Below are 72089 nucleotides of genomic sequence, written 5' to 3' on the forward strand. Positions count from 1 at the left end.
AATTGGAGTGGACTCAGGCACCTTTTGATTGGCATGAATAAGGGATCCACTCTCTGTGTTGGTGGGGAGAACTCGTACTTAGAACTATATTTTGGGACTGTCAGATACTCCTTGCGCCATTTTGAATGTATGCCAAAATCCACCATGCGAGGGTTGGTATCATCTATTTAGATTGCCGTATAGCCTCCCCTTGTATGCATTGGGCTTTGTTAGCACCATCTGTGGAAACAACTGTCGAAACAATAGCTAATAATGAATGTGATAATTTGTATCTCCACCAGTAGATCAACCAATGCAGATTGGCCAGCTTGGTGTGATGAGCCACATTCTCCCACAATGTCCCCTCTCCTCCCATTGGTAAAAGCTTTTCTAATTCTAGCATTGGGGCTCGGAGAGAGGGTATGGAACATAAGGTTACCTTTGTGACTCCATGTTGGAGTATCCATGCAGCAAGTTCCTTTTGGTAGGCCCAAATGGTGTTGCATCAGCACCTTGAACATGATTTTCCATTTCAAGAGTGGTTTGTCTGCGCGGATGAAGCCCTCGTACTATATAGCTGACAAAGACTCAAGAATATTTGCATCAATAAAAGCTTGGATATCATCCTAAGGGAGATGGTCATGTACTCAGTCACCCATTGTCCTTGGTGGAGATAGATTTGGTGCGGAATCTCCTCAGATGCAAGAGTGTTAGTGGAAAATCAATGGGGATAGAAGAGAAGCGAGAGAAGATACAATCGGCCTCAGTTTTGTTAGTAGGAGATACATTAGGAAAGGGATTTAATAACTTACAAGAAATGGAAGAGAACACTAGATAAAACGATGAAAGTCAATATTAGATAAAGTGGGAAAAATCCCATTCCCATGAAAAAAGTGGGGGTGTGGTAAACTCATCCAAAAGTTTGTCAAAACATATTCATGTGACATATCATTGGAAAGAGCTTGAAAAGTAGAATCTAGATCTACTTTGTCCGACAAATTTGGAGTTTGCATGTTCAAGTTATGGCCAAAACAAATTTTTTAAATACATTCCCATTTTGAGGGATTTTTCCCATTTTATCTAATATTGACTTATGAGGAGATTCTTGGTGTTTCTTCCTGACCCTCTCCAGAGCTTGGGGGTGGTAGGCTGGGGTTGTTAGTTTTCATAAATTCGTGGAGGTCAATTATATCATTGGTGCTTATATTAGGATATTCTATATGCTCTTTATCAAAATTATAAATCGCTTTAGTGAGCATAGCCTCCAAATATTTACGGATATTTTGATAAAGTTTTATAATACCAAAAGGATGATATAATGTGGATTCTCAGAGGTTTAGATACTGATGGGTATTATAAAATATATACTTCAGTTCAGCCATGGCTATGACCCATTGGTAACTTTGTGCAACCACATCGTAGTTGGACGGTGTCATTAGGATATCATTTGGTAGAAACAAGTCGCGTTTATCGACACTGTCATCTAGGATGTCTGACTATTGCAGCACCCGACACCAACCACAAAGGTTTAGTACTATGGGATGTAAGGGAAAAAGAAAATACCAGCTAAGTCAGTTAGAACTATATCCCCCCCCGTACGATTCCTATTATTATGGTTGGGTCTGCATCCCTTTCTGTATTTTGATGAATTAGGATTAGGTCTTGTAAACAATCCTAAAATGGGATTGATCATGGTGATAGACATAGATTAAGCAACATAATTAAGGTGGATTAAACCACACTAAGAACTCCATAAGAGAGAGAGAGAGAGAGAGAGAATGCACACTCAACACTCAATTCTATTTGCTCTCTCAAGTGAACCATACAATGATATAGGCTTTCTAGACTTATCCCACTTTACAAGTCATCATCCATGTGGCACTCCCTTTTCCACTCTTTTGGTCAACATTGGTCAACACTCACACACCATTCAATATTACATGTGGCATTCCTATCTTGCCACAATATCTTGCACCTCTAGGGTGCTTTCCCATATACACACAACACCGTGATTACATCTCTCAACACCCCCTCTTAATCGAGGTGTTCCACAACTCACCCATCACCCATATCAATGTAGCATTGCACAGCCCTAATTGCTACCTCTCAACACTCCCCCTCAATGATACATTGGAGTGTCCATCAAACAAACGTGTGCGCGTATCTACCATCTTAGACACCAAGTCCTTTCTGAGCCGACTCGCTCACAACAGCGAAACCACCAAGTCCATTTTGAACATAGAAGTTCAGGTGGGAACCAACCCATGCGCATCCACCTCACAGGTGCATCACTCATGCACACATCACGCGACAACCATTTCGAGCTTCTAGGTGAGCTCGGGCAGCAGGGCAACCCTCATACCATGGGTGATTACATAAAAACTCCTTGTTTTGAGCATGCACGCTCGGGCACAGTTACCCATCTCATAATCATGGGTGAAAAAAATACAATCATTTTGGCCAAAGCCAAGCACGACACCCATTACGTGCATGTTCTTGAAGATGCAAAAGAATATCTCTCTCAGTGGTGCACGTTGCACTTCTCCACTAAATTACTTCCTTCTTTTTGCTGCATTTGGATGCCCGATGGATTACTTCTCTACTTTATAAGTTTTAAAAGCTTAAAGATTTATATGTTTTATAAAGGTCAACTTGTAAATTTTTTTTACCAAGCTTATTATTATTTTTAATTCCAGCCCACCAAAACATTTTAGCCTATGCACTTATCTTCCTTGGTAGTAAATTTAAAAAATTTGTAGAGCTATTTTTGGGTCCCAAAATCCATATTTTTACACAAAAACTGCTATTTTTGAGCTCAAAGAGCCCTAAAATTACCATAGCAACTCGTAAAAATAAATAAAAAAGGTTATTAAGCCTTAGTGACAAATTGGTACCACAGCTTCCTTAGCAACAAGTTCAGGCGACTGCCTACTGCGCAATATCTTTTCAAAGCGTTTCTTACTATTGCACCTCTGCACCTAGCTTGATCTTGTGCCTGCAAAGCGCTGAAGGCATTTGCTTGTCTGCTCTTCTCAGGGTGACTGCCTGCTTTTATAGCCTTAATTAATCAATGGCTGACCTTCCTCAGCGTTTTGGGCACTATCACTCCGCCCAGAAACAGTAGCTAGCTGCCTCGTACTTGCTTTTTCTCTATGTTTCGGTGATGGCTGCGCTTTCTCACTCTGTCTCTCTCTACTAGGTGCTGCTGGTTCTTCAAAGGCGGATTGCCTGTCTTCTGTCTTCATTGTCTATATCTGACAAGTCGAGGATAGGCACATCGTTCTGATGCGCTGCGTGTGGATGTTGGTGGTTGTCCATTGTTATCCCATCACCTACTACTGAGGGTCTCTCAGATTTTGGTATGACATACTGAGAAGGGACGATTTTAAGGCCGCTGTCTAGCAGCTGCACTCTCTGCACTGGATCAGTCCAATTTATATCATTGAATTCCTAGATGATCTACTATGCAAACTGATTTCTACAGTAGACTTGTGTGCAGCCACCTTATACACGTGTGGCGTATGCTGCATTACTTTGCAACATTTTCTATAGCCACCTTTAAGTTAATTCTCTCTATTGATATCGTCTACATAATGAGAACATGGTGCATAAACTGTCCACCTACACTACTTGAGCATTCTCCCTTGCCTTCAAATAGGCATACATGTCTTCGTTGCTTAATGTTTGAGCTTGCTTCTTCTATCGCTTTCCATTAGTAGGCATTGTGTTTGGTTGCATCTTCCTAAGCCCCACATGGAGCTCTTGCATGTTGTAATCATGCCATATTATTTGTGCCTCTTAGGAACCATCTTCATGGTCTTCTTCACGAGCTCTCACTTGAGCTCCATTATGTGCATGCTTCTGTTGCATACACCATCTTCAAGGCTAATTCTTCTTCATGGATTTCTTGCAGGAAACCCGAGTTGCATAATCTTGTGAAAGCCAAATTGCTTTTACCTCTATTTCCCTTCTTCCATGAGCAATTCCATGAGCCATGACCTTACGACATGCTCCAAATTGAGCTTGAACCAGCCCCACTTGCCATTAACCCAAACAAGCATGCACCTTCAATATGCTCCTTGCCCAAAATGCAAGAGCCATGGGATTCACAAATCCCCCACATAGCAACCCTTCTCAAATATGAACATTCTTCCATGCTCAAATACCAAATTAGAGGCAAAATCACCAAAAATACCTTCTCAAATCTCCTTGGTAGCTTTCTTGTTGACACCAAAGACTCCATAGCCTTCATACTTGCTGAAAACACCATTTTCAGCTTCTATGATGATAAGCAGGCTCTCCATGTTGCAAAACTCCCATTTGCAACTCTCTTGGGCAGCTTCTATGCAACCTCCTTGTTGCAATTCTCCTCTCAAACTTGAGAATGGAAGCTCCAAATCTCTCTCAAATCCTCACAAATGCAAATCCAAATGATAATATGAGTGTGCATAATTTGTTTCTCATAATAACGGAAAATAATGCTTAATCAAAGAACTCATAACCAAGAAAAACTATACATAAATATTCACCATAACCAAGAGCCCATCCAAGCTATGATACCATGTAAACAATCCTAAAATGGGATTGATCATGGTGATAGACATAGAATAAGCAACATAATTAAGGTGGATTAAACCACACTAAGAACTCCATAAGAGAGAGAGAGAGAGAATGTACACTCAACACTCAATTCTATTTGCTCTCTCAAGTGAACCATACAATGATATAGGCTTTCTAGCCTTTTCCCACTTTACATGTCATCATCCATGTCGCACTCCCTTTTCCACTCTTTTTGGTCAACACTCACACACCATTCAATATTATATGTGGCATTCCTATATTGCCACAATATCTTACACCTCTAGGGTGCTTTCCCATATACACACAATATCTTGCACCTCTAGGGTGCTTTCCCATATACACACAACACCGCGATTACATCTCTCAACAGGTCTCCTAGACTGAGGTCTTCAGTTAAGTTAATTTTTTATTGAACAAGAGAGAGGGTTAGTGTAGATAAAAACAATGTTAGAGTCTAAGGAGGGGTCGGAGGAGTTAGTGGCAATGAACCTATGTCCAAGGCGCATTTGATAAGTTGGCGTAATTCATCTGGTTGATCGGTTCTTTAATATCTTTGTTGAAGGGTGAGCTAGCATTGTAGATCCTATATTCTAAAGTCTTTGGTGGTGAGTAGTGTGGAGATGGCTGCATCCTGCACATCTTGAGCAGCGGCCCGCTGTACATATCTTCTTCCAGCTTCATCCATTGCAATCCTGGAAGCTATGTCTTGAACATTAGTCTCTTCAATTAGCCTCTACCAATCCTCTCCCAAGATTTGGCTGCTAGTCAACTACTGGTGTACATGCTCAAGCACGACTTGATGGCTTGCTAGCATATGATCTATCTCCAACGACTTTGCTGTGCACCTCATTGAGGGCCTTTAGTTTCTCAGCATGGGCATTGCTAAATTGTTCTCTTTCTATTTAAAGGCTTACCACTCTCTGTTCTTCTTTAGCAATGGCTTTAGTGAGTGTGTTGATATGCTCTATATTTTCATCTTCCTGTGCTTGGAACGTGGCAGGTGCTTCCTCTAGCTGTTGCATATATTGCTCTTCTTTCTCCTTGGTATATGCCACTTCCTTTTTCAATTGTACCTTGGCTAGTTCTAATATTGTCTTGAGTTTGTCATTCTTTTTGGTGGTACGGCGGACTATGGTTTTGCTGATTAGTTTGTTCTTTCCCTCTAAGGTTTGGACCCTTGCCTCCTGTTCCTCAATTGCTTTTAAACTCTTTAGTATCACTTCCCTATGTGTGGTATCTGCTGTGCGATGGCTATTTTCTCCTTAAGTGCTTTCTCCTGGTCACTGGACTCTTGAACTTGTTTCCATAGTGCGACATTACTATCATGGAGCATGTGAATAGTAAGCAAGTGATGTCTCCATACCGTTTGCTCTTGCGTCTAAATATCTGTATGTGTGGAGGTTCGGAGCCTTATATTTTGTGCACCAACAACGTGTCGAGGACTTCAATGGTCTCTTCGAGGAAGCGATTAGCATCAAGATTATGCAAGAAGGATCCTTCTTCTATTGTGACCTCAGCTTCCATTCACCTTCCCTTACTGGGACTTGGGCTCTCGTCAGTTCTCTTCCTCTTCTCAGCTTCTTGAGCTTCTTGAGTTTTGGTTGTGCTAAGGTGGCCTCTTCATTCCTTTTGCCCTCATCTGTTTTGTGAGGCAATTGTTGTGCTGTTGGAGCCTGTGTTGCACCAATCTATGCACAGGTGGCATTACAGAGTCGCGGAGTGGTGAAAGGTTTGTGAATACCATATGAGCAGAACACCATATTAGTGAATTTGGGAATTTCCCAATTCCCATTTTTGGATACTTAAAAAAGGGGACATGGATAACATGTTTGTAAGTTTCTCAAAACCCTATCATATGACCTATCGTTGGAAAGCGCTTAAAAAATGGAATCTAAAGAGCTATAAAGCGCTCATTTTGGATTAGTGGTGTTCAAGTTATGGTTAACCCAAACTTTTGACCACGTGTCCCAAACTTGTGGGAAATTCCCATATTCCCCAATATGGTGTTGCAGGGTTGGAAGAAGGTGGTGTGTGCTTTCTTGCTTATTACGAACGGAACTTGTTGTCAAGCTGATATTCTATCTTTCTTTTGCTTCCTATTGTTTGAGTACTTGTTGAAAGGACATGATGTCTTGGGCTACCTCTTCTTCCATACACTACGTTTCTAATTCGAATTGTAGGAGGCTGCCCCACATCTTTTTGCCTTTATTTGACTTTTTATCCTTCATCTCTTGAATTAGCTTCTTCGTCTCCTTTAGGACTGCTTATCCTACTGTAGCTCTTCTGAAATGAGGGTAGAGGGCTCCATGGATCCTTCAACCTAAGCTACCCCTACCTCTTGATTGCCATGGGGAATGGGAAGATTCACTCCATGGCTAAGTACTTTGGTTAGGAGATATGGATTACACACCTTGGATTAGTGTGAATTGAGGTAATTCTCCATTTTGCGGTGGATATGTCAAGCCTAGGTCTTTTAATTTTCCTCATGGACTTTTGCTATACGGTTGAGAGGGACCCTGTTATATTTGTCCACTGGCTTTACTTGCATGAGCATTGACATTGCTCAGCAATATTTCTCATCTACTTCATCCCTTATATTCTCGTATTTGACTCCATTCAAGTTAAAGGAAACCCTCTTTAGCATGTCCTCCATGGGAATCTGATCGATTGTATGGAGATGGGTCGGTATGGGGGGAGGTAATTGAAAAGATTTCCATATCATTTTCTCTGTGTAATGAGGACCTGCTCAGTGGAGCCATCTTCCTTTATAAATGTACCCCTCTTGGTTTTTCTATCATAAGTCTTCAAAAATTTTGCACATAGTGTTGGGTGGATGGTGTGGGGGAGGGCCTCTACCATTCTGCCATTTTGCCATTTTGCACATAGTGTTGGGTGGATGGTGTGGGGGAGGGCCTCTGCCATTCTGCCATTTTGCCTACTCCTACCTTCTCCATCTTATTCTTGACATTTGCCTACCTTCTCTTTGTCAGTGGCTATAGCTGCCCAATTTCCACACAAGCCTGACATGCCTACCTTCTCTTTGTCAGTGGCTATAGCTACCCAATTTCCACACAAGCCTGACATGGCTACTTAGTGAAGCTCTTATTTTGAGCTACTCGACTCTTAATATTTTCTTTGTGCTACTTCTTGCACCTTATGCCTTCATCATCTCACCATTTGTTCAAGCTACTATTTGTTGTGCCAATGCTACTTAACTCCAACCACCTTTCTCATGACTCCAACCACCTTTCTCATAGCTTATTCTCTCCACAAGCTTCGTTGTTGTCTCTCTAATGCTTTGTTATCTGCATAGTACTTTGCTATGTGCAGCCTCTTCTAGACATCGTAGAAAGATTCGCACAGGAGTGTCATCTTGGCCTTCAACTCATCGGACTTCTACCACATTGCTCATCTTCATGAGCATACCATGAGCCATGCCTCAGCTGACATGCTCCAATATGGACTAAAACCATCCCATAACCACTTTCCATTGACACAGATAAGCATGCACCTTCAATACGCTCTTTGCCCAAAATGCAAGAGCCATGGTATTCACAAATCCCACAAATAGCAACCCTTCTCAAACACGAGCATTCTTCTATGCTCAACACCAAACTAGAGGAAAAATCACCAAAAATACCTTCACGAATCTCCTTGGCAGCTCCTCCTTGTTGACACCGATGACTTCATAGCCTTCATACTTGATGAAATATCCATTTTCAGCTTCCATGATGATGAGCAGGCTCTCCATGTTGCAAAAATCCCATTTGCAACTCTCTTGGGCAGCTTTTATGCAACCTCCTTGTTGTAAATCTCCTCTCAAACTTCAGAATGGTAGCTACAAATCTCTCTCAAATCCTCACAAATGCAAATCCAAATGATAATATGAGTATGCTTAAATTTTTCATAATAAACTAAAAATAATGCGTAATCAAATAACCACAACCAAAATATATATATATAAATATTCACCATGACAAAGAGCCCACCACCCAAGCTCTGATACCATGTTAAACAATCCTAAAATGGGATTGATCACGGTCATTAGACACAAGATACATTAAGCATAACTAAGGTGGGTTATACCACACAAGAAACTCTATGACTAGAGAGAGATAGATTGCACACTCAACACTTGATCTCTTGCTATTGCATTCACAATGAACCATACAATGATATAGGCTTTCTAGCCTTATCCCACTTTACATGTCATCATCCATGTGGCAAATCCTTTTCCACTCTTTTGGTCAACACTCACACACCATACAATATTACATGTGGTATTCTTACCTTACCACAATATCTTGCATTTCTAGGGTGCTTTCCCACATATACACAACACTTTAATTACATCTCTCAACAACAAATAGTGGCGAAACTTGTTAATTGAGTAGATCATGCCAAGTGCTTTCCTACTATGAGTGGTGGAATAATTTGGTGTGGCATCTGATAATCTCTAGCTGCCATAGTAGATGGGCCAAAATCTTTTTTTTTCCTCCTTCATTAGGAAAGCTCCTATTTCCACATATGAGGCATCCACCCACGAAGACGTGGAATGGAAAATCCCAATCAGGTGCTTGGACTACAGGTAATTTGGACAGCATCAGCTTGAGGCGCCAAAATGCAATGTCGCATTCCTCAATTCATTCAAGGTTGGCTTGCCTCAACTGCTGGTTCAATGGCATTTTTATCTATGCCATTTGGTGGTTTTAGGGGAATTTCTACATGCACTAGATGGCTGAGCATTCCGCTATGCCATCTAACTTGCTCCAAGAACCTTCTCAGTTCTTTTAAACTTTTTAGGATCGAAGCTTTTCGAATCACCCCCACCCTTCGCGAGGTCTATTGTAAGGCCTTCCTGAGATACTATGTGGCCAAGGAGCATACCGCTTTTTGGAAGGAAAAGACACATTTAGTTAGATTCAAGCTCAATCTACTAGAAACTCGCCATTTGGCCAAGCACAGCTCCAAGTGCGTCAAATGTTGGGATGATTTCCCAAAGACACTAAAATCATCGATGAACACCCACATAAAGCTGGTCAAAAATTCAAAAACATCTCTTGAACCATCCGTTGTTGCAATGTGGCAATGTGGCAGGAGCATTCTTGAGCCCAAAGGTCATGACATTAGATGTAAATGCTCCCCATTCGGTGATGAAGGCTATCTTCTCCCGATATTTCAGTGCCATTTTGATTGTAGCCACTGAATCCATCCAAGAATGAGTACATCTCCTGGGTGGCTACTGGATCTAGCAAGGAGTCTGTGAAAATGACAAAGGATGGGTTCAAAGATTGTAGCAGCATTGAACTTCTTGTAATCCACATAGACCTTGATATTTTGATTCTTCTTGGGAAAAACCACGATTAGGAACAACCATGTCACCCGATCGATCGGATATATGAATCCGACATGTAACAATTTATTATGCAGTTCCTCCTTGACCCTTTTGGCATAGTTGGGATTCATCCGCCTGTATCTTTATTGCCAGATGGGAACTGCATCTTCCCTTAGATTGATATGATGTTGGTAGAATTGGGGGTCAATCCCTCTCATTTCGGTGCAGCTCCATGCAAAAACATCCTTGAAGGACGTGAGCAACACCGAAACTTCTTTCTGGAATGAAGCATCCAGCCTGGCATCGACTCTGAACATCTTGGAGATCATTTATAGGGCCTTCTAAGAAATTCACGAATTCCTATTTTCTCTCTCTAGAAAAAATGTACAAATATAAAACAACTGAATTTTAAGATGTGATTATTCTACTCTTGCATTTATGAATAGCTGCAATCTTTTCATAAATTCGAATCCTAATATAACCTTATTCTAATATAATTTTTGTTAGCTTGTCAGCTTGTCATAAAGTAGTTTATTTTGTATCTTATACACCAAGATAGGGCTCTTTCTTGTCAGCTTTTCAGCTTGTCATAAAGTAGTTATTTTTGTATATAATACACCAAGATAGGGCTCTTTAATGAAGCATTTCATGCGATTAGAATTGAAATTCTAATAAACCCCTTGATAGTATAAGCAAGATACTATCATCCTTACTACACGTAGTCCATGGAGAGCAACATTGTAAGCAACCATTCTACTAACGTGCTTAACGAAGTAGATAGTAACAAAAAATATCATCTCTACATTGATCTTGATAGTCAGTATGAGTCCATTCAAAAGCGCAGAAAACAATCTCTGCAATGCTCTCATCAAGTGATAAGGCAAACATGAGAGGGTTTGGTTTGCAGCACATAGATCTTTGGTGTGATGGATCAATCTATCCTATCAACCCTACAACGGCTTCCCATCCTCCATTCTCCAATCCCACAAATCTATTACATTTTATAGGAGATGGAGTCAATGGATTGCTAGGATACTGTCAATCCATTGCTGACTATGCAAATAGTGAAAGGCAATACTCTCAATACCAAGCAGCTCAACTTCTTCGTTCAATAGAAGAATGCAAGGCACTAAAATTGAGAATGGAGAAAAATGATATTGAACTTGCAAGACTACAGAAGCAATTGAGGCAAAAGGAAACAAGCGTTGGACTACGACAAAGGAAGAGAAAGCTCAAGAACTTTGAGAACCTGAAGCCTGGATCGGGTGGGCTAAAGAAAAGAATCCAAGGAATAAGGTAAGAGATGTATTTAAAGCTCTATTTATTTTGTGTTCTTGATGTTAGAACTTATTTTCTCCACAACAAAAATATAGGATGCTATGGATAGTAATGGAGTTAGTCAAAAAGGTTACAATACTATTCAAAAGTCACTATCTTCAGTTCTTGATGCCAAGGGAATCAAAGGGAAACTACTTCCAACTCCTAGAGATGTCTAGAGATTTTAGGACAAGCTGAATGTAGAGGTACTGCAACACATCAGTAAACCTTACCACATTGAAGAGGAGTTTAATGGAGAAAGTGGCAACATTCAATACAATCAATTCAACAATATATTCCTATATATGGAGCTTTTGCAAAAGAGAATGGTAGAGTTCTATGACATCACTTACGAGGAGACAGGGGCTTCAATTTGTCATCAAGCTTGATGAATGTGAGATTATCAAAATGAAAAAGGTAGAAAGAGTGACAATAACACTAATGAATAGAGAACTCAATAAATGCATGAAGGATGATAATCCGTAATATTTCAGCGTGCAATCTGAAAACAAATATATGGTGGCTAGGATCACTTGATGTAAATCATATTGCATTTATCTATAGACTTGTTTTTCTCTTGTTTAGGAAGAAATTTGACATTATCTATTTATCCGTAGTATAGGTCACGAAAGAAGATCATGAAACATTGTTTTGGGTGTTTCATCATACACCCATTCCTAAATTGATTAGTGATGAGCAGATCAAGGGAAACAGAATCATTAGCGTTGACAACAAGGGAGACTTCCAAGTTCAGCGGGGCGTGACCTCAAGACACTCAAGTACTTATTCAATTGCAGCAAGGGAGCTAATGTAAGGTCACCGTGTCTTTATTGCATGGACTCCACAAAAGAGCTAGATTCTAAGTGGTGGAGAAGACCACAAAACCGAAATTGGATTGATGAGAACTTTCGCCCTGTATTTGAGATTCCTCTCATCAATGTACATATTTGTACCCTTCATGCATTGTGCCATATTATTGAGAAATTGGTGTTTCTCTACATTGGATTTTCTTGGAAGATAAAGAAGGTGCCAGAGAGAAAAGAAGCCCTTTGCTCATTGGAAAAGGTGTTGTCTGAGATTGGGACTACATGGAGGGAATGCTTGTATTTTGAAAGACACTAAGAAGTCAACCAATGAGAAGGATGTACCATGAAACCATCAATAGGAGGTGTTAAAGCAAGAAGATTTCCATCAAAACACCTCCATAGCCAGAAACACAAAATCACCAAGACAGGAAAAGTATATAAATCAAACTACATTAGAAGAATCAAGTACAAACAATGGAAAAATCTCCATAATGCAGTGAAAGATCAAGAGAGTGAATCAAGGCATGCAATGGAAGAGGTTTGGCGATTAATTGATGTTCTTTTCAGAATGTGTGACAAAGTTAACTAGACACAACAAGATCAAAAGAGCTTTTAAGACAACTTGCAAACTTTCAAAAGAGTCATGAAGATAGCTTGGAAAGATTCCAACATAACACACTACATGGTAAGGTTCATGATTATGTTCTTTTAGTTGACATGCACAACTGATTGATGCACATTTGATTCTCTCTTTGTTGATATGCAACATATTCTCTACAACCATATGCCATTTTTAATCCAAAAATATGGAAACCCTAGTACTTGGAACACTGAAGGGATGGAAAAGTCACACTATATGGCACAAAATGCATATTTTAGGCATACACAACGAGGTGGAGGAAGGAGAAAAGAAAATAGCATGCATGAAGTATTCCAATGGTTCTACTGCAAAATACTCCAACAACAACTACATAGGGAAGAAACCTTAAAGTCGTCAAAGATGCTTTAGACACTTAGAGATATAGAAAAGAGAAAACAAAAAAGATCTGAAGCTTTTAAAAACTCAAGTGCTATCCATGCACAAAACAAATGGAGAGAAAAAAAGATTTATGTAAATCACCCACTGGATTAATAAAATGTAATGATACAATAAAATTTTTAATACAATCTCAAGATTATCTATCCCTGAGTAATTTATTGCTAATATGGTGTACTGGTTGCTTGAATCTAAGTAGAAAATGTTTTCCATACTCATCTAACTCCTCAGGATTCTCTATACCTAAGGATAAAGCATTAGCAGTGTATGTAAGAAAGTAAGCCCTCCTAGAAGCTCTTAAGCCAGGGTAGTATCCAAAAATATCTACTGCACTTACTTTCTCTACAAGAATTATCTTATCGTATGTTTTGGGTATTATTGTACTGTGCCAAGAAAGCCACCCTATTGGCTCGTAGAATTATGGTAGATCAAAATCTTTGCAGTTGATAATCTCTTCAGGTAGTAAGACACCCTGTTGGCTCATAGAATTATGGTAGATCAAAATCTTTGCAGTTGATAATCTCTTCAGGTAGTAAGATAATGCAACATCTCTACCACGGTAGCTTCGATTATGCCTCTGTAAAAATTGATCTGGCTCCTCCATAAAGGTCTATAAGAAATTTGAATACCATAGAAATATGAGAGAGAGAGAGAGAGAGAGAGAGATTCCAGTACCTTAGTGCTTTCATCTGCTACAAACGCATTGTTGATCCGGAGATCTATTGAGCTCTCTTTTGCTGGCATCTTCTTGTCAAGCCAGCCTCATGTAGAGTCCTCCAGCTTATCAAAACCGTGATCCTCCTAAAACTTTTTGAAAGACTGATCGTTTGGGAGACTAAACTACCTTGCCTTATTGAAACACTTCCTTAGACAGTCTTTGCCATCAAAATTCAACTCGAGGGCCTCTTCGTCTCACTAGAGTCCTCTGAAAAAAATCCATCCTCTCCATCATAAAAACTGGCTATGGCAGATAGAGCGTAGTCTTCACGTATCCTAAATGTATTCTGTATGTCACTTAAAAGGAGATACACCTTCCCACCAATTTCGAACTCCGAGAGTACAAGCAAGATTAGCTAATTGTCTTTAACATTGAACTCCTGTAGATCATCTAGCATCTTCAAACCTTGAACTCCTGTAGATCATCTGGCATCTTCAAACCTTGACTCCTGAGAAGAACCAGGTCTAGGGTCGCTTCTTCTGCCTCCCGTTCAAGTTGGACCTCATTAACAACTTTTATGTCTTCATCATTAGGCCGGCTGGTCTCATCTGCAGGCACATCCTCATCAACAGTCTCCTCGTAGAACACCTCTTCCCCTAATGAAGGGAGAATAGTGTATAGACAGTGAAGGAAGCATAGGAGTCTGATCGATTCCTCCAGCAACCTCCTACAGTGCCTAGGGTGTACAGAGCATGTCGCTTTGCGATCAAAAGGAAATTGCAAATACCTTTTTTGGCGAAGATTCAGGTACTTGGAACTTGGAGCGCAATCCATTAAATGTACATAAGCTCTCCCACAAATAGGGACTCTCCCATTCTTAAGAGAAGCTTCAAAATCAGACCTCTCTTTAAATAGAAAATCTGCATGTTGCTCCAAAATTAATGAAATGTCAAGTGGCCTATTGAAAATATCACTCAATATATGATACTGCTCACTAGCCCCAAAAGCGTAGATGAAATCAAACAATTTTTCATCAAATGATAGTGAACTGATCTCTCAAAATCCCTATTACAACCTCTTGTTCCTTACGAGTTCCTATAGAGAAATCAACATCCCTTTTTACTAACTTCCTTGCTACAACAGGAATCAAGGACAAGTTTGGCATATCCTTATTAGCTTCTACCATAGAATCTAAGCTGTCGGCACTACTGTCATAATCCCTGCTAGCCTTAATTTGTTCCTCGGAATCGGGATCCTTTAATTTAAAGGCACAAATCTCTAAAACAACACTAGAAGATCTGCTTAATTCTGCAACTCAAGACCTACATAACTCCTGACATGCCCGACATTGCTGCATTTGGTTGAGCAAATTCAGGTACTACACTCTACACTATAAGAGGAGCGTCGCTTGAAGAAACAACTGAACTTGATGGAAAATTGATCAACCTCTTCTTCAAAATCTTTGATTCCCTTGGCTGCTTATCCAGTACATCTTTCCATCCTCTAAAGCTATACTCTGCATCCATTTCAAAAGACTTTTTTTTAAATCCCCTCTACCCTGCATTATAAGAAACAGATATATGATTAATTTATAAAAATAAATTACAAAATAGCTATGTGTCAATCTATATGTGTGTGTGCGTGTGTGTGTGTGTGTGTGTGTGTGTGTGTGTGTGTGTGTGTGAGAGAGAGAGAGAGAGAGAGAGAGAGAGAGAGAGAGAAAATACAAGTAGCCATTTGATGCGAAGAAACAAAAATAAGAGCTTTGAAATCAGAATATCACGTCTTTTGACTATCAAAAGCAAACTTAAATATAGTTTACATGCACATGCAAAATCTCATAGAGGCATATCTATGCATATATACAAATTTACAATTACATAGATATACCAATATACAGAAATGCACACAGAAAAATATATCTACACATATAAAAACATAAAGGCATGCACACACACACACACACACACACACACACACACATATATATATGTATATGTATATGTATATATATATATATATATGTATATATATATGCAGTATATACTTAAGGATATCTATATAGGTATGTGTGTGCGTGTGTGTGTTTGTGTGTGTATTTGTGTATGTAGCCATTTGACGTGAAAATGAAAAAGTAAGGGATTTCAAAGTAAGATATCGCGTCTTTTGGCTATCGAAACCGAATCTGTTTTGGGAAGCAAAATGACGAGGTATTTTCTCTTGAAATATCGAGGATTAGCCTATTTGTGTCATATGGCTGCTGCATGCAGGGATTCCTTGAGATCTGAAAGCATCTAAAGATTTTAAAATAATTTCTTTAAAGAAGGTACGTGAAAAAGTGTAATACACCTACCTGAGGCACTCTGGATTATATATTTTGATTGATGTCTGTTTTCATTTTGTCGCGCTTTTCCTCCATTCTAACAGCTGAAATAACTATACTCAAAGCGCAGTTTAAGTCGTTTCTCTCGAAAGCAAGTGACAGCTAGATTCTCGCAAATGGGGTGTAGAAACTCTAACTGTGTCAAAATCATGACATTTTTTTGAGAAACCTTAGAGAAATTTGGGGCAAAAAACTATCCAATTTCGTGAGTTTGTGTGAGAATAGTTTATTGGGCCGTGCTATTTAAGTCCGAACATGATATTTAAACGTGACCGTATGACATTCAATTGCAGCATGACATGTGTAGTGCTTCGATATTTGTGTCAAATGGTCAATCTGCATGCAATAAATAAAACAATGACATGTGGCAAAAAGTACTCTCTACACGTGTCGCATTTAAAGCGTGCTTTCCCATTATTTAATGTCATTTTATTTCTTATAATCTGTGAACGCGTGTTTGGTTGTTTTTCTCAAAAGCCAACTTAAGCTGATTTTGTGTACTTTACATGCCTCACAACCAACGCTCTAGCTCAGCCTCCAATGCTCTAGCTTATGAACCCTGCTCCATCTGCCTCACGACAATGCTCCATCAACCTCACGACCAATGCTTCAGCTCAACGAAATCTCTTACTACCAGGTATCTATTCCAGATCACATTACCATCACAAAAACAGCATTAAATATACTTTTAAAAACCAAAATGCATCGGAAGCGCATTTGTTTCCTTATTTCTTAAGGGTAACACCTGTCGAGTAAAGAAGTCATTATTTATGCTTGTTTCTTTAAAAATTTGACAATATAGTTATCCCTGTACATAAAAATATATGTATGTTTACTACATACATATATGTATAGCGACAACTGTATCGTCATACTAATAAAGAAATATACTTAAATATATTTTAACATACAACACAATATACCAAAATCTTTATGATAGTTGAAAGGCGCAATATCTCGTTTCTAGCCTTCTTAGTTTTTCTTATTTGCGTTAAATGGCTACTAGATGCATATATTCTAGCTACTCTAAGCAAATAGTTGAAATTAAAAGATCCTAAATTAGTAGCTTCTCAAAGTGAATATCGCATTTTTTGGTTATATGCACCATATTTCTATATGATTCTACCTGCGAATATAGGTGTGTATGTGTATACAGAGACACCCACCCAAACACACACGAGAATTCGGTCATGATAGCCGAAAGACGTGATATCTCGTTTGCAAACCTCTTAGATTTTCATATTCGCGTCAAATGGCTATGAAGGTGTAAGCATAGGTATATATACGCACACACACACATATATGTGTGTGTGTGTGTGCATATATATACGTATCTATTTATATATATATACCAAAATCTTTATGATAGTTGAAAGGCGCGATATCCCATTTCCAATCCTTATTTTTTCTTATTTGTGTTAAATGGCTACTAGATGTGAATAGTCAAAAACAAAATATCCTAAATTAGTAGCTACTCAAAGTGAATATCACGTCTTTCGGTTATATGCACCATATTTCTATATGATTCTACCTACTACGAATATAGTTGTGTATGTGTATATAGAGACACACACTCACACACACATGAGCGTAGCCATTTGACGCAAATATTAAAATCTAAGAGGTTTGCAAACGGGATATCGTGTCTTTAGGCTATCATGACCAATTGCTCATTTGCTTGTACCTACATTTATATATAAATGTAGAGCATATATGTGGATGCGTATGTGTGTGTGTGTGTGTGTGTTTGTGTGTGTTTGTTTGTGTATAGAGAGAGAGAGAGAGAGAGAGAGAGATGCTTATGGATATGTTTTGAAATGTGTAATTTTTTGTATGGCGAGGACTAAGAGAACTGCCCATAGGCAGGGCAAGGGTCCCAATGTTAGTACAAAAGCTGCTGCTAAACAGAGGAGAAAGGAAAAGCCTATGCATATTTTGAAATAGGTGAGGTGTAGTAGATTTTCTCAAAGGGTAAGTATTTTAAGGAAGATTAGGAAAGCTCAAAAATGTATTGTGCTTTGTATTCCTAAGGCTCCTTTGTAGAGGTTAGTGAGATCAATTTGTGATCAATGGTCTCTTCAGATGAGGTGGAAGAGAACATGCTTGCTTTGTCTTCAAGAGGCAGCCAAAGATTTATTCTAGAATATTTCAATGATATGTGTATAATTGCTGCACAGGCACACACAGAATCACCATCATGGTTAAAGATTCGGAGACTCTGAAGAGAGTTAGATGGAGATTCGAGAAGCTTCTGTTTCCTGCCAAAATAATTGATCATAAAATGAGAGATATTCTTATGATACCCCCTGTTAGGAAGCAGAGTGATGACATAAAGTCACAGAGGTTACACATGAAGTTAATACAAGAGCTAGGGCTGAACAGGAGGCCAGGTTACAGTAGGAAAAGCACTGAAGCAAAAGAATGCAAAGGCCATGGAGAAGCCTACAAAGGTTGAGCTTTGAAGGGACAAGTTGTACCAAGAGGAAATTGCAGAATTAGATGCTGTTAATTTACATGAATTTTTAAAATTTCAGAATGATTGATCCTCTGTGCTAATAAGTACAAGCTCGTTGTGCATGTAGACATGTTGCACAAGCACCTCCTTTATAGTTGTCCTTCTGCTCTATATCTTGAAGTCTTTGATTCTACCCTTCCATGACGTTATGAAAATGTTCTTGCTACTTGTATGTTTTCATCTTCTTGCTAATTGTATGTTTTCATCTTCTTTGTTGCATAAGCACCCAAGTTCCCTTAGTTATTTGAACTTGTGTCCATTGGTTCTGTTCATTGACTATGTTGGAGATAAGTACAGAAAACACTAATGATCTAGGTCTCCTTGGCCTTTGAAGTGTTTTGTCAATGTCCTCCCGATGCAGGGTATGACCGACATGATATGAACCAATGGTTTGTAGCCATTGTTTAGAAAATATACAAAACTAATAGATTAGAGTAGAAGGATGAAGGAAAGCAGTGCGTAGCTAGGAGAATGAAGAGAGCAAAACGAGAAGAAGAATACATACGAAGGTAGTTCACTTTAAAATTTCCTTCCTCGACAAGTAAAGATAAGATATCGACAAGGATGAAAAATTCTCCATCTGTACTTGGGCAGGCATCTTCAATGCAATTTTTGTCAGATTCTCCAACAAAGTTATATATTTAAGATGAATACGATTGTTTTTGGAATATACATAAAAACTTTTTAAGAATTTTTAAGTAAATATAGCTAATTTTCAACGTTATATTGCCTGCTTGCTCATTGGTTGGCGGCTATTTTTACTCTCTTATAAAAGGCCCTCCAAATGACCTCCGAAATATTCTAATGTGAGGTGAGATGAGGGACGAGTATACTTAGTGCAATGTGGCGATGTGATAACGCTCACGCAGACAGGGTGGAATTGCTTCTCAAGGAGTTGTAGAGCTTGGAGACCTCGAGGGTTATGAGCTTGACCATTGGAAAGATGCTCATGACAGTTGCGGTTCACCAAAGTAATCTCTTGTTAGATGTATTTCAAGGGGGACTAGGGTGAGCTATAGCAATCCTGCACTTAGCTGTTGGGATACACCCTTTTCTTGATTAGAGGGCTCTTGACTTTTTTGAGTCACGCACTACTAGAGGTTTAGGGCATATCGATGCTAGAATACCGACGCAAATGTCGAGCGTCGGTATGTACGTCCTAAACTTGGAGGCAAAGAGTATGGGCGGGTAATTTTCAAAAGGGAGTATACCGACGCTTATACCGAGCAGATACCGAGCAGATACCGTAGCAGATACCGACACTTATACCATAGCAGATACCGATGCATATTCCGACGCAGATACTGATGCCCGTAACTTTTTTACAGTCAAGAACCTCTCATTCTCTGTTTTGCAAGGCTTGGAATGTCAAGACAAGGTATGCGTGTCTTTCCCCTCATCTCCCTCAGGGGTTCGCCTTGTTCCATTTGACCCACTCTTGATGTGTGTGTCTGTGTGTGTGTGGAGAGAATTAGTGAAGTGTGTGTATAGATCTCCCTCTCTCTCCTTGGGAGTTTTGCCTCTCCCCATCTCCTCATCTTCTTATGTGTGTGTGTGTGGATAGAATTAGGGTAAATGTGTGATGTGTGTGTATATCCCCTTCCCCTCTCTCCATTCTTCTTCTTACCTTCTTAACACTAGTTTGGTACCAAAACAGGACACTTAAGTGTCCTTTTTTGGGGGTTGCGAAAAAAAATCAAACTCCTAATGTAGGCTTTAAAAACCAAAATGCTTCATTGGGCATGTAGAACATAACCCTATGCTTATGTAAAAAATGTAAACATATAAAATGCCTTTTTATTTAGAAGTATATAAGCAACAAAGTAGCATATATCTTGAAAATGAACATTTTTTAGGATTTTTCCAAATATGCAAGCATCATTCTCTAAAAAAAAAATCCAATGATATCAATACCATTTTTCCCAAGATATTTTGATAGCATACATCAGTCCAAGGAGGTAAAAGTTCACCAAAAAAATCATTTTTCTTTCCTAGAATTTTTTCCAAAAAAGTTGCATAAAATCAGCAAAAGTAACGCGTATTATCAAAACTCAATCACGCCACTAAAAAATAATGTAGCCCTATTAATGATAATGTTGATCATTGGTTTTCATGCTTGACATGAGATAAATAAGCCATAATTTGATGTGTATGACACTAACTTAGCCTCCACTTAAGTAGGTTCTTATCGCCTAGTTCTAAAAAAACTGTAAAAAATAAAAATGTAAAATTTGATCATCTTTTATCAAAAACTAATCATAACTATGCTTGCACAAGTAGTCTACACCTATAGTTACAACAAATAATGCACTTACACAGCTTTTTCCTTTGATGAAAATCAAAATTAGGCTCATAATTAGACATTTTATGTATTAAAAACAGGTTGCGCAAAAGGCCATGTATGAGAAGAGGCCCAAAAAGTGGCTCTAAAGTTTTGGAAAATTCAAAACAAAGTAGTATTTACCCTATATAACATGGGTGCACCTCAAGTTTTACATTATTAGCTTGCATATGGAAGGAGAAAAATTCATGCTCCACCTGTATAAAAAACGTCATTTCAATATTAGCGAGTCAAAAATTTATCGTTTGATGATTCCAGGATTTAGTTTACATCATGGGCTTTCCATCAAGCCAAGTTTCATGATCAAACTATGTCCCTTCTAAAAGTTATGTCCAAATTACTACTATTTTGAAAACAGCAAAAATCATGCATTTTATCAGCATGTGTCTAAGAAAATTAAAATATTACCTTACAAAAGCTAAGAAAAGTGCAATTTAAAAAATCTCAAGGATTTTTTGGGTCTTGAGGAACATCTGTGGATGTTAAGCATTTCAAAACTCTTAATAGATTGCCCACAAAAATTCAAGAACTTTTCAGGACACTTTAGTGTCTCAGGACACTTAAGTCTCCAATTACAGAACTAGTGTTAATTATGTTTGGAGAGAGGATTTGTATGTGTGTGTTGTGAGAGATGTAGAGAGTGAGAGAGCTTGTGTATGTGCATCTATTACTAATGTATGCAATGTTGAGAGATGTAATCGTGGTGTTATGTGTATGTGGGAAAGCACCCTAGAGGTGCAAGATATTGTGGTGAGGTGGAATGCCACATGTAATATTGTATGGTGTGTGAGTGTTGACTAAAAGAGTGGAAAAGGAGTTGCCACATGGATGATGATGTGTAAAGTGGGATAAGGCTTGAGAGCCTATATCATTGTATGGTTCATTGTGATATGCAATACAAGGGAATAGTGTTGAGTGTGCAATCTCTCTCTCTCTCTCTCTCTCATGGAGTTTTTAGTGTGGTTTAATCCACCTTAATTCTTATGCTTAATCTATGTCCTTCACCATGACCAATCCCATTTCTAGAATCTTAACATGGTATCAGAGCCAAATGGGCTCTTGGTCATGGGTGTTTATTATGTATATTAGCTTGGTTGTGAGTTTCTTTGATTAAGCATTATTTTCAGCTTATTATGAAAAAAAAAATTATGCACACTCATATTATCATTTTGATTTGCATTTGTGAGGAATTGAGAGAGATTTGGAGCTTCCATTCTCAAGTTAGAGAGGAGATTTGCAACAAGGAGGTTGCATAGAAGCTGTCCAAGAGAGTTGCAAATGGAGTTTTGCAACATAGAGGGCTTGATCATCATCAAGGAAGCTGAAAATGGAGATTTCAGCATTATGAAGGCTATGGAGTCTTCATCATCGTCAAGGAGAAGCTGCCAAGAGAAGATATGCTGCTGATTATGCCTCAAGAAGGTTGGTTTTGTGAAGTTTTGCCTCAAAGTTTTGTGTTTGAGCATGGAAAAATGCTCAATGTATAAGGGTTGCTTGATGGGATGGAAGAATCCCAAGGTTCTTTGCTTCCAAGCAAAGAGTGTAAGGAGGTGCAATCTTATCCAAATGAGGGGTAAGATAAGGAGTTATGGGCTGAGAAAAGAGCCCATGATTGGGCACACCAAAGAGGGTGATGCTTGTTGAGTTTGCTCACAGATTTGAGCAAAATTATGGAGGCCAATGAAGGCCATTCATTCTATTTTGGCACCTATGGTTTCAAGAGAAACCACTTGAAGAGAGTACCCTTAAAAGACTGATTGTATGCAATAAGGAGCATGCACTTTTGGAGCTCAATGGGGAGCTAGCTACAGTCATATTGAAGGCTATATGTAAACCTCAAGAAACAGGTTTGATGGTTGAGGCAAGAGGAGGTGAGTTCCATGGGAGCTCAATGTAACCATTTGGAAGGAGGCCCTCTACTGCACAAACCAAAATAAGGTTTGGTTATTACAATGAGAATCTAAGGCAAAAGCTTTTGAGGAAAGGGAAAGCTTGGTTGAAAGCTTTCAACTGAGAGAGACAGTCCCAAGGCAGCATCGAGAGAGAAGTCTTTGGTGTGGAAGCTCGCCTTTGAGAGCAATGAGGCAAAATGACGGTAGATAAAGCTCAATAGAAGATGGGTGAGCATCAAAGAAATTGAGCAGGGCTCTTGAAGGAGCTACAGTAGCTGATCAAAGCTCGCATGGTAAGCTCAGAGCAGCAGAAGAAAGCTGTGGATCCAGTCGCGTGGTCGAGGAGATTCTCCTTTGCATGTAAGATGCATGGCGAGGGGCCAAGTTGCAGTCAAGCAGCAGCAAAAGCCCATGGATGCTTTGCAGCTGTGCAGGCCAAGTTCGGGTCCGGGAGCCTGCAGTTCGTGGACGTTGGTGAGATGCCTGTAATGGAGTTCAAGCTGAGCATGGGAACCAGCGCGCCGGCGTGCTCCTGCACGAGGCCCGCGCACCAGCAAGTGGAGGAGAGAGAGAGGGTGGACAACGGCCACCCACCACGGTCCATACAGAACTGGCAGGCGGCATTCAATATTAAAGCCAGCCGTCTGCAGATGACACACTGACAGGGCGGTGGCAGCACGGTGGCAGCAGTGAATGGTTCACAAGTGTCTTTAATTAAAGATTGCAGAAGAAGGATAACGTTCAAACATAAGGCCTAAAATTTTCCTTGTTAAGCCCCCATTCACACAAGTTATTTGTAAACACTTAGGGCCTTGTTCACATGCATAAAAGATGCAGCATGTGTCTGCCTTGTTTGTATAACATATCCATGTGTATGTGTTGACACATGGGTTCACTGCTTGACCTCGGCCAAAAGACTTTGTAATTTTATTTTTCACCCAAAAATGATGATGGACAAACGTCCACCCACGAGCATGCGTGCTCAAAACAAAATTTTGTATTCACCCATGGTATGAGGGTAACCATACCCGAGCTCACCGAGAAGCTCAAAATGGTTGTTATTGTGATGTGTGCATGAGCGATGCACATGTGAGGTGCATGCGCATGGGTTGGATCCCACCCAAACTTCCATATTCAAATCGGACTCAGTGGTTCCGCCGTGAGCGATGAGTCGGCTCAAAATGGACTAGGTGTCTAAGATGGTAGACACGCGCACACATGATTGGTTGATGAACACTCCAATGTATCATTGAGGGGGAGTGTTAAGAGGTAGCGATTGCGGTTGTGCAATGCTACATTGATATGGGTGATGGATGATGGGTGAATTATGGAACACCTCGATTAAGAGGGGGTGTTGAGAGATGTAATCGTGGTGTTATGTGTATGTGGGAAAGCACCCTAGAGGTGCAAGATATTGTGGTGAGGTGGAATGCCACATGTAATATTGTATGGTGTGTGAGTGTTGACTAAAAGAGTGGAAAAGGAGTTGCCACATGGATGATGATGTGTAAAGTGGGATAAGGCTTGAGAGCCTATATCATTGTATGGTTCATTGTGATATGCAATACAAGGGAATAGTGTTGAGTGTGCAATCTCTCTCTCTCTCTCTCTCATGGAGTTTTTAGTGTGGTTTAATCCACCTTAATTCTTATGCTTAATCTATGTCCTTCACCATGACCAATCCCATTTCTAGAATCTTAACATGCAATGTGTGTGTAGGTTTGTTCCTCCCACGTGTGTCCTAGGTTGCAGATCTGCTTCGAACACGCACTATCCAATCCACATTTGAGAGGTAAGCACATTACCAATTATGTTGTTTTATTACTTCTCTTTTTGTTATGTTTTAATTTATTCTCAATTTATAATTATTAATTAAAATTATGAGTATGCAAGCTTGTTGTTTTATGCACATATATGCTAATATTAGCATATATGTGAGTGCATAAGAAATTAATGTATGTGCTTATTTGTCTTTACACACACACACACACACACACACTTTACAAGAAAGAGAGAGAGAGAGAGAGAGAGAGAGAGAGAGAGAGAGAGGGACTTTCTTTTTGGCACATACCCAGGAGTTTCGGTCTCTTTTTCGACTTGAAATCTAATGTCTAAGACATGCATGTCAACGCTATGTCTATATGTATATACTCTAATGTATATGCCTAAAGCACATATCCATAAGCTAATGTATATGCCTAAACATCGCTAATGTATACCTGATCTCCCTCAATGGCTAGGGAAAAGAAGCCCGTTTGATGCTTTAAATGTTTTTGTAAAATCTCCCTCATGGCTGGGGAAAAGAAGCCCTGCTTTATGGTTTACATAATGCTTAATGATTTGTGTAATGCGTAATTATTTGCATTTAATGAGCTACATATACATGTTATCCTGCTAGATGGAGCCTCTCATTCTTGAAGAGAGAATAGCATGTCCATGCATGCGATGTAAGTACCAAATATTTTGAAAACAAAGGATTTTCAACTAGCATACTCATGACGCTGGCATATTTCCAATGGAGCGCTTACAAAATTTACAGTTTCAATCGTAAAACCAAGCAAGTGTGCAACCACATCTTGATAACATTGCGCCTATGAATTCTCGTCCCCAACAAAGGATGAGAATATCAAAGGAGGGAGTGACAGATGGAGCTTAATTAACAGCACCCGAGGGAATGGAAGAAGGTCCAATGGAGGAAATGTTGGATGCCTTTCTCGAGCAACAAGAAGGTGTCTTCGAGGAGCATGAACATGAAGATCATCAACCACGACATTCTCACCGGTCAAATTATGAACTAGAGGAAGAGGTCATGCGTAAACTTGCACGCCTTCCACTATACAATGGTGCCAAGATATCTGTATTGCGTGCATCTCTTACGATGCTAAATTTACAGTCAATTTTTGGATGCTCTAATACAAGTGTCACTGAACTCTTCAAGTAAGTGATTTATGGAGATTACACCTAATGTTGGAATGATAAATTTTCAACTTGTATTTGACTAAATCTTAATAGTAACAGTCAGATATTGCCATACTTGTACGCTTTTGAAAGACCAGATATTGCCATACGGCACGAGATGCCTCCATCTCGTGCAGATGCCAAGAAGTTATTGAAATCCATAGGCATGGATTACAATAATATTCTAGCTTGTCGTCGCAATGATTGTATTCTCTTCCGCCACGAATACAAGCATTTGCAAGAATGTCCCCATTGTGGCTCTAGCAGATATAGAGAAGATGTTCAGGGGGAAGCTGTCCCAGTAAAGGTTCTTAGGCACTTTCCAATCATCCCAAGAATAAAAAGCATGTTCAGGTGCAAATCTATAGCAAGCTTGATGACATGGCATGCCACAACTCGATCCATAGATGAAGTGATGCGTGTGCCTGGTGATTCACCCACATGGAGACACATTGAAGAGAAATGGCCGGCTTTTAGGGAAGATCCTCGTAACCTCCATCTTGGCTAGGCAATGGATGGTGTAAACCCTTTTGGTTTACGGAGCTCTTCATGGAGCACATGGCCTGTTTGCCTTGTGAATTATAATCTTCCACCATGGTTAGCAATAAAGAAAGGTCATTTGTTGCTCTTATTAATAGTTTCAAGAAAGTACAAGGTGAAGAACATGGATGTATATTTGGCACCACTTATTGATGAGTTACGCACCTTGTGGAATGGAATTGAAGTGAAGGACATGTCAAAGTAGAGTGGACAAAGACTTGCAAACAACTGTGCAAGGTATTCTCATGTGGACAATGCATGATTGGCCTGGCTATGGAGAATGCTCAGGTTTATCTATATCGGGTTATAATGCATGTCCTCTATGTGGTCCTCGACTTGATTCAAGATACTCAAAAGCATTACGAAAGAATGTCTACCAAGGACATGTTAGGTATCTTCCAGAAAATCATGAATTACGAGATGGTAATCTAGGAAGATCTCCTCCAAGTGCACTGAAGGCAAGCGATTGGAAGCTCAAATGGGAGGAATGTGGTAACTTGGCATGTCCTGGGATGAAGAGGCTCTCTATCTTTCACCAACTCCCCTATTGGGGTGATCTTCTTATAAACCATTTTCTTGTCCCGATGCATATTTTCAAGAATGTAGCTGACATTCTGTGGAAGACCATGATAGGAAAAAAGGAGACTAAAGGCCAAAGGGACGACTTAGAAGAGATAGGTTGCATGCAAGAGTTGTGGGCTCGCACTAGACCCAATGGAAAGGTGCTACTTCCAAGAGCCCCATGGGTTTTTAGTAAGATGGAGGAACAACAAGTGAAGAGGACAATTTCAGAGTTTCGGACTCCTACAGGTTGTATGCATTGCTTGAAAAGTGCATTTACAAAGGATGATGATCTTAGTGGCCTCAAGTCTCATGATTGGCACAAGTTTTTACAATTTGTGCTCCCCATATCAATAAAGGATTGCCTCACTGAAGACATTAGAGCTACTATCTATAAGATTAGCACATTGGTGCGTTGGATTTCTTCAAAAGAGATAAAGAGAGACACTTTGGAGACAACGCATTTAAACTCCATAGAGACACTCTGCATGGTAGAGAAGTTTTTCCCTACAAGTTTTTTAACAATCCAGATACATCTACTAGTTCATGTTGTAGATGAGGTTGCAGCAGTTGCTGGAACAGTCCATTCAAGATGGATGTTCTTTTTGGAGAGGTTTATGAAGACATTAAAGGGATTTGTTCGCCAAATGGCTCACCCGGAGAAGTATGTCAGAAGGGTGGCTGATACAAGAGTCCCTTGTTTACATCACTGAATATTTAAGTTCATCAGATCTAGAGTTACCTCGACTATGGTCTCAAGAGTCTAACAGGCGAGTCATTGGTGAGGAACCTCAAGGCCAAGGCATTAAGAGAAAGATGGATAACAATTTGTGGGAGAAAATCAACAAATTTTGCATCTTGAACTCGCATGTAATGGAGAAGTGGATTGAGACATATGAAGCTCTTAAGCGACAGCGAGTATAAGATCGTTTAAGTTTCAGAAGGAATCGCACTACAAGAAATCTCCCATAAATAGGTCTGCAAGCTCTTTCGGACTTTCCCACAAGTAGATGGCTAGAAGCTACAATTTTAGAAGCCAAATGTGCTGGTTTAACTATAACAGAGGAGGAGGAGGAGCTTACAAAAGGATGCGATTGGCATGTAAGTGTTTAAGTTCTACATGTCTCTCTTTTTTTTCTCTACATGTCTCAGTTATTATTTGTCCATCAACAATCTTTATGTGCTATTTGTAGCATCACAAATATGAGGCGTTTTGGTCACATGGACGTCATTTTCGAGTAGAACGAATAGATTAAAGAAGAGCAACCTATGATTGTGGTGTCACAAAACAATTTGTTCAAGAAATTCGAGCAAGTACAAGTGATGATAACACAATTAGTGGAATGCTTGATTACTTTGGAACCATTCAAGACATATTAAAGGTTGGCTTTAGAAGTTTTGAGTTGATGTAAAGTGGTTCAAGGTAATCACAAATGGGCCACATTTAACTGTACGTAGAGACAAGAGTGGCCTCATCCAAGTGGACTCCACAAAGGTATGGACCGATTAGCGAGATACTTTTGTGCGCCCAGAGCATTGTGAGCACGTTGTCTTTAAAGCAAATCCAAAAGATCCACGCGGGCTATTTATGGTTCAAGTCGCCCCCCGCAGTAAGCAAATTTGTGAAGAATTAGAGCTACAACAGGGTGATGTGGATTCATAGCGTGGTGGGGAGCAACAAGAACAAGCCGATATCAACAATAAAGAAGAGCAAGCAAATGAAGAGGAGAAACTAGAGCAAGATCCAAATGAAGAGGTGCAAACCAATGAAGCTGGGAAATCTATTGAGGAAGAAGAGGTGCAAACCAATGAAGCTGGGAAACCTGTTGAGGAAGAAGACATAGATGATGAGGACAGCCTTCATCAAGGGACTTTTAATGATGAGGATGCTGAAATGTACATAGAAATAGATCTCTTTGGGGCTACTGATCTTAATGAGGATGATAGAATAGATAATGATTTTTAAAATGATGTATCTTAATGATTATACAAATAGTTTGATGGAAAATTATCCACAATACCCTTGAATATGCTTACGTAATTGCAATCCAAGGCATGCAAAATGGTAAAAAACAATGCAAAAGATAACACTTCGAAATGGGTAGAAGAACATGACTTAAAGAATAAACCACAAGAGCAAACAAAACCTTCTAAACCCAAGAGAAACAAGGGGTAACAAACTATCCAAACCAAAGCTGAAATAAAGGACATGGATAAAGAGACTATGGAGGACCTAACCCGAAAAGAGCCAAAAGCGACACATGATGTAGAAGCATCCACCTCAAGGAGGCTACCACACAAACCACATAGCCCATATTTGCAACACAAGATACCAAATGCCCAAAAGAAAATTCGATCTCGTTGCATTGGCAAACATAATGAAAACCTGACGATCTAAAGAAAGTCAGAAGATGAAACAAGTTCTAGTACGTCACTTAGTGAGGATGAAACAAGTTTTTTATTTGTCACTCAGTGTACCTAATAGACCAATCAAGAAACTAGAACCCACCCAACTAACCCAAATTGAAAATCATGATCATATGACATATGCAGAACACAATCAAGAGAGCATGCTTAGCATGGTTGAGTGTCTTACAGGATCACCGATTGTGATTGAACCTCATAATGCCAATCCTAAAAATGCAACCAAAATAAAAAAAACTTGGAGGAGTATCGCTTCCCCTTTCAAGAGGAAGACATACTCTCTTAGTGGATAGATTGCATGAATTATGTGGTTGAAAAAGCACGTGAGGAATTTGATGAATCCCTTATGAAATTAAAGCTGTGTCTCTCAAAACCTCATTTGGAGGAATGCTCCTCTCTGATGGTGAAGCTAGCATAGCATCAGCACTTGTACATTTAAGGTCTCAGCATGAGTTATACCAAGATATAAAGATCTCTATAGAACAAGATTGTGAGGATTCACAAGTTTCCAAATAGAACTCAGTTAGAATTGTCAGAGGACCAAGTGTGCCATTGTACACATTGGGTACTCTTGAAAAAGATGAGATCCAAAAAGAGGATAAAAGTGAATGGGAATATGAAACAGAAACAAGATCTGAAGCTAAAACATACATGGTTCCTCTTGAAGATTCTATCATGGTATACTTAGATTTTCCTACAGGCAATGATGTTAAGCGCAAAGGCGTGTTGATTAGCCCTTGAGCTACTTATAACATCATGACAATATACGCTTGGGTGTCATTGGGACAACCTAAACTCATCCCTACAGATAATGGTCTTGCAAGAGGAGCCAATCGACAAAACCTTGAAGTTCCCGGTTACTTTAGCTATGCTACTCAATCGGTGCATATGTGGAATTTAGATTCCATGTTACCACAGATCCCCTTGATTTCATATGATATCATCCTTGGTGGAGCTTCGATACATGACTCGTTGTATTCAATTGCTAAATCCATGCAGTCACCTTGAACACTTTTGTAGGCATTGTACAATTGCTATTATGGGAGGAAGAGACCTTGTAGGAGTTGGAACTTCTAACATATCTTACTGAAAAGATCCCTAGGATTCTATTTGGATTGGAACTTTCCAATAAAATCACCACAACTCAAGCACAGCTTTATCCAATATGAGAACACAATCTCATGACCCTTGAGTTATGGGACTTGTTAGGTCAACCAACACGCACAGCTCATCTTGAAAGAATTTCCTTTACACAATACTTGAACATGCCATGTTTGGGATACTTTGAACGTAAAATGTATATTGAAACTAGCCCCCTTACTTTGTAAGTTTTTTGTGGTTGAGTATGTGTTGGAAGTAGATTTGATCTTGGGGTATAAATGGACTATTGCTACCCAAGCACCACTGTGCTTTGCCAGCGATAGTGCTATCATGATGGTCAATGGCATAAAGTTGATAGTACCATATTGCAACAAGGAAGAGGATCCAACCCTAATGGATTTCTATGATGATGAACACAAAAAGTTACAAGCCTCTTCCACTAAATACCCTCTACATAATGACCTCCCATTTGTGTCAACGACCGACTCCGATAAAGCATCTACTCCTTCAATCCCATCCTCACCAACAAAGTTTGATGCCAAAACCTCACAGTCGATAGCTATTCCTAAAGAATTTCTCCATGCGCAACCATTTTTCTCTAACAAGGAACTCAAAAGAAAAGCCTTGGAGCCTATGCCTCTTCATTGACAAATCTCACCAAAGGAGACAAGTGCATACTCGAAAGCCTCATCATCGACAGCCACTCCACAAGAGACTCTAGCCTCATCATTGTCAAAAATACCCAGGAGTCTCAACCAAAAAGAAAAATCCACCAAGACAACCAAAATCAAGATATCTTAATGACATCAACATGTGGGTGGAGAAGCAGCTACTTGTTGCTTAAGGTTATTACAAAGGTGCCCATCAAATTTGGGTGCCTTGACAGTCAAAGCCTCTTCCTCAACGCATCACTCAGAGGCCAAGGAAAAATAAAAGCACTCCACAACACCGTCCTATGTGAGTCCCTCAACGAACTCCACCAAGACAATAAGTGTGGGTACCAAAACAATTACTACAAGCACAAAGGGTACTACCAAAGCTAGATTCCCAAGCATATCAAAAAGTCCCCTAAGCATGTTCAAAGAAACAAACATTAACACCCAAGACATCAGCCACCAATTTATAATGTTTATCAAAGATGGATGCCTTTGCACATGCTTCAACAACAAGGATACTATGATGGTAATCCCATCATATGGTTGCCAAAATCGAACAAAGTGAAGACAGTCTTGCTATCTACTTTAACCCCAACAACTTCACTTATAGTTAGACAAGAATGGAGGCCCAAGAAACACCAAGCAAGTCACTCAAACCACTCTCATGCATTCAACACCTACAGAAGAGCTTGTGTGTTCAAGCCACCCCAATGGTAACCAACCAGCAATCTTACCTAACGTCTCGACAACATTTGAGCTAAAAATTCAAGAATCAATTCTCACATCTCCAACGGAGACTTATGAGCGTATCAAAGACAAACTCACAATGCTCTTTTCACCCCTCTAGATGTGAAGTGTAAGTGTAGAAGCTATGTGACAGACAAAAAAACATATTCTCTCATAAAGGAGAGTAGCCCAAGAACCTATTGCTCGTGAGGTGGTAACTCCAAAACATAACATACCTTATACTTATTTTTTTCGAAAGTCACATCCATGGCAAGAAGGCTATTGTTCCCATACTTATCTAGCATATGGAGTTGCCAGACTATCTGAATGCCTAGAATAAATGGATGTAGCAATAGGTAGCATCCTTGAAGGCCAATTGCCTAAGAGTTCTCAAAGATGGTGTGAACATTGCGTTTGTCGAAAGTAAAAAAAACAAGAGAACTTAAGCATGGCAATAAAACTGTAATCCAAAAATAAATAATAAAACTGTACAATTTTAGTTGCCTGACAAGTCCAAATATTGAAGGGAAGAACAGTTTATTAACGAGAGGGGAAAGGTTCCATTGAGCTAATTATCTGACAGTTGATTAACGAGATGGTATTTTTTATCAGCAATAACAAGGGGATTATGCATACATTTTAAATGACTGCGCTCCTGTGATCGTGGACGAGTGGAGGGAGAATAATGGAGCGTCGCAACCGGGGAGAATAGCTAGCGTGGAAGGAACTACAAACTGGCGCTGGAGCTACAAAGTGGCAGTGGGGCTGGGAGAAAGTGTAGGGCTACGAGAGGCGGACTGAGCTGGCGAGTAGGGGCTGGTGCTACAAACTGGCGAGTGGGTTGGAAGAGAGGCGGACTGAGCTGGGGTATGGGTTGGAAGACGAGGCTGGGGCGTGCGTTGGGAGACGAAGCTTTTGTGTGTGTGCGTTGGGAGACGAAGCTGGGGTGTTGCTCCAAAGAGGAGGCGGACTGAGCTGACCTAGCTGGGCGGCGTGCAGAGGAATTAAACCAGCTGGGCGGTGTTTAACCAGCCCGGGCCCCATTCAACAAACCACCGTTGGCTACGAAATTTGGCAGAGACATAAAGAATCGTGTCGGTTTTCCGTCAGGAGGCAGCATGTAGATAAGACAAACCCAACGCGCTAGCATGTAGATAAGACAAACCCAACGCGCTGAAATGTATCCTTAGCCGCGCGAGATTTTTCATGGTCACTTGAGCACTAAGAGACTTGAAAAATACACACTGGGCATAAATTTTTAATCCAAACATGCTTCGATGGTGATCAAACTTTGGGAGCATGTGGGGGTGGGTCCCCCCTACATGCTCGCAAAGTTTGGTCTCTATCGGAGCATGTTTGGGTACGGCTGCATGGGGAAAAGCTAGATTTTCCATGGCCTTACGAGCATTAAGAGACTTGCAAAATCTCCACTAGGCACTAACTGCTAATCCAAACATGCTTTGATGGTGACAAAACTTTGCAAGCATGTGGATTTTCCCCATATGCTCGCAAAGTTTGGTCACCATCGGAGCATGTTTGGGTGTACGAGGGCGTGGGGAAGAGAAGGATTTTCCATGGCTTCTCGAGCACTAAGAAACTTGAAAAATCCACACTCTGCACTAATTGCTAATCCAAACCTCGATCCAAATATGCTCCAATGCTACCTAAACTTTGTGAGCATATGCGGGTGGGTCCCCCCACATACTCGCAAAGTTTGGTCACCATCGGAGTATGTTTGGGTATGATGGCATGGGGATTTGTTACAAACATCATAATAGACAAAGTGTTAAAACATCCCATAAACCATGAACATCAACTGAAATGCAATGATCATCAATAATGCAAAAACTCATAAACCTCATCAACATATGAGCTAACCCAGCTACTCTGGGTTTAGCCACTAACTCTAAACCCATTTCTAGGGTTAACAAGATCTACCACCATTATCTTACATCAAGGAGTCACGATAGATACACCAAAGGGTCATACATTCAAGATATGAAGCAATAGTGTCCAAAGCTACAACTTGGACGGGAGCCCGTAATGGTGTGACGGAGTATTTATGGCAATTCTCGCTTTGGTAGCAAGTTAGGAGGATGAAGTCCTAAGTGATGTACTTCATGGATATATTATGAGAGCAGTCATTGAGCCTAAAGTGCCCGGTTGGCCATAGTTTAAGTGAGTGTGAACACTTATAGCCATGTATATAAGTGAATATCTCTCATAATACAACATACTCTCCCATTGTACAATTGATTCTTGCTCTTGCTAATCCTCTTGCTAATGTCTCTTCCTAATGCATGCTAGTGAGTGTGTATGAGTGAAGTGAGTGGAGAGGAGGGACGAGTACCCGTAGCCCAACATGGTGGTGTGATAACGCTCGTGGGAGGTGCGGTGGAATTGCTTCTCAAGGAGTTTAGGAGTTTGGAGACCTCAACGGTTATGAGTTCAGCCATTGGAAAGATCCTCATGATAGTTGCGGTTCACCACCAGGTAATCTCTTGTTGGATGTGTTTTCTGTAATGAGGTCCACAGTAGAGGAGCGGCCCTCTTCATGTGACTCCATGCTAGACCCTAAGCCTAATACAAATGGGCAAGTCAATGTGAAAGGTCCAATGCTTAGTGCTAAGAAAATTTTAACGTAACACTAATGAAGCTATAAAAAAAACTAATGATGGATTCAAGGCCCATTAATTGTGCTTCAATCTAAGAGAGCAAGGAGAGTTAAAAACAACATGAGAGAATGAGGGGAAAAAAAGAAACTTTGCGGTTTTATAATCTTGATCAAGGTTCGGTGGCATGTATTTCAAGGTTTGCAAGATCAACGACCCGGCGGATGTATGCATGATTTTAGGGTTAGTGAGACAAACGGCCTCGATATTCGTTTGATTTTAAGGTTGGTGCTGATCAATGGCTTTGATTTGACATAGGTATCTTGATCAAGATTTATGGACGGCTTCGATTTTGAGTAAGTACCTCGATCGAGATACGTTGGACGGTCCCAATTGTACTACATATCTCGATCGAGATAAGTCAATGGCTGGGATCACATCTCAGAATGGATTTTAATAGACGAGATGGATTATATGGTCTTATCTTGATCGATATATTTCAATGGCTTTGATTTCATCTTGGTATCTTGATCAAGATATATAAACGCATGGCATCACATCTCCATATCTCGATCGAGATACATCAATGGTCGAGATTATATTTTGGTATCTCGTTCAAGATATGTGGACAGTGGAGATGACATTACTCAATATGTTGAATGTACATCTAAGTGGGCAAGCCGAGGGGGATCCACTGTGGAATTGACGTGGATCCGAGTGGCCTACATATCTCGATTAAGATAGTGAGGTGGCGGTGATTTGTACTTTTGACACGGATGGTGAGTTGCCTCCCGAACCTAGTGGCATGGCAGTTGTTGATATCTCGATCGAGATATAGGGCTTTTGGCTTGAGAGGGACGTGCCATGTTTTATTGATGGAGATATCTCGATCGAGATAATCCACCTGAGAGTTTTTCTTGTTGCGTTGATGTCCCAATTTTAGAGTGTGAACGAAAGTGAGTACCCTCACCTTGCAACCACCCACTAACACACACAATCTAGAGAACTTTCATGGCATCAAAGTAATTTTGAGGAGAAAAGATTACATTTTTGGATCGTGCATATTGAGACAGAATATAATGATACATTTCAATGAAATTAGTCATAATTCCAAACATCTTAGTACTAAAACTATTTCAATATGATGCAATATTAGATACAGGCTAAAGCACCACAATTGAACAATGTTCAATTTAATCACACACCCATTCACATAGAGTAGTACTACTAAACATGATTTCAATATATCATACTATAGAAACTAAGATAAATATATTGAACAATGTTTGTTTAATGTTATGGGTAGAAAAGTAAATTTCAAGGAGTACACATTATAGAATATATACTGGTTAGATTTCAATGATTTTGAGGAAAACGTGTGTAGAAAATTGGTGAGGGTTTGGGGTACAAACCTCACAAGCTCCCCCATCTTATAAATTGTCTGTCACACTTCGTGGGATGCACAATGGGAAATTCTTGTAGGAAGAATAAACTATAAACATTTATACACCATGATTGAACAAGTTAAAAATATACAACTTCAATGTTTCACTTACTTGAAGCATCTTGTGCCAATCGTGGGACTTCAAGCCATTTAATTGCTCAACACCTCTCTTGTTTGTCTTTTTGAAGGCACCTTTTGAACACCTCATGCACCCCGTTGGAGTACAGAATGTAGTAATGGCATCTTTCACCAGCTTCTCCTCATTATTTGTCAATATCCAAGGTGCTCGAGGTAGAATTGTCTTCCAATTTGGTCCCTCTCATGGCCAAGCTCTTTACATCCTCTCTATGCCTTGTAGATCCTCTCTTACAAGCAAGGAGTCCCGTGTTCCTCTCAAGCATTCTTAGATGTGCATTAGATCAAGAAGATGGTTGATTTTGAGGCTCGTTCAATACGGTAGGCGAAAGAAGATAGAGTACCTTATCAAATAACAACAAATATTAAGAGGATTATCTTTTCAAATAAAAGCTTGTATTGGAATTCTATGTCAAAGATATATTACCTATTCATGGTAGGGGGAGGAGTACTGTCCACTCATGCCTTCCAATCTCCCATGCTTAGTGGATATGGAGGGACTCCCATCCAAGAAGAAACAAATTTGGGATGATGATGAGGGAGAAATCGATGATGATTCTCATATATCACTTTCTTCAAGCTCTCTGGCCTAGATTCCACCAATGATGGACCACAAATAGGACATGCATGGTATCTAGATGTGGAGAGACCTAAACAACATACACATTTAAGCATGTAAAAAATAGTACAATGATAATAAAGAATCATCATGAATAGAAACCCATTTGACTCACCTGAACACTCGCCATAACTAGGAAAGTAGTGCATCGTCCACATCAAGATGGCCGACCTAACCAAAAGGCTTACCCTAGAGAAATCAATAAACCACCAGTGGATGCCAAATCTCATGCAGCTAGAAGAAGACTACACAATGGATAGGTGGCAGACATCACTCAAAAAAGAAGAAAGAAATTGGTGAACAGGAAATAGCAAGCACAAGATGTTCCAAGAAAATGACAAAGTACTCCTCTTTAATTCAAAGCTCGGACCACACCTCGGTAAGATTAAACTACGTTGGATGGGTCCCTATCAAATAGAAAATTAATTTAGCTTAGGAACATTTAGGTTGCAAACACTAAGTGGTGAAATACTCCCCAAACCTATAAACAAATTCAGAATCAGGCCCTATAGAGAAAGAAATGAAAAAGGGAATTAACGAGCAAGTCAAGAGAACACAGAAGAAGAAACAGTGGAACAATTCATGGTTGTAACAATCCCCATCTATATAGTGCAACCAGATGAAGACACGTGAACAACACTCCGATGGGTAACATAAAACAAAGAAAGAATGCATGATTAAAAGCACAAGGGTGTAAACATGGAGCAAAGAGGTGTAGAGGCGGTGTCCAAAAATACACGTGAAAATCGTGAAAATTTTGGGCGGTTATCTCGCTTTTGGAAAATCATTGTGGAAAGAAGAAAAAGCCATGAAATAGTAGCCCTAATCAAGAAACCCTACCATAGCCAAAACCCACCCCAACTACCCTCTCTCTCCTTGACTTATTCGCAACTTTCTCTCTCTCTCTCTCTCTCTCTCTCTCTCTCTCTCTCACCATCTCTATATCTCTCATTGTAGCATGTCTTTCCTTGTTCTTGCAAACCTCAGCAACTAGAATCAGCCATGGCTAGCAGCAAAGCAAGAAAGTGGAGTTTTATCCCTACAATGCAATGTTAGTGTGTTGAGAAGTGTGGTGCCATAGAGAACATGTAGAGGCAGGGAGTGAGTAGGTGAGGAGGAAGCCATATGGCAAAAGTGGATTATATCACATGCAATGACCAAGCAAAGATGTACTCTACCCATATAAAAGGAGTCGTTTTCAAGCAATGGAAGTACAAGCACTTGCACACATCTCAACCCTCTTTATGAGATGAGTACAAGTCTTAATCTTGTAACCTAGTTGTGCTTGAGTTTCATGCATACACTCATCATTATGAGTGCATTTAGGCTCCATCCACCATAGGTTTAACTTAATCATGTGTCATTAGTATGTGCTTAGTGTGTCATTAGGCTAATTAGCTTCTTATAGAAGGTACCATGGTATCTTAACATGGTATCATAGCCTCCCTCTCTCCTTAAAGCTTCTCCTAATCAAATTATTTAGTTAATCTCAACTCATTAGTGTGTTTAAGTCACTAATCCCAAGCTTATGTCTTCCTCCCCATTTGTGGCCAAGATTTGAGCTGCTCATTGTCCTCACTCTAGGAACCATTGGGTGAGATCTTTTAGCTGTATAGTGACCTCACATAGCTCCTTAACCTCACCATTCTGAGGCTCGGGACAACATACTCCATTGGAACTACTTCCTCTAACCCATAGGCTAAAGAGAATAGGGTGAACCTAGTGCTTACCTTGTATGATGTGAGGAATGTTCATAGTGCCAGAGTGTAGCTTTTCATCCTAGTATGTTGGGTGAAAGCATGAAATGGTGTCTCAATAGTTGGTGTCCATGGACACCAACTATTGAGCTATCATCACTGGGAACACAGTTAAAATATTTGTGTGTCAAAAAGGACTTGAAAAAAATAAAAATAAAGGAAAATGGGGAAAACAAAATGAATTGAAATGATCGCACAACTCCACCACTCTGAGAAGTGATTATGGGCCTCTCTCTCTCACACACTCTCTCTCTCTTCCTCTATTCTCTATGCTGCTAATGAGTCTCTATTGAAGCTCTATGTGGTCCATTAAGTAAATTATGGACTCTCATTTTTGCCTCTTAAGGATTTACACACCTCCTCTCTCTAGAAAAATGGGCTTATGGTGAAGTTTTTGTAAATCAAATCAAAAGTTGGTGGACTTTGCACATTTGGAGTCTACTCCTCAAGACCTTTCACTAGAATAAACCCCCCCTTAGCGATAGGGCCAAAATGTTGGGTTTTTCCAAACATGTCGCTTAAAGGGTGATAAACGTCACTTAATCGACATGTTTGGAATGTGCTAATGAATGTCACATTAGAGACAGTTAATTATGCATTGTTAAATAGCAGCGATAGCGACACTTGCATATTGGAAAACATTGCTTAGATGACACCACTTATACAGCATCATGTAAACAACGGTCTGAGAAATTTAAAAAAAAAAACAAATGTGATGGCTTTTGCGAATTCGTAGGAGCCATTTGCATTCTCATCATCAACGCCCTTAGCTTCTTCAAGCAGACGATCAATCAGTGCCTATCGATCGTTGCTTCTCCTCCCATCTCTGCACCTTCCCTCCATCCAGGTAATGCTCCCATGAGCTTTGATTTGTTCTAATTTTTGCATATTTACAAGACCCTTGGCCCTTCTGTGTAACCTCCTTTGTGCTTGGCCACTTATGGGAAACTTCTGTGCTTGGCTGTCTTATGGGCAAGCCATGTGCTTGGCTGCCTAGCTGAGTAAGTCCCCGACTGCTCACATGCGTGCATGCATGACCATCTAAATCATATTGGCGGCACCAAACTTTGCACACACATGCCCTAGACTTTTGCCTACATGCTGGATTTGTCATTAGGATGGAATTGCATAACAACCATCTTCTTGACCCTTGCATAATCTTTTCTCGCAAGAGGGTTATGCAAAAATGAATCTACTTCTAATGGACCCTCTTTGGAAGAAAAAAGTGCTTAGAGACATTCCATAGGATTCCTACTTTTTCCTTGAAGTAGCAGTATGTTGACGTTGTGCACGTGACATCCCTTCTGCTTAACTTGTTGATGGAAGTGATGACACCATCAACAACGTCAGATCCTTCTCCTTGTGAAGATTTTGAGGCTGATTCTTGGGTCTACACGATCTGTACATCTGCTAAATCTTCTTCTTCTAGGTCTTCTACTTGGTATTCACTAAAACTTTTGGACTCCTCTACTTATCGCCAACCTTCTTTTACATGCCTTGTGTCCCCTACAATGTTTGGGTGTGTGATGGGTCAGGTCAATTTTTGTGCCACACACCACATTATGAGCAGATGAACACTCATGATCCTCGACGTGGTACCACTACCAACTAGTGACATATAATAGAGAGATACTTCTTTGAACCTCTTGAGTCAATGTTCAAGCCACGGCTTGCAAAAAATGTCATCTCTAGTGTTCTTGATGTTTAGCAGTGCATTCTTAGCTAGGTGCTTGACATCATGAGTCATGTTTGACACAAATCCTAACACTTTTCTATCGATCAAGAAAAAATTAAACTTAGCCCTCTGACCCACTTGTTCAGCCACTTGTTCAAAAATGACATCCTTGGTACTATCACAATCCAAAATAAGTGTGACTAGGTAATAATTTAGATTCCCTCGTAGCCTTAAACAACTCAAAATTGCTAGCCTCATCGACCCCCTCGTGCTTAGCTTTTTGACCTCGCCCAAGGTTGAGACCCTAGTCTTTTAATCTTCAAACCTAGTGACTATGGAAGGTAGAAATGATGTGCTACTACTAGCTAGAGTGTGCCCTATGGTTCACTCACTCTACTACTAACATTCTTGGGACACTTTGACTTAGACAAAGAGTGGGCTTCTGTCCCTATGGTGTGAGCTAAGGACATATGCTCTCTATGTACCAGAGAGGGATGCTATCCCATGAGCTAAAGATCAAATGTTGCTATGCTCTATTGTAGCACAGAGGGCTGCTATCCCATGAACAGATATGTAATGCTAATGTGATCTATGTGGCAGAGAGGGCTGTTGTCCCTTGAAAAGATATGTAACGGTGATGTGATCTATGTGGTAGAGAGGGTTTCCATCCCAAAGTGTAGCCAGATGTAAAACGCTGAAGTACTATGTTGTAGTAGAGCAGGTTGTTGTCCCAAAGTGTGGCCGGTAGTAAACGCTAATGTGCTGGGGCTAACAAGTGATGATAAAGTAGGTATGGTTTATGCACCGACAGTAGAACAGAGAATATGGTCAAGAAGTGGTATAATAGTGAAGTGATGAGGCACAACTATATATAGTTTGTGGGACTTTTGGTCAGTAGAGTAGTAGAAGAAGAGAACAAAAAATCCCAAATTAATCCAATAAAGTCCATTAAAATTTCCTTTTTAGGGCTGGGAAAAATGTTTTTTTACACACCTTTTCTCTCAAGCCAAAAAGGGGACCAATGCGAGAAGATGATGGATGCCAGGGTCCCAAACTAACACACTAGCACAAAAGGAATGTATCTCCCTTTGAAACCAAAATTTGATGAAGTACGAGAGGGAAATCATGATGGCAAAGGTGGTGAGGGTGAGGTGATGTAGATGGTTTGATCATCTCCTAAAATAAGATCTTGAAACGGGACACTCCACTGAGTAAGAAGTCCCATTCCTTTTGTGAGGTGATGTAGATAGGTTGATTGTCTCCCAAAGTAAGATCTTGAATGAGACTCTCCACTGAGTAAGAAGTCCCATTCCCTATGTGGTCCAGATCAGAGTTTGGAGAATCAACCTAAAGACGAGAAGAATTGGTCCTCCAGGAGTACAGGTAGACGATCCATGTTGTGTGCTCTTGAGGTCTTCAATTTATTTGCTCACAATAGCTTTGATACCATGTGAGGGCGAAAGGACAAAAGGACCAAATGTATGAGAGATCAAAGAAAAACAACACAGCATGAAATAGGTGAGTGATTCTATATAAAATGGTGAATGAACATATATACGAGAGGTCCTCTGATGAGAGGTGACTCTGAGTAGAGAGAACCACTGCATAATTAGAGACGACATCAGAGCCGAAGCACAATCGATGATAAAGGCCCATGTCACCATCCCGAGTGGTGAAAGATCTGGTGTGACAAGGGTGCTGTAATACTTGAGGGGTGGTGAGGAGGAGAGAGGGCTATTGTCCCGAGTGGTGTCGGTGGTGAAGATAAGCAAACAGGGTTGCCATCCTAATGATGTGCGATGGTGAGTAGAGAGGACTACTATCTCGAGGTAAACTATAGAAGAACCAGAGATGGTTGACATCCTGATGATGTGAGATGGTGAGGAGATGTCACATGCGTGCCTATGTCATGGTTTAATCTTCAGCATGAACTATCTAAATCCTTGATCAGTAGTAGAAGCATCTTGATCATCTCAGTAGTAGAAACATATTCATCATCAGCATGGTCTACAAAACAGCATCATCATCAGCACTGTATCATTATATCAGCATCACATCATCATCATCATCTTCATTTACAACAGCGTACAATGCATGAGGGGCATTGTACACTGTAGCAACCGACTGTAGCAACTGACAGGGTACTGTTGGTAGCCACCAACAGTGTTGTCTAGGTTATAGTCAGCATAAGAGGAAGTAGCAAGGCATGGGGTGTGACCATCCATAGTGAAGCACAACAATGAATAAAGCCAATCAGCATTTGCTTGTCCACCCAAAGTTGGCCGACTTACTGTCTATTGGCTGACTGCTCCTCGAGCAACATATTTAAGTACCTCAAGCATATTCAAGAGTTTGCAAGTCATAGTTCAGTTCATAAATCAGCATTCAGTCATATAAAGAGTAGAATAAATGTAAAGGGGCTAGGGTCAACCCCTATGGGGATGACCACAAGCCTCATTCATGTAAAAGCATCAATTACCTTTTTGTAACATAGTTATACAAGAAAACCCTAAGCATTAATCTCTCTCTCCTTCTCTCTCCTCTGTGTCTTAATCATAAGTAATTAGCATCAATGTTCTTAATTAAGCATAGGGATGTGGATCAATACACATGCTAAAGATTCAGACATGGCACGTGCGTGCACGTGACAAGAGAGTGCTGCTATCCCCCCGAGGTAAACTGTAGAAGAAAAATGATGATGTGTTATAGCAGATGGTGGGTGTCCCAAGATATGTATTCATGATAAAGTGCAGATGTGTTGTACAGTAGAGCAAAGAGTGACCTGGTATCGAATGGTTGAAAATGTTGATGATGCAAACTCTGGTAACAAGGGTGCTATGGTACCTAAATAGTGATGAAGAGAAGAGAGGGCTGTTGTCCCGAGCGGTGCAAGCTCTGGTGAGACAAGGGTGCTGTAATACCTAAGGGGTGATGAGGAGTAGAGAGCGATGCCATCCCGGAGTGGTGTCGATGGTGAAGATAAGTAGAGAGGGATACCATCCTAACGATGTGAGGTGGTGAGTAGATAGGGCTACTATCCTGAGTTAAACTAGCAGGGGTGGGGTCGCGGTGCTACACGGCTTCTGGGAGCGTCACTGCACCGCTCCTACCGGGGTGGGGTCATAGCATGACATGGACCAGGAGGGGGGGCTCACTGCATGGCAGGGGTGGGGGTAGGGTCATGGCACGACATAGCTTTGGGGTTATGTGATGGCATGGCCCAAGGGAGTGGGCTGCTCTCGGATCATTGGCCAGGATAATGTTGTTGGCATGCTTTTTGTTTGGGTCCTCCATGACCTCATAAACCATATAGTACTCTAGGTGATATGGTCTATACCTCGATGTCAATGTTGAGTTGGAGATATGGTGTTTTGGTTATGGTGGTTATGATGTCCCTGGTCAATGACCTTGACTAGGGATAGGGTCAACTAAGGGTCAACAGTGGTCAGTAGGTGTCAGCTGAGTGTTAGGAAGTTTTTTGCATTAGAAGAATTTAGGTAAACTTTGGGATAGATGGCTAGCCCATAAAGGACAATTTCCATGCCATAGGAGGGCTTGGGTAGCCCCAGTGGGTTGCCCTACACATGCCCATTGGCCGTCGGCTCTAGCATTACAGCCTCCCCATGGGCTGTCAGCATAACAAATACCCTTCTTGCATATAATATAAACCCATAATTTCATTTAGAGCATCACTCCTCCATAGAGAATAGCTTGCACAAGAATCATGTCTTACATTAACATTAGAGTAGATCCTCATGGCACTGTGGACACATGGGTACTTATTTGAATGTGTGTGTGTGAGAGAGAGAGATAGAGATCATAGTGTGAGAGCAATAGGGTGTAAAAGTAGTGCAACTTATTGGCTATAGTATATTATGTGGGAAAATCCATCAATGCTTAATCAAAGTAATTAATTTGCACATGTTTATATTCAATGGCCAAACCCAAGACACTCACAAAGATTGTTAATGATATCATGTTGGCCTGCACATATGAAGACAACATGGATGCTTACCGCATATCTCTTCAAAGGAAACAATATGTTGTGGATATTTATTGGGGCACAATAGTGCGTGGTGGGACAACTCTAGCTGATGTGAATAAAGCGCAGATGAAACTTTCAGAGGCCATCCCTGAGTGGAAACAAAATCAACTAATTGATTCCACTCAAAAAACAAGAGCTCATCATGATGAGCTCCCTGATATAGTGTAGTACGCTCTGTAGAATGTTTAGGGATTATCAATTTAAAGTACTCTTTTATAATATATTATTTCTATAGTTTAATGGAACTATCGGCTTTATATCCCTGATAGTCCGATATTATGTTATTGTTACCGTTCTTGACATTTTGAGATAAACTATGTTATTGTTATTACCATTGGTGGGATTTGGAGTTGTATTTGAGTATGTTATATTTTACTTAGAATGTGATGATGGGGATTTTGTGCATTTATTATCTTGTGTATATGTACTACTGGATTGTGAGTGTATGCTTAGATACAATCTCCTTCTACATGTATATAGATATCCATGGAGGGACTCTAGGAAGTTAGGTCTCTTGATAGCCATCAAGAAAGTATTGTGGAGTCTGGGTTTAAGTAGAGAGGATAAAGAGGAGGACATGGGAGAGTATTCCATGTTGCGCATTAACGAGTTGGAGGCTAGCCTCACTCAGCTCTCTTGCTCCTTGTGGCCCGCAGTCCTTAGTGAGGGCACCTCTAGATCCGTCACAGGAGGAGGAGGAGGATCGAGAGCAGGAGGGTCAAGAGGAGTAGAGGAGGGCTAAGATCTGGAGCTAGAGCTAGCCATGGAGGATCAGGATCTAGAGTTTGACATGGCATTAGAGGATCAGGATCACGAGCAAGACGTGGCACAACGTAGCCAAATGAGTATGTATAATTTCTATAATTTGTTTCTTTTGAGCTATCATTTATTTAAAAATAGCTATAATACTTATATTTGGTCAATTGTTGAATGGTTGCAAGATCAGGGTGCCCAGTTTTGTCCACTCAGACACCCTGTAAACAGTTAAAAAATAGGCATTTGTCTACCTTTAGTGGCAAATCTCTTTGAGATAACGAAGGAATTTCCTTTTACTTAGTTATTTTGTTGGAACATCACATGCAAAGTTGGGAATATATTTGCATAATCTGATTAAGCATTAGATAGTCGAAAGTCCTCATTTCCTTATGTACAAAGTCAATGTATACACTATGTCCCCCAAATTTATCCTAATTCCATAAAATGCTAATATTGTAAGATCCCTGTTCCCACCGAGTAACAGATTCGGGATACTAGCAGCGGAAGTAGCACTTCTCGCGCGGGACAGGGGTCCCACATTCGGGGCCTCGCCCACGGATATCCGGATAAGAGACTAATCCGTCGGTTGTTCCAAAACCGAACCCGGAAAAACTTCCTTTACCGGAAAGCACGGACGATTCCACCAGAATAACTTTTTACTCTAACGTAGTCAAGATCATTTCTGATCGAGCTGATCTAATTACATCTATAAGATACTTGGTCAGGTCAAGGAAGAAACTTGCACTTGGATCATTGGGATCAACGCTTTTTTCCCCATTCAAGAGGCACAGCCGTTGATTCCTATCCATAGAACAGTTATTGTCCGGGATTTATTTTATCTATCGTAAAAACAAAAGTTTGAGTCTCGATTTACGGATCCATCAGTCCAGCCTAACCCCATCCGATCCCATGGGTTAGCCAACCGCCCAACCACTGTAGTGATGGGATCCAATTAAAAATTTGGTTAGGTTTTGTCCCGGGTACCAAGGAAAAGAGTTCCAAGGCCCCCTAGCCGGATGTTCATGCAAAATAAAACTAGTCACACCACTCACACACCCAATATGAAATTGCCTTTTCACAGATTCAACCAGTTTAAAACAATCCTTTAATAAAACCATGGTATCACTGATCACCATCTTCCAATTTATCCAGTTGATTCTTAATTTTTCCATCCTTCCTTCATCAGAGTATCTATGGCATCGTTGGCAACTAGGACGCTCACCACCTGTCCACTCAGGGGCCGTTTCTTAGTTCCTAGCCCTTAATACTCGGCAATATAATCACTTATCAAGATGGACTCTCGTTGAAGATCAGCAAGATCAACCAACGGATCCATATAAGGAGCCATGGACTCATCCATTGAAGACCAGCAAGGTCAATCAACCAGATCCATGCTCGATTTCAGAAAACAACTCCAACTCTGTTCCAATATCTTCCTCGACGCACGCGTGGGTATCCTAGGCGACCCAGAGCCCGAGCACCGTATGGTCAGCACCCTCTAGGATCCTTCGCAGGTGACCTAGCGCTTCACTCATAGGCCGCTTCCTTGGCCCCTCATCCACCGTACCGGAAGCTCACCATTTTAATCGCACCGAGGCTGGTCAAGACCTCGGCCGACCTTGCTACGCGAGACGTCCTTCATTGACTCCCCGTCAGCAGTTGCAACTTTACCATCACGACTTTAATCACAAGACGGTCAAAATGCTCCCCCCAGCATTCTTGACATAAAACAATCATTTACAAACAGCATTTACAAACAATTTACAATACAATTTCTATTTTAACTTTCATTTTTCCACATTATCCCTCATCAATCTACATTACTTATTCCATATTCCATTTATATGTATACTCATCCCATCACATCATTTTCATCTCATCACTTCAGATTCCCTCACATCACATATCGTATATTCACATCCATACATCCACATCTATATGCATACATTCACATCTACATGCATACATCTACATCTCTATGCATACATCCACATCCACATTCACATTCACCTCCATACATCTACATCTATATGCATACATCCACCTCCACATTCACATCCACATCTATACATCTACATCTACATACATACATCCACCTGTACATCCATATCTACATCTATACACCTACATCTACATGTATACATCCACATCTCCATTCACATCTACATCTATACATCTACATGCATACATCCATATCTCCATTCCCATCTACATCTATACATCTACATCTACATGCATCCATCCACATCTCCATTCACATCCTCATCTACACATCTATTTCTACATGCATACATCCACATCTCCATGCATACATCCACCTCCACATTCACACTCACATCCATACCTCTACATCTACATGCAAACATCCATATCTCCATGCATAATAATATTCTTTTAATTAATCTAGGATGATAGTTCCTAGAATATGGTAGGAAGTCCTCTTTTTATGCTTTGAATGAAATTATTTTATGCGTAATTTCTATAAAAATTTTGCCATAGCTCCGCTACTATGACTGATAAGTCTCAATTTTTTCTAAGGGATAAGGTTTATCATTAAGGAAATAATTAGAATGGTCTCTAATTGGATCATCAATCCATAATGGTCTCTAATTGGATCATTAAGAAAATAATTAGAATGGTCTCTAATTGGATCATCAATCCATAATGGATTGAATCAACAATATACATAAACTAAAAGCATAGAAAAAAGCCATTAATTTGGTCTCAAGCATAGCTTAATCTTGGATTAAGGAAAAGCTTTATGAAAAGCTTCATTTGGATTGAGAATGGGTCATGAGTATGACCATTTCTTGAGTGAGAGAGAGAAATTACATAAAAACCATTAGAATTTAAACATAAATGGAAATTAACTTCAATAGCATTTATTAAATTATGTAACTCTTCACTACTATTCACCACTTAACTTCAATAGCATTTAAAAAACCATACCAATTAAGCTTCTCAAGCTTGAGAGGGGTTGAGAAGAGAGAATCATTGAGTAATTATAGAAAAGATCAAAATTCAATATACTTACCTTATAATTTGCTTGATTCTTTATTCACGGTAGAGGCCCCCAACCAATCAATTGGTTTAGTATGTTGATGGAGCCACCACTGGGGATTGAAGAAAGAGAGAAGTATCAAAAACTAGTGAATTATTAAAGAATTCACAGTTCTTGGCTTAGGTAGAGTAGAGTAACAATGCATAAGACACTCTATATTTTGGCTTAGGTGGAGTAGAGTAACAAAGCATAAGACACTATATATTTTGGCTTAGGTGGAGTAGAGTAACAAAGCATAAGACACTATATATTTTGGCTTAGGTGGAGTAGAGTAACAAAGCATAAGACACTATATATTTTGGCTTAGGTGGAGTAGAGTAACAAGCATAAGACACTATATATTTTGGCTTAGGTGGAGTAGAGTAACAAAGCATAAGACACTATATATTTTGGCTTAGGTGGAGTAGAGTAACAAAGCATAAGACACTATATATTTTTCAACAAGGGAAGGCTTCTATTTATAGGAAAAATTGAGCTCCTAACCAAACAAACTGATTCTAGAATTTTCCAAGTCAGTTTGGTTGAATTGGGACTAGATTTGGACCTAGTTTGGTTACTTTTTGATTCGGTTTGGTTCCATTTTGATTTGGTTTGGTTCAAGAGAGATGAGAGATAAAAATATCACATTATTTTTGAGTTTAAAACTCATTCAAGCATGTGAAATATGCACTTCCTTTAAAGAATTCCCCTTCCTTACATATGTGTCAAAATTTTATTGCTCATAGTTTTTTACTAATAAACCTTGTACATTTTCAACTCTTCATCTTATGTGAAATATGCACCTCCTTTAAAGAACTCCTCTTCCTTACATATGTGTCATAGTTTTTTTACTAATAAACCTTGTACATTTTCAACTCTTCATCTTATGTGAAATATGCACCTCCTTTAAAGAACTCCCCTTCCTTACATATGTGTTTATTTACTAATAAACCTTGTACATTTTCAACTCTTCATCTTATGTGAGCATTTACTCATTTTTGGATACCTAAAATATCTCATATTTTTAATATTGCTCATAGTTTTTTTACTAATAAACCTTGTACATTTTCAACTCTTCATCTTATGTGAAATATGCACCTCCTTTAAAGAACTCCTCTTCCTTACATATGTGTCATAGTTTTTTTTTTACTAATAAACCTTGTACATTTTTAACTCTTCATCTTATGTGAGCATTTACTCATTTTTGGGTATCTTCATTTTCAAATTGGATTTATCTCCTCCCTACACATGGATTGATGCTATTGGTCCATAGGAACCTTAATTGGACCATAATCTAAAAATTTCTAAAAATCTAGACCCTTAGACTAAGGTTCTTTATACCTATTTCCAATTAATTCCAATTGCACATTGAAAAATTCTTTTTGAATTTCTGTTTCAGGGGAACTTATTTTAATAAGATGAGTTATTTTTCTATCCAAAAATATTCAAGGTAGAGGACAGCTCTTTTTCTTAAGATCCAATTTTATTCTGGGTTCCTTATATTTTGGTCAACCCAACAGAACACTGGGATAAATATCCCTTATATAGAACTCATCATTAAATAACAATTCATTCAGATCATGTCATTCATAACTTTAACACGATAATGGTCCATTAGACCAAAAAATTCCCTTCTGAACATTCCTCTACGGGAATTTCAGTTAAGCTAGTTCTCAATTTGTCATCCTTAACTTGATCTACCGGTCAAGTGTTAACAGTAGCAATCTGACAACATAACCCACTAATCTCATAGTGATTTGCTGAATTCATTATCATCATTCTAGTTATGAATATCACCACAGGGACTCGTCCCATTCCCCCTCATTGTGGTTTCATTATATTTCAACTAATTTTTAAAAATCAACATTTTTCAATCAGCATTTTCAATCAGAATCCAAATCAATTCATCAATTCTCAAACAGAATTAAAAATCATATCAATCACATTCGAAATCATCATCTAGATAGCATTAACGCTTATAATTTCAAGTCTTAGATTTACTCGTATATACTATCAGTAAAGAGCTGCAGTATACTCTCGGTATATATGGGTAGTCACGGCCCTTGGAATTATGAGGTAAATACTATCATGTCTAGGCCTCAAGCAAGTCAGGGATTCTATATAATTGCGGCACTTCCATCTGAAGACCCAATTACCAAAATTATGAATTTCCATTTAAATATCAAATTGTATGAATTATCTCACACAATTATAACCTTTTTGTGTTTCTTGATAAATTTTTGACATATTTGTCTTCTCAATTGATCTTTATTAACCAAACGCTCTGATACCAACTGTAAGATCCCTGTTCCCACCGAGTAACAGATTCGGGATACTAGCAGCGGAAGTAGCACTTCTCGCGCGGGACAGGGGTCCCACATTCGGGGCCTCGCCCACGGATATCCGGATAAGAGACTAATCCGTCGGTTGTTCCAAAACCGAACCCGGAAAAACTTCCTTTACCGGAAAGCACGGACGATTCCACCAGAATAACTTTTTACTCTAACGTAGTCAAGATCATTTCTGATCGAGCTGATCTAATTACATCTATAAGATACTTGGTCAGGTCAAGGAAGAAACTTGCACTTGGATCATTGGGATCAACGCTTTTTTCCCCATTCAAGAGGCACAGCCGTTGATTCCTATCCATAGAACAGTTATTGTCCGGGATTTATTTTATCTATCGTAAAAACAAAAGTTTGAGTCTCGATTTACGGATCCATCAGTCCAGCCTAACCCCATCCGATCCCATGGGTTAGCCAACCGCCCAACCACTGTAGTGATGGGATCCAATTAAAAATTTGGTTAGGTTTTGTCCCGGGTACCAAGGAAAAGAGTTCCAAGGCCCCCTAGCCGGATGTTCATGCAAAATAAAACTAGTCACACCACTCACACACCCAATATGAAATTGCCTTTTCACAGATTCAACCAGTTTAAAACAATCCTTTAATAAAACCATGGTATCACTGATCACCATCTTCCAATTTATCCAGTTGATTCTTAATTTTTCCATCCTTCCTTCATCAGAGTATCTATGGCATCATTGGCAACTAGGACGCTCACCACCTGTCCACTCAGGGGCCGTTTCTTAGTTCCTAGCCCTTAATACTCGGCAATATAATCACTTATCAAGATGGACTCTCGTTGAAGATCAGCAAGATCAACCAACGGATCCATATAAGGAGCCATGGACTCATCCATTGAAGACCAGCAAGGTCAATCAACCAGATCCATGCTCGATTTCAGAAAACAACTCCAACTCTGTTCCAATATCTTCCTCGACGCACGCGTGGGTATCCTAGGCAACCCAGAGCCCGAGCACCGTATGGTCAGCACCCTCTAGGATCCTTCGCAGGTGACCTAGCGCTTCACTCATAGGCCGCTTCCTTGGCCCCTCATCCACCGTACCGGAAGCTCACCATTTTAATCGCACCGAGGCTGGTCAAGACCTCGGCCGACCTTGCTACGCGAGACGTCCTTCATTGACTCCCCGTCAGCAGTTGCAACTTTACCATCACGACTTTAATCACAAGACGGTCAAAATGCTCCCCCCAGCATTCTTGACATAAAACAATCATTTACAAACAGCATTTACAAACAATTTACAATACAATTTCTATTTTAACTTTCATTTTTCCACATTATCCCTCATCAATCTACATTACTTATTCCATATTCCATTTATATGTATACTCATCCCATCACATCATTTTCATCTCATCACTTCAGATTCCCTCACATCACATATCGTATATTCACATCCATACATCCACATCTATATGCATACATTCACATCTACATGCATATATCTACATCTCTATGCATACATCCACATCCACATTCACATTCACCTCCATACATCTACATCTATATGCATACATCCACCTCCACATTCACATCCACATCTATACATCTACATCTACATACATACATCCACCTGTACATCCACATCTACATCTATACACCTACATCTACATGTATACATCCACATCTCCATTCACATCTACATCTATACATCTACATCTACATCTACATGCATACATCCATATCTCCATTCCCATCTACATCTATACATCTACATCTACATGCATCCATCCACATCTCCATTCACATCCTCATCTACACATCTATTTCTACATGCATACATCCACATCTCCATGCATACATCCACCTCCACATTCACACTCACATTCATACCTCTACATCTACATGCAAACATCCATATCTCCATGCATAATAATATTCTTTTAATTAATCTAGGATGATAGTTCCTAGAATATGGTAGGAAGTCCTCTTTTTATGCTTTGAATGAAATTATTTTATGCGTAATTTCTATAAAAATTTTGCCATAGCTCCGCTACTATGACTGATAAGTCTCAATTTTTTCTAAGGGATAAGGTTTATCATTAAGGAAATAATTAGAATGGTCTCTAATTGGATCATCAATCCATAATGGTCTCTAATTGGATCATTAAGAAAATAATTAGAATGGTCTCTAATTGGATCATCAATCCATAATGGATTGAATCAACAATATACATAAACTAAAAGCATAGAAAAAAGCCATTAATTTGGTCTCAAGCATAGCTTAATCTTGGATTAAGGAAAAGCTTTATGAAAAGCTTCATTTGGATTGAGAATGGGTCATGAGTATGACCATTTCTTGAGTGAGAGAGAGAAATTACATAAAAACCATTAGAATTTAAACATAAATGGAAATTAACTTCAATAGCATTTATTAAATTATGTAACTCTTCACTACTATTCACCACTTAACTTCAATAGCATTTAAAAAACCATACCAATTAAGCTTCTCAAGCTTGAGAGGGGTTGAGAAGAGAGAATCATTGAGTAATTATAGAAAAGATCAAAATTCAATATACTTACCTTATAATTTGCTTGATTCTTTATTCACGGTAGAGGCCCCCAACCAATCAATTGGTTTAGTATGTTGATGGAGCCACCACTGGGGATTGAAGAAAGAGAGAAGTATCAAAAACTAGTGAATTATTAAAGAATTCACAGTTCTTGGCTTAGGTAGAGTAGAGTAACAATACATAAGACACTCTATATTTTGGCTTAGGTGGAGTAAAGTAACAAAGCATAAGACACTATATATTTTGGCTTAGGTGGAGTAGAGTAACAAGCATAAGACACTATATATTTTGGCTTAGGTGGAGTAGAGTAACAAAGCATAAGACACTATATATTTTGGCTTAGGTGGAGTAGAGTAACAAGCATAAGACACTATATATTTTGGCTTAGGTTGAGTAGAGTAACAAAGCATAAGACACTATATATTTTGGCTTAGGTGGAGTAGAGTAACAAAGCATAAGACACTATATATTTTGGCTTAGGTGGAGTAGAGTAACAAAGCATAAGACACTATATATTTTTCAACAAGGGAAGGCTTCTATTTATAGGAAAAATTGAGCTCCTAACCAAAAAAACTGATTCTAGAATTTTCCAAGTCAGTTTGGTTGAATTGGGACTAGATTTGGACCTAGTTTGGTTACTTTTTGATTCGGTTTGGTTCCATTTTGATTTGGTTTGGTTCAAGAGAGATGAGAGATAAAAATATCACATTATTTTTGAGTTTAAAACTCATTCAAGCATGTGAAATATGCACTTCCTTTAAAGAATTCCCCTTCCTTACATATGTGTCAAAATTTTATTGCTCATAGTTTTTTACTAATAAACCTTGTACATTTTCAACTCTTCATCTTATGTGAAATATGCACCTCCTTTAAAGAACTCCTCTTCCTTACATATGTGTCATAGTTTTTTTACTAATAAACCTTGTACATTTTCAACTCTTCATCTTATGTGAAATATGCACCTCCTTTAAAGAACTCCCCTTCCTTACATATGTGTTTATTTACTAATAAACCTTGTACATTTTCAACTCTTCATCTTATGTGAGCATTTACTCATTTTTGGATACCTAAAATATCTCATATTTTTAATATTGCTCATAGTTTTTTACTAATAAACCTTGTACATTTTCAACTCTTCATCTTATGTGAAATATGCACCTCCTTTAAAGAACTCCTCTTCCTTACATATGTGTCATAGTTTTTTTTTTACTAATAAACCTTGTACATTTTTAACTCTTCATCTTATGTGAGCATTTACTCATTTTTGGGTATCTTCTTTTTCAAATTGGATTTATCTCCTCCCTACACATGGATTGATGCTATTGGTCCATAGGAACCTTAATTGGACCATAATCTAAAAATTTCTAAAAATCTAGACCCTTAGACTAAGGTTCTTTATACGTATTTCCAATTAATTCCAATTGCACATTGAAAAATTCTTTTTGAATTTCTGTTTCAGGGGAACTTATTTTAATAAGATGAGTTATTTTTCTATCCAAAAATATTCATAATCTGAATATTCTCTCTCTAGAATAATTTTCTCTCTCTAGGCTAAAACAGTTAGAAGCAAGGTCTTTATATTTCTGAAGAGGGATTGATTACAGGGGAAGATACTAGACATCAAAAAGGGGGTTGGGGGAGGAATCTTACAAATATCTTTTACATATAAACTCATATGAGATTCCCACCTTGGACCTTAGATATTCACATAATATAGAGCTTTACTTTATTTTGTGAGAAAATTTTAAGCTATCCGTCTATTTTCTTTAAATATTTCAAGGTCTTTAAAGTGTTATAATATATGCCACTTTTGCACCCACAATAACTACCACTTAAAATGCTCAATCTTGTAGATCAAAAGAGTGGTAGATATTGAGACATTAGTAGAAGGTGTTGGTTAGTCAAAATTCCAAATCAAATGGTAGGATTTTTAATGATCTCTTTTCCAAAATTCTTCCAGGTTATCTCAAGGCCTGTAAATATTAATAATATAATTAGTAAAATTATATTTTTGATGCAAATCATCTAAAACCTATAGGAACTAGTGTACTTGTAACGGTGCGTCTATGGGAAAAAACTTGGATCACTGTAAGTATGGAAAGATCATTTTTTAATCATTACAATCATATTTTTAATAGATTAATTTCTATGAATTTAAGTTATATTGGATTAATTTAAGTGCATGTGTATTTTCTGTTAGTTTCTTGATATCATTTGAAGTACCTTGCCCCCCCAAATTTTCTCTCCAAGCATTGTCCCAGTCCAGCATAAACTGGACAAAATTGCACAGCCTGATCTTGCAACAACCCTATTTTGGACATAGAGGAGAGGTACATAGGGGCCTAGTGTTATCACCTAGGAGCCTCCATAGAGGCTCATCGACATAGGTATGAAGTATGATTTATATGTTATACTAGTTATTTCAATGTCTAATAGCTATTTGTTTTAATCTCCTTATAGGAGTGAGAAGTGGAGTGTCACAGCTCTACCCGAGCAGCTAATCCCACCGCTATTTTAGTGCCAAGATTCTTTATAGGGGACGTGGGCATAGAGTGCTCCATTGAGACGAGCGGGGACACATAGTGGACCGAGACAAAGGCAAGGTTTTTCGTCGTTAACTTCGAGACCTCTATATGCCTGAGGTCCACAAGCTATGGGGATAAGAGATCTTTTATTATAATATGAGATGGTTGTAAATTGTAATTGAACTGATTAATAAACATAGAGTTTTCATTTAAATGCACGGACTAGGACGAGGTTAGCAAGAAGTTTGTCCTTGCATAGCTTGAGCAAGAGTTCAGGAACTGCTTGGAGCCACAAAGGTGTTCTACAAGAGCGTGAGATTCTACTCAAGCACTAGAGAGATAATTCACGGTAATAACAAGTAACCTTGTTTGAAAGACTGAAGTAGATGTGTAGAAAATAGAGAGAGAGAGAGAGAGAGAGAGAGAGAGAGAGAGAGAGGGTGTCTAGGCTGATGGGCAGCCATGCACAAACAATGTGGGGTGGCCCTACACTTAGCTGACTAGCTAGGTAGGGCCTACACTTAGCTGACTAGCTAGGTAGGGCCCTGGCCCTGCCGTCTGCCTCACCAGTAGATGTGTAGAAAATAGAGAGAGAGAGAGAGAGAGAGAGAGAGAGAGAGAGAGAGAGAGAGGGTGTCTAGGCTGATGGGCAGCCATGCACAAACAATGTGGGGTGGCCCTACACTTAGCTGACTAGCTAGGTAGGGCCTACACTTAGCTGACTAGCTAAGTGTAGGCCCTACACTTAGCTGACTAGCTAGGTAGGGCCCTGGCCCTGCCATCTGCCTCACCAGGGCCCCTAGGGCTAGTGGACAGCCTGCCCACCCAGCCTGCCCACCCAATGCCTGAATGTTGACTTATGAATGCTGAACTATTGTATTGTTGAATGCTAAACTCCACACCTTCCTAGGGTCTTGGGTCGAAGACCACCAAAATGATGTAGAGCTTCCTGGTATGACATGTGGAAGCTTCGGGCTTGAATCGATAACTTCAATGCTCAGAATTCAACAATCTTTCATGACAAAAATAACGGATAATACTATAGATATGTAGAAAATAGAGAGCGAGAGAGAGAGGGAGGCAGAAGAGGACATAGTTTTGGGTCTTGAATACCCGACCGCGAGACAAGATATTCCCCTTGATTGTGTATGGTTTGGCCACCCCGAGCAAACCATCTAGTTGTTGGGTAGCCACTGGGTTGGTTGTCTAGGTTGTCCCATAGCTGGCCTCGATAGCTTCTCTTGGGCCTAGGGCCTGTCGGACGGCTATCCATGGGCCATAAGGCTAGTCAATAGCCCCTCCTCCCAAGCCAAGGATGGTGGGCACAATCTGGGGCCCTCTTGGCCCCCTTGGGGGTGGTTCTACACCTCCCCGATGCCCACAATAAGAGCACATGGCTTTGCCCTCAGGTAGCCTTATGGGTTGACCCCTTCTCTACATGCACCTATAGATGTCCGGTACCCGGTCACATACTAGATACATAGATCATCTAACATCATTCCAAGCTGCTAAGTAGCCATGCACAAATAGTGCAAGACTCCCCACACTCAATTGACTAGTTGGCCAGCCAGGCAGCCCTGCTGGCTGCCTGCTGGCCAAGGCCCCTAGGGCTAGCCAATAGCCTGCTAGCCCATGCAAGGGCTAGTGGGTGCATCTTGGGGACTTCGTCATCCCTTGGGGTGGCTCTAAGCTCCACCATGACCATTGCAAGAGCCTTAGGCTCTGATGTGAGGTAGCCCTATGGGTTGGCCTCCTTTTCTACATGCAAACCTACATGCACTACATAAGTCTAGCATCCAGTTGCAAACCAGATACACAGATCATATGTGACATGCAAGGGATTGAGCGTAGTAAAACAACCTTAGTCTTAACTAAACTTAACTTAGAAATATACTTAAGAGATACGCAATGTATATATATTAGATGAGATGGTTACAACACAAATATAATAAGATATGTGATGATGATGATGCTTACTTTGATTGAATGTTGCCGAATGCTAAGCTCCATGCCTTCCTAGGGTCTTGTGCTAAAGACCACCAAAACGATGGAGAGCTGATTGGTATGAGAGCTTCTCTAGGGCCTTGGAAAGTTGACTGGCTATCCATGGACCATAGGGTTGGTTGACAGTCCCTCTACTACCCAAGCCAAGGGTGGTGGGCATACTTTGGGGCCCTCCTAGCCCCTTGGAGGTGGTTCTATAGCTCCCCCATGCCCACAACAAGAGCACAAGGCTCTGCCCTGGGGTAGAATTATGGACTAGCCCCTTCTCTACATGTAATCCTACATGCACCTATAGATGTCCGGCACTCGATTGCAGACCAAATACACAAATCATCTGACATCATTCTAGAGGGAGACTCATAGCACAGACTGGCACTGCTTCATTTGCAGAGCAAGACAATGCAGACTTGACCTTGGATGCATAGAGTGGAACCTTGGCTGACTCGTCCCACACTCGGCTCACATGGAACCAATTTTCCACTCCAAGTCTCATGGGTCCAAGGTCAGTTTCCATCGGCATGCATTGGAAGCTATTGGCGTGCCTAGGTAGCACCCAACATGCATTGGGAGCTCTCGGTGTATGCCGAGAAATACTAGCATATTTAGGAAGGATCTGGCGAGAATTTAAAGATACCTTCTTTCCTAGGTAGCACCCTACATGAATTGGGTGCTCCCAGTGTATGACGATAGCTACTGTCATACTTAGGTGCTTCTCATGCATGCCAGTAGAGCTGCTGCCAGTGCATGATGTCAGTGTTGAAATATACAAGTGAATAGAGTGTGTGCGGGAACAACCCGTTAGCAAGAGGCTGTAAAAGAGAATCTGTAAATGAGAGAGAAGCTATGAAAAGGTGAGAGGTATTTATTGGGAGAGAATAAAGGGTAGCATGAGAAGATTTAGGATGTGTGGAGGTATTCTGGGAAGAGGTGGAGAGAATCAAGCAAAAGAGGTGGAGTGAATCAAGGAGAGATCAGTGGGATTAGATGCTTGGATGTAAACTCTATAAATTGAGGCATTGGCCTAATGAGAATTCGCTAGTTTTTTATTATCCATGCCTACATTAAGCTATCAATTAATTGCTCACTAATCACATCTTAATCATCATCTAATCTCTTTGCTAATGATGTTGATTCTTGCATTTGATCCACCATAGCTCATCACATTGCCGCAAATTTAACATGGTATTAGAGCCTAGCTTGGAATCTATCAAATTTATGAGCCCATTATCTTGCTAATCACCTAGTTAATTAGGATTAGGAAAAAATATAATTTTTAGCTCTTTTTCAATTAACCTCTATACCCCCAGTTGGTGGAGGAGCTCTCTCTCCCTTCACACATAACATTGGCCCAAATCCTTTTAGCACACATAGCCACAATCCATATGCTCCTGTCCATCAACTCGAATCACCAAACTGCCTTCTCGAGCTGCCATTTTTCGTGAAAAAGCCAGCAGTGTTTTTTTAAAGGAAAACTTCAATTGTGGCTTCACTACTTGGAATTGGGAGCAATGGAGTTAGCCCAAAGTGTTTTTGGATGCTTTGAGCATGCTCTGAGTTAGCCCAAAGTGTTTTTGGATGCTCTGAGCATGCTCGTGGCCTCAGAATCTAGAAATTCTTCAAGGAAAAGTGGAATCAAGCTCTGCATCAAATCTACAGGTGACTTTGGTAAAACAGAGATTAAGCATTTAATGTTTGTTCAAATCTTGTTTTTCTTGGCTTAATCCTCTACTAGACTAAATTCTATTTATGGCTTTGGAAGGAGTTGAGCTCATTTGAATTCTAAGGCCCTAGATCTGGACTCCTCGCATACTCTGTTTTCTACACACAAAACATAGGACTATTTTGCTAATCAATGATTAATCAATACTAATCATTGTATTTTGGTGCGATTGAGGGTCCAAATTAACCATTCGGTATCTGATACAGATCCCTATAACTTCAGATTGCAATTCAGAGATGGTTTGATACTCCAACCATTCAGTACAGATTTGTTACCCTTGGCTGTATGTAATTTCTGGTGAATTTATGTTGATAAATCTATTGTAATCATCACCTAAACACCAGATTGAGTTGTAAAAGGGTAGAAACTGCCCTTGAATCTTGAAATTGGATCAAGAGGTAAGACCCCCTTCACATCATCATGAGCACGGCATAAGAAAGCCAAATTATAATGGGGAGCAGTTTTATACATGGCAAACAAAAAAATAAAAACCATGTATTTGCTCACGAGAAAAAATCTGTGGGGGCTAGTTGAGGGAAGAGATGAATGCCCAGAGGTGAGTGGGGAAAATGAGTGGAAGAGTAGGGATCAAAAAACATTAGGACTCATCGCACTCAGTTTAAATGATAAAATCATTCATCACATCACAGGGATACAATGGGCAAAAGATGCATGGGATGAACTCAATAAATTATTTGGCACTCAAGCAAAAAATTCAAAGATAAATCTTTTAATGCAATTCTACAAACTTGAAATGAAGGAAAGTGAACCTTTAATCATACACTTGAAAAAATACAAAAGCATTAAGCAACAACTCGCAGCCATTGGCAAAAAGGAAGAAGATGATGAGGCACTAGCAGTGCTTTTGAAGCGTGTGGACAAAGGTGAATATGAAAAAATTGTAGCAACCTTAAGAAGCTGCATGAGATAGAAGGAGCTCTACTAGAGAAAGAGACCAAGGTCAAAGAGAAGAAATGGTTGGACTCAACAGCTGGAGAGGAAAAAGCATTCTTCACCCAAGGAGGATTCTCATGAGGACAAGGATGAGGAAGAGGCAGAGTAGGAGGAAGGACCCTCACTTGCCACAACTATGGGAAGCTGGGACACATGGCAAAAGACCGCTACAGCAAACCCAGTGGAGAAGGAACAACATCGGCAAACTTCATGGAGGCTCCTAAGGAAGTGGAGTCAGATCATCTTTTCTAAGAGAGAGAGAGAGAGAGAGAAACCCCACAACCCAATGTAACCTGCCCCAACAGAGTAAAACCACCTCTTAGCCACCACCGATGATGTAGGCCATGTGGTAGATGTATGTGTGAGCACTTTAGTCAAGGTCACGGGCACTTATAGTAGCCTTGGACACATAGAGAGAGAGAGTGTGTGAAGGACTATGAGTTTAGGGACTTGAGGCACTCGTCGTGGGGGCTACCAAGTAAGAGGGAAACTTGGTATAGGGTCCAGGTGTGCTAGGATTATTCACTTGAGGGGAGGTATTGAAATATACAAGTGAATAGGGTGTGTGCGGGAACAAGCCCTTAACAAGAGGCGCTGTAAAAGAGAATCTGTAAATGAGAGAGAAGCTATGAAAATATGAGAGGTATCTACTGGGAGAGAATAAAGGGTAGCATGAAAAGATTTAGGATGTGTGGAGATATTCTAGGAAGAGGTGGAGAGAATCAAGCAAAAGAGGTGGAGTGAATCAATGAGAGATCAGTGGGATTAGATGCTTGGATGTAAACTCTATAAATTGAGGCACTAGCCTAATGAGAATTTGCTGGTTTTTTATTATCCATGCCTACATTAAGCTATCAGTTAATTGCTCACTAATCATGTCTTAATCATCATCTAATCTCTTTGCTAATGATATTGATTCTTGCATTTGATCCACCATAAATCATCACATTGCTGCAAATTTAATAGTCGGTAGTTATCGGCATGCATTGGAAGGTACCACCGACGGCATGCATTTAGTGCTCTCAGTCATGCTGGTATCTACCGACATACTTAGGTAGCACCCGCTATGCATTGGGAGCTCTCAGTCATGCTAGTATCTACCGACATACTTAGGTAGCACCCGCTATGCATTGGGAGCTCTCGGTGCATGTTGGGAGTTGCCGGTGTGCATTGAAAGCTACTGGCAAGCCTAGGTAGCACCCATCATGCATTGGGTACTCCTAGTGCATGTCGGTAGCTACTCGTGTTAATCCAATTCTAGGATTAACAAGAGCTACTACCATTATCTTACATCAAGGAGTCATGATAGATACACCAAAGGGTCATACATTCAAGATATGAAGCAATAGTGTCCAAAGCTACAACTTGGATGGGCACCCATAATGGTGTGACGGAGTATTTATGGTAATTCCCACTTCAAGAGCGTGGTAGCAAGTTAGGATGAAGTTCTAAGTGATGTACTTCATGGATATATATTTAAGTGAGTGTGAACACTTATGGCCATGTATATAAGTGAATTTCTCTCATAATACAACATATTCTCCCATTGTGCAATTGAGTCTTGCTCTTGCTAATCCAGTTGCTAATCTCTATCCATAATGCATGCTAGTGAGTGTGTGTGAGTGAAGTGAGGTGAGAGGAGAGACGAGGATCCGTAGTGCAACGCAGCGGTGTGACAATGCTCATAGGAGATGCAGTGGAATTTCTTCTCAAGGAGTTGTAGAGCTTAAAGTCCTCAAGGGTTACGAGCTCGGCCATTGGAATGATCCTCAATGACAATTGCGGTTCACCAGGTAATCTCTTTTTGGATGTGTTTCAAGAAGGGTTAAGGTGAGCCATAACATTTTTGGTGATGTCAGGGAGCCATCCCTTGGCTTTTTCCATTGTTTTGCCTCTAATATACACATAACCCATTGTCCATTATCTTGATTAATGGTTTCCCATGAAAAAGATGTGGATTTGATGGTTATTTGTGTGAGATTTGGTGTAGAATAGCTCTCTTTTTTGCTTTTTGAAAAGAAAGCTTTTTGTTTAATTTTTAGATTAATTTGTTGATTTTGTTGTTGTTTTTATAGTTTTTCATGTTCGTAGGGCTTGCACATAGTTTGTATTAGGCTTAGTTTGCATCCATTGCATCAAATAATAGAAGAGAATGCATTTCTTAGTGAATGTTAGCTCTCTTTAGTTTAAACGTAGAAGTAAGATCATTAATTTTAGTTTAATTGTGTGTTTTTTGTTGAAATTGTTTGGATTAGAGTGTTAGAAAGCATTAGGAGTAGCTTAATATTTCAAATAATTTCTTAAAACCATCAAAAAATTCTTAAATTTGACTAATTTTTCTTAATGGACTGGTTTTTGTCATTAAGGGTGATTAATCTTATTTTCAAAAGGCCAAAAAATTAGAATATGTGTTGATTGGGGTCTAAATGGATCATATGATTAGTTCAAATTGGTGTTTTTGAGTGTTTTGAGAGCATCTAGATACACAAAACACCTAATCACATCAATTTTTTCATCAATTGGAGAAATTTGACTCTCTTTGCTTAAATTTGTCTTAAAAGAGGAGACTATAATTAAGAGTCTAATTAATCTCCTAATTCATATTAATTTACACAAATTGTTGATGCACAAAGGTTAGCACTCCCTTGCTCTATCCAATGATGTGCTCAATTGTGTGAATTAATTAGGTATTAATGGTTAATTAGAGTCCTTGATTAGTGTAAAAGAGGAAAAGATTAATCTTGGATTAATCCTTCATCACTTTTTTAGATAACTCATTAAGGCTAATGAGCATTCAATTAGTAGATGCTCATGAGTTGTCAAAATTGTCCATTTTGGGGGTCATTTATGAAGAGTGTAAGGGGTGTCATTAAAAGGTTGACTTTTTTGATTCTCACTTACTTTTTTGGGGTGTCGTTAAAAGGTTGACTTTTTTGATTACCACTTACTTTTTTGGGGTGTCATTAAAAGGTTGACTTTTTTAATTCCCACTTACTTTTTTGAAAAAATGCCTATATCCCTTTCATTTTAAATTAAAAAATATTCCCCTCCAAAAAGGCAAATTCGTATTCTCCACTAGACTCCAAAAAAAAAGATCTGGTCGTGAACGGAAAAATTTCGGCCATGAACGGACAAATTCTGGTCGTGAAGGCGTGAAAAAATTAAATTAAATTTAATATTCCGGAGAGTCTTGTTCACGGCATGAAACACTCAATGTTTCACAGCATGAAAGCCTAAGGTTTCACAGCATGAAAGCCTAAGGTTTCACGCAAAAAAAAATGAATTTAATATTCCATGGAGTCGGGTTCACGGCGTGAACCATTTTTTGCACTTTCACCCACAGAACTAGGTTTCACGCGCCTAAAAAAAAATTCAAATTTAATATTCCATGGAGTCCGGTTCACGGCATGAACCATTTTCTGCACTTTCAAGGAACTAGGTTTCAACGGCGCTGAAAGAAAATAAATAAATAAATCAATTAATCAAATTTAATATTCTGTGGAGTCCAGTTCACGGCATGAAATACTCAATGTTTCAAGGCGTGAAAGCCTAAGGTTTCACGTGAAAAAAAATTCTAATTTAATATTTCGTGGAACCCGGTTCATGGCATAAACCATTTTTTGCACTTTCACAGAACTAGAAGATGATCATGCTATGAGGTGTTCCTCATCTAAACCAAGTGAAGCAATGGCAAAAGAAAGATCGATTTCGGAATTGACATTCCCCGAATTTTGTGCAACCTTGCTTAAAACCTTACAACAAACATCTCTAAGAGAGGATGACAACCTTCAAACCAAGACATCCTTAATGCCTTTTAAAGTGAGGAGCGAAATGCCTTGTGTTGAATGCAATCATTACGACCATCCCAATCCTTATTGTGCATACAAGGCACCTGTCCTTCTACACTGCATATATATTTTGTAAAACCTTTGACCATGATACTAAAAAGTGTCCCGCTTCATCCACAATGGACTCAAAACCTCCATTTTCTTTGCACCAAATAGAGACAGTCCAAAGGGTAGAAACTACTCAAGAATCAGTTAATCAAACACTTTAGTGTTTCTATTGTCATGGAGCTCACAAGGTGGAAGACTACATAATTTGGAATACTTCCATGTCCATAGTCACTGACACCTTGCGCCAATGTGTGAATGATGTGGCATTGATCACATGTTCCAAGTTTTCCCAAGACGAGTTGCTTCTGTTAGACCCCACTGCCCCCTCCGCGCACCAGATTCCCGGTTGCTAGCAGCAGAAGCAGCTTCCTCTTCGGCGGGGAAGGGTTTCTCACTCGGGGCCTTGCCTCAAATATTCGGACACGAGACTAATCTGGTGGTCATTTCGAAACCGAAACTGGAAAAATTTTCCTTGCTTGAAAAATGGAGACGATTCCACCTTTTTGATTTTCTTTAGCGAATTTCTAACAGGGTCAAGAGGCTAAACTATCCTTCACATGATTAAACCCTCGGGGGGGTCACTCGTATAAATATGTAAGTATCACGTGGGTTCAACAGAAGGACATTTTAAATATTTAAAACTTACAGAAATATATTTACAGAGGGGATTTATTTATTGTATTTTAAAAAAAAATTACAGATTTGAATAGGAAAGGATACATTATATTCACTAAAAAATTCACAGATAAGGGACTTTTTAAATAGGCCTTGAACGCACGTGATATAGAGGATTTACATATAGTGACCCCTCCGAGATTAAACCAGATAGAAGGAAGTCTATTACAGACTCATCTTGAAGAAATCAATGCTTTTTTCCTAACCGAATCACGCACAGCTCCGTTGATCTAATCATTTGAGAAGTCTTCACATTTTTATTTAACTACTCGAGTTCTGAGCGTATTCTTATTATTCAATTTCATTATTAAAACTCCACTGATTTCAGCCTACCCCAACCACTGGAATCGGTAGAACCAGACAATTGCTCACCCACCCATAATTGAATGCCTTTCTTAACTTTTGCTTTCGAATACAGATATGCACACACTACTCTTTAAAACTTAACTTATAAAACAATCCATTGACAAACAATTATTGGTTACAGATGTCATAACTCAAAATTTCCATCCAATCCTTGTTTCTAAAAAAAAAAACAGTATCACTCTGGACTCTCTGTTGAGACCAGTTGGTCAGCCAATGAGATCCAGTAACAGATTACAATAATCATTAGTCCACCATACAATCTTCCACAACATATGCATGGGTAACAGATTACAATAATCATTAGTCCACTATACAATCTTCCACGACATACGCATGGGTGTCCTAGGCACCGCGAGCCCGTGCATCGCCTGGTCAAAACCCTCCAAGATCCTCTTTAGGTATCTTGGCACTTCACTCAGGGACTGCTTCGTTGGCCCTCATTCATCATACTGGAAGCGCACCATTTTAACCGTACCAAGGCTGGTCAAGACAGGCTTTCCCGCGTGAGCTGTCCTTTGAACACTCCCCGTGCTAGCTGTTACAACCGAACTTCCCTTAGAAAAACACATACCAAATGCTCCCCCTAGCATTCTGGCGTAAGACAGTCCTTTAGGAAAACAAGGTTTCTATGCAAGTTTTCAATTTGATTTTTCTTTTGAATACAATGAGCATATCTTAAATTAGTATCCCCAAAACTTCATGATCAAATTACTGAATTTCATAACAGAATTTCTTGAATTCTGTAACCTTGATCCACAGATCAATTCGAAGGGTCTCAAACTTAGTTTCAGATTTGGTGGGAGATTTGAGTGTATTTTTTGGAACTGGTCACATCTGTTTTCTTCGAAAGTGGTGAAAGAGTTTGGTCTTGGTCATAGTCTGATTTAGGGTTCGAGTCTGATATAGTTTTTCTTGAACTATCTTTCTCAAAATGGGGGTGATATTTGAGTTACTATTTTACTGAATTTCACTCATTGAATATTCACTTAATTGATTTCTAAATTAATCAACACGAATTTCGATGAGGAATAAATTAATCATTTATTTGAATAATTCGACTTCTATAGATTTTTTGAATTTTCTCTTTACAGGCCGAGTGAATATAAAACGATAGAAATTTCTCTCTAAGAGTATTTACTTATTCATTTATCAAATACTCATAGAAATTAAACAAAGAATTAAAGAGAATTCTAATTTTGATTTAAAAAAAATCTTTATGCATCTATTTATGCATAAAAATCAACGTCAATGGGATAACACTTTTATATAAAAGAAAATCCTTTTATGCATCTATTTATGCATAAAAATCAATGTCAATGGGAATAACACTTTTATATAAAAGAAATACCTTTTATGCATCTATTTATGCATAAAAATCAATTTTAATAGGAATAACACTTTTAAATTTTAAAAAAAAATTTATGCATCTTTTTATGCATAGAAATTAAATTCAATGAAAATAACTCTTTTATAATAAAAAAATTTCCATTATGCATCTTTCTATGCATAGAAATTAAATTCAATGAAAATAACACTTTTATATTTAAAAAAATTTCCATTATGCATCTTTCCATACATAGAATTTAAATTCAATGAAAATAACACTTTTATAACTAAAAATTTCCATTATGCATCTTTCTATGCATAGAAAAAATTTTATGCAATGAAAATAACTCTTTTATATAAATTAAAAAAAATTGATTATGCATCTTTCCATGCATAGAATTTAAATTCAATGAAAATAACACTTTTATAATAAAAAAATTTCCATTATGCATCTTTCCATGTATAGAATTTAAATTCAATGAAAATAACACTTTTATAATAAAAAAATTTCCATTATGCATCTTTCTATGCATAGAAATTAAATTCAATGAAAACAACACTTTTAATAAAAATTTCCATTATGCATCTTTCTATGCATAGAAATTAAATTCAATAATTAATATAAGTGATATCCATGCATATTCAAAGGTGACTATGTACATGGAGTAAATAAGAATATTTCTTTTAGAATGCACAAACAGTGGGAATTACTCTTTTAGAATAACATAAAAATAAACTTTCTTTTCCACAAAATTCAAGAAAATTTTTCCATAACCTCCTTTTTGTATGGCTGACCAGTTCTCAATTTTTAACATTCTATTTTCTATTTAAATTAACCCCAATAAGATATAAAGGACTATAATCTACACAATTTTCAATTTCAAGAGAGTAAACAATAGGAAAAGTTTAATCAATCTATTTGTTAATCATTCTAGGATAAAGAAAGGCTGAGTTTTTAAGGAAGAGAAGGGGATGGTCTTTTCATCAAGGCATAGCATCAGAATTCACTTTAATCAACTTAAAAAAATAAGAAAATCAGAAAACCATAGATTTGAAATTAAAAAGTAGAAATTTTAGCTTACATGGAGTTTTATAAGCTTTCATTTGGCTTGAGAGATTGAGGGTTCTACTCTTTTTTGGATCAAGAGTGGCCACCAATTTATTTGGAGAGGATTCAGTCAAGAACAATTGAATTATCGAAGAATTCAATGTAATTGGCTCTCGGTAAGAGTAGAGTAAAAGTGCATAAACACTATTAAGCTTATTTATAGGAAAAAGTGAGCCTCAAACCAAGCAAATTGATTCTAGAATTTTTCAGATCAGTTTGGTCAATTTTTGACCATTTTTGGGTCAGCTCAGCTTACTTTTTGGAACTATACTTGAATTAGGAGAGAGGAGAGATGAAATATCTCCTTTTATTGATTTAAAATGGGGAGTAACGATGAGAAAAAAGGTCCCTCCTTCATGAGGGGGAATCCCCACTCTAAGGTGTGAAAAAATCAACTTTTTTTAATAATTCCTTTGGTCCTTAGTCCACTCTTCAGCTTATGTGAGCATTTACTCATTTTTGGGAGGGTTTTCATTATTTCTTCAATTTATCTCCTCCCTACATTTGGATTAATCTTATTGGTCCCTCACAACCTTAATCCAATTTTTTCAAAAAATTTGGACCCTTAGGCTAAGGTCTTTTGAGGAGATTATAATTCATTTCTAATGCACCTTAGGAATTTCTTTTTAAACTTCTGTTTCAGGAGAATTTATTTTAATAAGAAAGGATATTTTTCCATCCAAAGATATCTTAAAATTGAATTATCTCTCTCTAAAACTTTTTCTCTCTCTATGCCAAAACAAGTAGAAACAAGATCTTTTATTAGTCTGAAAAGGGGATTGATTTTACAGGGCTGGGGAGGAATCTTACATCCTCTCCCACTTGAAAAACGCGAGATGTCCTCATCTCGCAAAACTGGGGGTAATCCCGCAACAGTTTGGCTTCTTTCTCCCAGGTGGCATCTTCAAAAGGATAGAACTTTCATTTGACTAATAATTCTCTCATAATTCTGTTCCTGAGAACCTTCTCTCGAACATCAAGGATTTCTTCAGGTTGGAGTTCCATCAGCCCTTGGGTTGAAGAAGTTAAGATTTTATCATTTTAAGCACATGATTCGGGCTCAGTACGTACTTTTTAAGTAGGCTTACATGAAATACATTATGTACTTTGAGATGAGGAGGCATAAGAAGTTCATAGGCTAAGTCACCTACTTTCTTTGTAATTAGATATGGCCCACAGTATCTAGGATAACTTCTTGAACTTCCCCCAAGAGATAGAGAACGTCTTTTGGGGCGTATTCAAATGAAGACCATATCTGATTCTTCGAACTTTCTGTCTGACCTTTTCTTTTCTGCATACTTCTTCTATCTATGCTGGGCAGCTTTTATATCTTTGTGGATTGACTGCATCTATATTGCTCCATGTCGTCAAGCATCTGTCTGGACATCTCGACCCTAATCAATGGGTCAGACCAAGTTAATGGCGTTAGGCAATCTTGTCCATATACAGCTTTGAAAGGGCTCATCCCGATACTTCGGTGATAAGAGGCATCGTAGGCGAACTTGACTAGGTGTAGATAGCTTAGCCACTTCTTGGGTTCCCTGCCCCACAGCATGACCGAAGTATATCTTCGATTACTTGGTTCACCCTTTCTGTTTGACCATCGGTCTCGGGGTGGTAAGCTGTGTTGAGATCCAAGAAAGTTCCTACTGCTTTGAAAAATGCAGTCCAAAATCTTGACGTGAACTTGGGATCTTAATCACTTACTATTCTCCTGGGTAGGCCATGAAATCTAAAGATTTCCTTGAGGAACACTCTGGCCACACTCACTGCAGTGTAGGTTTCTTTTACTGAAATTAAATGGGCAACTTTGGCTAGTCTGTCAACTACCACAAAGATGGAGTTGTAACCTAATTGCATTGAAGGTAGTCTAGTAATAAAATCCATACTGATACATTCCCACTTCATTTGGGGGATGTCTAATGGATGTAATCTCCTAGGCATTTTAGTCCAGTAATAAAATCCATAGTGATACATTCCCACTTCATCTGGGGAATGTCTAATGGATGTAATTTCCTAGGCATTTTTACTCTCTCGGCTTTGACTTTCTGACAAATCAGGCATTGACGTACATGATTAAGTACATCCTTTTTTAGTCTAGGCCAAAAGAAACTTTTCTTAACAGACATGTAGGTCTTGATGAAACTTGGATGTCCTGCTATAAGGCTATCATGGGCTTCATTCAGAATTTGACCCTTAATTTGGGAATGCATAGCCTTATGCCAGAATGCTCGGGGGAGCATTTGGTATGTGTTTTTCTAAGGGAAGTTCGGTTGCAATAGCTGGGGGGGAGTGTTTAAAGGATAGCTCACGCAGCAAAGCCTGCCCAGGTCGTCTTGACCAGCCTCGGTATGGTTAAAATGGTACGCTTCCGGTTACGATGGACGAGAGCCGACGAAGCGGTCCCTAAGTGAAGTGCCAAGACACCTAAGGAGGATCCTGGAGGGTTCTCACCAGGCGATGCACGGGCTCGCGGTGCCTAGGACACTCATGCGTATGTCATGGAAGATTATATGGTGGACGAATTAATATTGTAATCTATTAGTGAATCTCGTTGCTGACCAGCTGGTCTCAACGGAGAGTCTAGAGTGATACTGTTTTTTTTTTAGAAACAAGGATTGGATGGAAATTTTGAGTTATGACATCTGTAACCAATAACTGTTTGTCAATGGATTGTTTTATAAACTAAGTTTTAAAGAGGAGTGTGTGCGTATCTATATTCGAAAGCAAAAGTTAAGAAAGGCACTCAATTATGGGTGGGTGAGTAATTGTCTGGTTCTACCGATTCCAGTGGTTGGGTGGTGGCTAATCCATGGGCCGGATGGGGTTAGGCTGGAATCAATGGAGTTTTAATAATGAAATTGAATAATAGGAATATGCTCAAAACTTCAGTAGTTAAATAAAAGCCTGAAGACTTCTCAAATGATTAGATCAACGGCTGTGCCTGATTCGGTTAGGAAAAAAGCGTTGATTTATTCAAGATAAGTCTGTAATAGTTTTCCTTCTATTTGGTTTAATCAGGTGAAGGATAGTTTAGCCTCTTGACCCCGTTAGAAATTCGTTAAAAGAAAATTAAAAAGGTGGAATCATCCCCGTTTTTCGGGCAAGGGAAATTTTCCCAGTTTTGGTTTCGGAATGACCACTAGATTAGTCTCGTGTCCGGATATTCGAGGCGAGGCCCCGAGTGGGAAACCCTGCTCCACGCAAGACAAAGCTACGTCTGCTACTAGCAACCAGGAATCCGGTGCGCGAGGGGGAAGTGGGGTCTCAGAGCTGGTATCAGAGAACTGTTGTTTGTAAACTTATGAAACAGCAGCAGAAATTGCCTAAAATTTTAAAGTAAATCTGGGAAATAATGTTTTCACTTTTTAAGATTGTGTTGAAATGAATTCATAAATTTAAAACTCATAAATTGAACTGGATTTTTAGATGGATACCCCAAATCTTTCTAGCATTCCTGGACTTTCCCAGAGTCAGGATATGATTACCTTTGCCTTCAAAAATCTTATCAACTCCGCTACAACCCGAGAAAGCAGAGTGAGGCTCGCTCGTCACTTTGAGGATCTATACTTTCCTGATCCAATAGAGCGACATCAGCACATGTGGTTCTTTGGAGGGCGAAGTATTAACGTCAATACCAATCAACGTTAGAGGCTCAGATAGAATATCTCACTAGACATGATCTTGATAAGGCTAGGAGTTATTCATTATGTCCAACTCTATAATCATTCACCCCAGAATTTGAAAATTTCTTGCCAAATTTTTAGACTTCTTAGCCGCTTTATTCCTAGGAGCAAAATTACAGCACCATTATCAGTGAAAAATCATGTATATCATAGCATGTCTCCATCCTAGTATCGCCTTTTTATGCGTACGCGATTGAGGCAGTGACTTTTGGAGCCGAGATGCTCTATGTAAATATCAAAAACTTTTGATAATAAATGATGTTTTGCAAAAGATTCAAAATTGATTTTGTGGTTGAGAATATTGGTTAATAAAATTATCAGAGTGAATCTTGTTTTTAAGAATTATGATGGAATAATTATTGTTTAAGAAATAAATCTCAAAAATTAAAAAGACATAAATCTGATGACAAAGTTAAGTTAACAAAAATCTCGTTTTGTCAGAATCATGAGGCGCGTGGCCCATGCTAGGCAACCGGATCCTCTTATCGATGATGAAGAGTTAGATCCAGACGTTCGTAAAGCCCTGCACCGATCCCAACCTAGTCCATTCCAGGGTGATGGAGAACATTTAGGTGAAGCAGTGGAAAAATGGATTGACGCAATGGAAGAGTACTTTGATGTAACCAGTTATAATGAGAGGAGCAAGATGGCTCTCGCCAGGTTAAAAACTGTGGAAACGGCCAGGGTCGCATGGAGGAACCATTGCGAGACAAACCGTTTGGACCGAAATACGCTGGCGCTATAACTATGCCAGAATGGCTGTCAGACAGCCTGTCATCCCAGTGGCCGCATATCACCCATGATCTCATCAACCATGCCAGTGGTGTAAGTGTGGGGCCTATCCCCCGAGGCGGGTCATCAGTGTCCATCGCCTCACTAGATGAGCTCGATATCTCAACACTCCCCCTCAAGCTCAACTCCATCTCATGTACAGCAAGCGAAGCCCTGAATCTGCAGAGCTTCTCTGTATACCCAATGCTTTGGTGAAGATGTCAGCGACCTGATCCTGTGTGCTAACATAAACAAAGTCAACGTCTCCTGCCAAAACCTTCTCTCTAAC

Source organism: Cibotium barometz, chromosome 6 (genome assembly GCF_041138505.1).
Source record: "Cibotium barometz isolate CiBa-2024 chromosome 6, ASM4113850v1, whole genome shotgun sequence".
NCBI lineage: Eukaryota > Viridiplantae > Streptophyta > Polypodiopsida > Cyatheales > Cibotiaceae > Cibotium > Cibotium barometz.